A 72,089-nucleotide genomic window follows, 5' to 3' on the forward strand; every position below is an offset into this window, starting at 1 on the left:
TACCTAAGATAGCATAATAGTAATGAGTTTATTGGTGGTATGCAGTATGCTGAACCAATCAGACTTAGATCAATGGCTCAGCTGGGTTGTGGGGTTGTGGTTGACTACAACATCCATAAAGATGGTCACTCTTGCATGTTAAGGCAATACGTAAGCCAATTCTCTGTGTCTTCAACATAACCTACAATAAATGAAAAATAACATGGAGAATGTTAGAATTTTACCCTTCATAACTGTAATTATTCAGTATTTTTTTAGGGCCAACTGATGGGTTTTCTCTCTGATTTTAACTTCTTTTCATCTTCAGAGGATATCCTGAAAAACAAGAAAAAATACAAACCAATAAAAAAAGAACCAGGGCTTTGTGGGGGGCAATAATTGCATGGGATTTAACAGTGTTGTGATAAGGTATAATGCATGGATTCTTAGAAAAGGGTGCTCAGTAGAAGATTCTGAGGAAATGTCGCGACCTGATAGTAGGTAGGTTCTTAATGTCAACCTGTCATAAAGTATGCGAAAGATCATCAATTTAACCACTGTGCTGTGCCGGCCGAGAAAACTTGTTTGCTGATAATTGCGCCAACCGAGAAAAGACTTTTTATATATTTTCGTACACAGTCGAAACACGAGTGCGGTAAGTTGGGTACAAAATGGATTCCTGGGACTTCCAGTGAGAGGCAGAAATCTTGAAAAAAAATCCCAGATTTCCCTAGGGCTGCTAGCAGGATCAATTCTGAATGAGATAACTGCGACTATTAGATATAGTGGAATGAGTGGTAATGATAGTACTGTACTGTAGTGGTATACTTGTGGCGAGTTTGAAGAGTTATTCTAGTGTGCAACTCAGCCAGTCGCCAGGCTTTTTCTATGATGAATTGATTGGTAAGAAAGGTAGTGAACAACAGGTCCAAACAGTCCATCACATTTTGGTTGATAAAGCACTTCCTGCAGGAGCTTGATGGTAGACAAGTTGCTTGAGAGGGATGAAGGAGTAAATGGTTATAGGGTAGGTAGTGATGGTGATATTGGTGATTCTTGAAGATTGTGGTAGGGTTTGTAAGGCAATTGTGGTGGTAGACAAGTAGATGAAGGGATAAAGGGAGGGGGTAGATACTGAACTATCAGTTAAATGAGATTATATTACTTTCCAAGACTTGAACTCAGTATAAGAGACTGTGGCAGTGGTATGGTTGCAGCAGTTGATGGAAGTGAATGGTAGAATTTGTAATGATGTGTTGTGGTTGTAGTGGTAACCACATAACAATAAGGACCTTCTACTACCATATGCGAGCTTCAAACTGATATGCAAAAGTGTTCACTATTTATCACACTGGAAACTTTAAATTTTGAAGAAACAAAATTTCACTCAAAGCCATAAGATATCCCTACCAGGAATTTCTTATTACAGAATCTCAAAAGCTCTGATGTCTACTTACTCCTTCAGAAGTTGATTTTTCTTGACCATTCACAAGTTTTATTTTTTTAGCTTCCTTCTGACATTCCTCTGAATCTTTTCTTTTATTCTGAGATTTTTCTTCTTGTGGCAATCTTTGTAATTTATTACTCGAAGATAATTCGCTATCTTCTGAACTTCTCCGCTTGATGACAATAAAATCAAGAGTTGTGCCTGAAGTATTAGCTGTGGCAGCTAACTTGATTTTCTTGCGGTCCGAATTAATGGTAGAAGGAGGTGGCTTCAATCTTTCTCTGGCAGCAGAGTCACCCAAAACAACATTTGTTGAGGAAATGAGTGAAGATCTGTCCTTTGACTCCATCACAAGCCTGTTGAAAGTAAAAATTAATATGAGAGAGACTGTGATATGTCTGTATTTTATCAGATTAATTCTATAAAATCTCATATTAACTGTAACATAAGAAATTTTAAAATACATATTATTGTGATTTCAGGAAAAAGTGCCCTTTTCCATTTCACTCTAAAAAATATTAATCTAACATATCCAAATCTAATCTAATCTAGCCTATGCCTAATAAAAAAATCAGCATTGAATGTATCGAAATTCAATGTACAGTATTGTATTGACATCCCCTGAAGGAACCAGAACAGCCGACGAAGCCAAACCTGACTCGGCGGGTAGACCATCACAGCATAGCTCAGGCCTCCGCACAAACCCTTGAGCAACTGCCGGGTGACCCGGGAGCCCCCACCCCCATAAACAGGCGAAGGCGGGACTGCAGCCGAAGCAGACTCCGGAGGGAGAGACAAGGAAGCGGTCCAAGAATCCCACACAAGACCCAGCCAAGACCGAACCTGAGAGGGAACGAGATGGGCAACCCGTCCTCGACTCAAGTCCATTACATCCAGCGGTTGATCCCACAGACACATTCATAAATTTTTACATGCTGTTCATTCAAAACGGGAATTTTCTCAAATATAAATTAATATTATACTGTAATACTGAATATTAGCATATTGTGCATATATAGGCATAGGTTAGGTGTTTAGGTTCTGTTGGCAATTATTTGTATTTGTAGTACAAGGGTGAAGCATTTACAGCTTATGGTTCGAACAAAATTCATCATTGAAGCACTTGTTCCGGAAGTGTTCAAACTGAAATCAGTTGTGAGTCGTGTAAAACCGTTTTTCATTCATAAACAGGGGGTTTGACAGGTGCATGGAATCACTTTTGGGTCTTTGTTTCAAGGATGAGCTGAGATGGGGCTTCATCCAGTTCACCAGGAACAGGAACTACGAAGCCCAGCGAGCTGGGAAAGAATCAAATACCTGGCAAGCAGACATGCGGACTGGCTGGGAAAAGGGTTCCAAACTCGAAGCAGAATCAGTCAAGGCAGAAACCCAATGAGAGCAAACCTCACTGGACTCATGGTTGTAAGCATCACTGACCCAGCAGACACCATGGTAGGAGACAGAAGGGTTATCATCCAGTAGCAAGGACAACGAGGACCCTTCGAGCTCTCACCGAGTGAGTGCAGACTCGGACATGCCGATCTGTAACAAACTACACCAGAGATCTGTGGGGAAATTGCCAGGGCAATTCAATAAAGCAATTAGCCGGTCAGGACACCCAGGCACTAAGGCCACTCTCTGAAAGAACAGATGCCAAACACAGCCAAAAATCTTCGGCTATGAAAGGCGACCATGGGGCGTCATATAAACAGGCATACAAACTCCAGTGCATCTCAAGCACAACCATTAGAATGATTCCAATCAAGGAATCAAACAGAGGAGTCAGACTTATGAACAGCCCAACTCATGAATCACGAGATTTCTGGGCTTAACCACAGCCAAAGTCAGTCACATACAATTTGTTTTTTCCCCATGATCAGAAAATGCATTTTAACAGTACAGGTACTGTATTAGAAAGAAATATTTGTTTTAATTTATTTTTCTTACATCAGCTAAAAAGTGTCACAGTGCAGAGGTTGAAGCAGAGGGGCTTGCTATGAGCTGACAGACCTAGAGCACTACAGATAGTAGTAACCACCATCACATCAGCCACAGAACTAATCAGGCAGCCAGCTGTGGACTGGGATCAGGTCACCTGGTGCCGCCTATCAATACTATTGAGTTCAAGCTAGTTTTGAGTGAATCTATTGTTTCATTTTGAATCATTTGTGATGTTCGATGTTTCAAGGCTTCATTTTCTGTCAACCTTACAGTTGTCTGTAAAGCTTCACTGATTTTCTGGACTGCTTTTATCAGTGGGGTGCCAGATTGTCCCTCTCTACCTGTGCCTGTGTGGGGGCCAGGCTTTGGTTCTGGCCCCTGGTAGGCTAAACAGAACTCCTGCAACTGATGTAACCAATTAGAGTAAAACAATTTCAGCAAGACAGCTTCAGAAAGTGACCGAGGGAGCTCCCTTAGGAAAAAAGTCTTTCAAAGGTAATGATGATAACTAAAAAATTTAAGTCAAATCTCCCAATTCTTTTTATTCTAGTGAATGCACACGACTACTCAAAACACACACACAAAGAATTTATTGATCTTACTTTTTCCAGTCTTCTTCACCTGAATCCTTCTCTAGCTTCCGTCTCATCTTCGTCAGTATTTTGCCCCTGCGATTGTCCCGATATTCACGCTGATGCTTGGGGCTCACATATTTGTGAAACAGAGTAATGATATGAGCTCTTTCTGCCTGATGTAGGTTAGCAGACTTTATCCCTCTCTGTAATGAAACACAAGTTAAATAAAGTCCCCATGTAATTATTTAAAGGTTTCATTATTTATATTAAAACTTTAATGTTGAGAGGTAAATTAGCATGTCTGATATAAATGGCATGGTGGGGGGGGGGGATCATAAAGAGCTCGATCTCACTTCTCATTGATAGGTAAGTAATGATAGGTAAGCACCTATCCTGGTACATGCCCGAGCCTGGTATCTGCCCGAGCCTGGTATCTGCCCGAACCTGGTATCTGCCCGAGCCTGGTATCTGCCCGAGCCTGGTATCTGCCCGAGCCTGGTATCTGCCCGAGCCTGGTATCTGCCCGAGCCTGGTATCTGCCCGAGTCTGGTACCTGCCTGAGCCTGGTACATACCCGAGCCTGGTACCTGCCTGAACCTGGTCCCTGCCTGAGCCTGGTACCTGCCTGAGCCTGGTACCTGCCTGAGCCTTGGTCCCTGCCTGAGCCTGGTACCTACCTGAGCCTGATACCTGTCCTGAGCCTGGTACCTGCCCTGAGCCTGATACCTGCCTGAGCCTGATACCTGCCTGAGCCTGGTACCTGCCTGAGCCTGGTACCTCTGAGCTTGGTTCATATTGAAACACTTCTTCTTTAAAGTAAGTGCAGTTTACGCGAGTTCAACTCGGTACTTGCCTAAGCTTGATACCAGCCTGAGCTTGGCCACCAGGTAGCCTGCCAGATCCCCCGCGGCCACTCACCTTCTTCAGGACATCCAGCATCACCTCCACCGGCAGGATCTCCGGCTGCAGGTAACTAATTTGACTCAGTTGAGGCTGCTCCACCTGGACACAACCACGCCGAGCCATGTTTGTTTTGGTCGCTGGAGAGGCTGAGTGCCTCCACACTCACGCACTTTAAAGTAAACTATTCTCAATATTTGTATTGCATAATACGTGTGTGAAGGCTAATATTTGGGGTTGAATATATATAATATCAAAACAGCCTTTGGTTTTTAATCAATGTCCGGAATATAGAAGTGCGTCTTAATATTGATGCTATAACTGCAGCTTCGTTTATGTGCATTAGATAGTGTTATTTGGTATTATTATATATAGATGCTTACGCTGAGAAACGACATTTAAAGCATGAGTACGGAGAAAATATTTAAAATTAGAGGATGAATGTCCTCTGCGCGACGCTGTGGGAGAAGTGCGCGTCAGGGGCGTTTAACATTTATTTCTTTATTTCTTTATATGTATACAAGAAGGTACAGTGGGATTGTGAGGATACATAATATAGTAATTACAATCTTGTAAAGCCACTAGTACGCGGAGCGTTTCGGGCAGTAGGGCTCGGTTTCAGGCTCAACACCTTACTGAGGTCTGACCAGGGGTTGGATGGGTGACCATTGGGTCTGGCGAGTGTCTGGTTGGGTGACTCTCTGGCCTGCCCAATGTTTTTTTTTATATATACAAGAGCTCTTACATTCTTGTACAGCCACTAGCACGCATAGTGTTTCGGGCAAGTCCTAATTAATCCTAATTTTCACACACATCCCCAGGAAGCAGCCCGTAGCAGCTGTTTAACTCCCAAGTACCTATTTACTGCTAGGTGAACAGGAGCATCAATGCGAAAGAAACTCTGCCCATTTGTTTCCGCCATCGCCGGGGATCGAACCCAGGTCATTAGGACAACGACCTGCCAGACCCTGAGCTGTCCACTCAGCCGCGAGGCCCCCCTAGGTCCATATTGGAGGGTATGTATTGTTACGGTAATCTGCTTAGGCAGAAGATCCTGTTCCCTTTACCTCCTATTCACCAACATATCTACATGCTCCAACATAAGGAATCAACATCAACGACAACAACAATACGTGCTCAGAAGCCTCAATGTCTAGACAGAACCCCCCCCCCCCTAGTACCCAAGACACCTGGACACCTGCTGTCTGGGCAGAGATCCAGCACCACATGCCAGTCGACCAGCCACTAACTGCTTGTTTAATTGCCGGCCGATGGTTACCCACAACATTAGCGCCATCTATGCTGGCCTGGCTCATATAAAAGCTCACCGGCGTCCGGTCATCACCACCATTTGGTCACCACTTGGTCCGGGAGACATCTCCCGTCACGCAGGGTGCAGTTGCGCCTCCACAGATCTCCAGTATCATCTTTTGATACTGGTAATGGCTCGAAAGGGCCACCACTTACGGGCTATTCATGCCCGTGCCACCTCTTGGGTGGCTTAATCTTCATCAATCAATCATCAGTCATCACCACCATTTGGTCACCATTTGGTCCGGGAGACAGCTCCCGTCACGCAGGGTGCAGTCGCACCTCCACAGATCTCCAGTATCAGTTCTTGATACTGGTAATGGCTCAAAAGGGCCACCACTTACGGGCTATTCATGCCCGTGCCACCTTTTGGGTGGCGTAAACTTCATCATCATTATCGTCCAGTCATCTTACGGGCTATTCATGCCCGTGCCACCTTTTGGGTGGCTTAATCTTTATCATCGGCGTCCAGTCATCAGAATACACTTCGTTCTCTCAACAGTAACATATACTGTTGCCTCCCCAGGTGACAGTATGTTGTTGTTATAGATTCAGCTACTCGGAACAAGTTCCAATTAAGTAGCACGGGCTATGGTGAGCCCGTAACTTACCTGGCACAGGAGCGGAACAAGTAGCACGGGCTATGGTGAGCCCGTAGTGGACTTACCTGGCACAGGAGCGGTGCTATGAAGTGACAGTAGATGCGTACACCTTTTGTATAAAGTAATTTGCACCTCTTTTGCTTAAAGAAGAAGAAAAGAAGGGGCATTGTTTTGTATGTTATTAAAGTCATTTATGTTATATTAAATGTTTTAAGTGTTTATTCTCCTTGTTTTACCAGCAGCTCTCACAGTGCAGAGGAAACCAGCAGACTTATTTACTTTATTTTACTTTTTTTTTATTAATGTGCGATTGGCACAACACCAGCCAGAAAAGCCACTGCTCTATTTCAGATTATCGTCACATTAAACGAGTTCCTAGGAGAACTTACCACAGTATATATGTATATGTACACAATTTTGCCTATCCCAACCAACCTTTGTCTGTACCTAACCCCAGACCATCTCCCCTATAAATTTGTGTAAGGTCAGCCCCAAGTGTCTGGCCTCCAACTTTGGACAGACATTCTCTCGTACGGTATCCGGCGTTGCCCGGGACTGCCAGTCTCTCTTCCAGTCTCTCTCCCGGAAAGCAATGCATCCAAGTTACTTTTAAACCCTTTCTCCCTTCAGGCACTCTTCCCCTTCCCTCATCCTCCCTCCCCTCATCCTCTTCCTTCCCACCCTTTCCCTTGTCCTCCTTCCTACATCAACCTCTCTCCCCTCTTCCCCGCCTTTCGCCTCGTCCTCTCCCTTCCCCTCCCATAATTCCCTCCTTCCTCTTCACAAAATATAATATTATGGAAAAATGAAACATTTATATGTTTAATTTTTTTTATTATTAACACATTTAGGTTGGGGCTTGTGGCTGAGTAGTCAGCGCTACAGATTCGTAGTCCTGTCGACGGAATCGATCCCCCGGCGATGGCGGAAACAAATGGGCAGAGTTTCTTTCATCCTGATGCCCCTATTACCTAGCAGTAAATAGGTACCTGGGAGTTAGACAGCTGTTACGGGCTGCTTCCTGGGTGTGTAACAAAAAGGAGGCCTGGTCGAGGACCGGGCCGCGGGGACGCTACGACGCGAAATCATCTCAAGATAACCTCAAGATAGGTACATCTGAATTTGTGCAGCTACCCTAGACTATTTGACGTCTATATGACTAAATAGTACAGTGTCAAAAAGTGATGACACTACGTGATGCTAAAATCCCCATCACACAGGATGGTTAGTCATACAGAGGCATGTGATAAGTAGTCTGTAGTGGCAGACTCTGGGTTATCTTGAGGTTATCTTGAGATGATTTCGGGGCTTTTTTTTAGTGTCCCCGCGGCCCGGTCCTCGACCAGGCCTCCACCCCCAGGAAGCAGCCCGTGACAGCTGACTAACACCCAGGTACCTATTTACTGCTAGGTAACAGAGGCATTCAGGGTGAAAGAAACTTTGCCCATTTGTTTCTGCCTCGTGCGGGAATCGAACCCGCGCCACAGAATTACGAGTCCTGCGCGCTATCCACCAGGCTACGAGGCCCCCTCGCGTACATTCATTATGTACGTGCATTGGGTGCATTCATTATGAGGATAAATACAAGAGTGAATAAGGTAACAGTGATACTAGAAGTCCCCATCTCGCAGGATGGTAAGTCATTCAGGGCCATACGTTCAGTAGCCTCGGACATCTGAACGAATATTTCACGCGACCAGAATTGAATCCGTGAGAGCGGGGGGAGGGGGGGAATAATTATTATTTCTTAAATCATTTAACTTGAGCTTAATCCAACCAGCCTATGTCTGTCCCTTACCCCAGACCATTTACCCTACAAATATGGGTAAGGCCAGCCCCAAGTATATGGCCCCCGACTTTGAACAGACACGACCTTGTGTACCACTTATGTCAGACCAATCCTGGAGTATGCAGCGCCAGCCTGGAGACCATACCTAGTTAAACACAAGACAAAGTTAAAGAAGATTCAGAGGTTTGGCACAGGGCACAGACTAGTCCCAGAACTGATAGAGGTATGAACCACGAGGAAAGGCTACGGGAGCTAAACCTCACGTCTCTGGAAGACAGAAGTGTAAGGAGAGACATGATCATCACCTACAAAATTCTCAGGGAAATTGACAGGGTGGATAAAGACAAACTACTTACCATGGGTGTGGAACACGAACAAGGGGAAACAGGTGGACACAGGTGGAAATCTAGTACCCAAATGAGCCACAGAGACACTAGAAAGACATTAGACATTAGAATAGACATTATAAAGACATTAAACATTAGAATGGACATTATAAAGATATTAGAATAGACATTAGAGAGACATTAGACATTATAATTTGTTCAGTCAGAGTAGTCAACAAATGTAATGCATTAGGCAGTGATGTGGTGGAGGCTGACTATACCCATGAGGCTTCACCGCTGAGTGAACAGCGCTCAGTGGTCGTAGTCCGAATGGCCCGGGTTCGATTGCTGGCGTAGGCGGAAACAAGGAGGCAGAGTTTCTTTCACTATGATGTCCTGTTCACCTAACAGTAAATAGGTACCTGTGAGTTAGACAGCTGCTACGGGCTGCTTCTCTGGGATGTCCGTGTGTTAGAGATATATTTTATGTAGTAGACATAGCAGAGGAAAAATAGATTGGCTAGAAAGGCGGGGTCCAGGAGCTAAATAGTTCGATTCTGCAGACACATATAGTAAAAAGTTTCAAATGTAGATTTGATAGAACCCAATAGGCTGCAGAATATGTACACCGGTTGATTGACAGTTGAGAGGAGGGACCAAAGAGCCAAAGCTCAACCCCCTCCCCCCCCAAGCACAACTAGGTGAGTACATTCTCTCTTATAGTATAGATACTACCCTTGGCTTCCACTATCCTTCTAAAACTTTATAAATCTTTTCCGCTTCATTATTTCATATAGTTCTAGTTTTATCTGGATTAATCACATTATATATAGTAGGCCTAGCTTATACGTTACCCTTGAAGAGTTTATACATTAGAATTTCTAAATTTATTTGCGAGACGTCGTCGTTGTCAAACACAATTCTGTTGTGTACGGAGGAAAATTTGTATTGTGGAAGGCGAGGCTGCAATCCCACGGCATGAATGGCGTTCCTAAGATTCCCTTTCTAGGGAAAACTGGCCCAAGTAACATCTGGAGGATTTGTTGTAAACGGTAGACATCTCCCAGGAACGTGCGGACATTACCAAGAATGGTATGGTTTAGAAACGCTTTGTTGCGGGAATATCACAGGATTTTTTATATTTTTTTGTAGGAGGCTCATGGTAAAAATTTCGCCCATTAGATGACAACACTGATTTCCTGGCACGTCCCCGGCCGTCAAGTTCCTCCCGCGGACAGCTTCCACCTGGCGAATATTTTCAATAACTGTAACCGCCAAAGAAGCAGTCTTTCCGCCATGAAGTTGAACATGTACTAAGCAGACAAACTAAAATGATTCCGTTAGAGTTAACTTAAGATTATTATTTATTTGGCGAAAATATTGAGGAAAGGTAGTGGCAACCGAGCGGGGCATGTGGGAAACTAGGGGTGGGGTGGGAAGTGATTCAGCCGCGGCGGGTCAGTAGCGCGCCTCTACCCTCGCTGGCGGGTCGTACACCTCCACAGTTTACCTCCTGTCTTCCTAGTACAGTGAACTGTCTTGTAAACATGTGACGTGAAAAATAAGACGAGTTTTAAAAGTGTTGCATTTTTTTTTTTGACGGATGACTTAATTTAATATTGTGAGCGGTATTTGATTGTTTACTATGGTAATACAAACATGAAGTGCCACGGAAACATCTCCAGTGCCTGGCCCAAAACTTATGAGTGATTTCATGACATTTCATTTGTTGAGTAAACAGTGTCATTAAGGACGATAATTTTTTAAGCCATGAATGGTGAACTTCGATAATTGAGGCTTTTAGTTCAATTGCGAGTTTTCCAGGCGCCTGCCCTGGTTAGGTCAAGGCAAATATGTGGCACACCTACATTAACACTGACGGCAAGAAGCCAGACTCCCTTAGCGAGAGCAAGAAGCCAGACTCCAGTAGCGAGGGCAAGAAGCCAGACTCCGGTAGCGAGAGCAAGAAGCGAGACTCCAGTAGTGAAGGCAAGACGCCAGGCACAATTAGTAAGGGCGTTGATCTGGACTTTTTGACAGACGCCAACGTGTACTACAACTTGCCTCCACCTCTGCCGTGTGCCCACAGCTGCTGGGCCTCCCTCCCACGCGGTCACCCTCCACCCCAACACCATTTCAGGCCCTACTCTTCCTGTCCCGCCTCCCCCAAGCTCCCTCCTGCCGTAGTCCCACGCAGGAACATTTCTCCTCGACCACCCGTGGCCCAAGAGAGGGCAGGGAAGGATGAGGTGTCTCCTACCCTCAAACCGCGAGCTCCAAAACCTACGCATAAAAAGTTGTCCCACACCCGCTCCTTCGATCTAGATCATCTGTACCAGAACCTGGTCCGAGTGACCAGTAAACCCCGCAGCAACTCCTTCAGCATAGATCTGCCCTGGAGACGCAAGAAGAAGGCACAGGAAGCTACTCCTGATATTAAGGAAGATGCTGGAGAGGAGAATGCCGCTCGGATGCTGCCAGCTCCTCACACTCCTGCCGAAGAAACATTTCCTAAGCCTAGTCTGTTGCTAACCAGCAGTCCTCGGTCCATACCAGAAACACATAGCAGCCAGACAACTGAAATTAGCAGTAGCAGCAGCAGTAGTAGTAGCAGTAGTGGTGATAGCAGCAGCGGTGGAGTGCCAGGGGACTGTTCAGCAGAGGTGTGCCCTGGGGTTACCTACCTGAGGGACACGGGGCCACGTAACCCTCCGGTCAACTGTGTTCACGAGGATGCTGTCAACTCCTGGTACCACACGGCTGCTACACTGCCTCTCCGTGCCAGCAAGTGTTCCACCAGTGAAGGATCTCAACACAACTTCAAGCCAAGACAGGCACTAGACGTTAACGCTAATTTGGACGAATGGTTACGCAAAGAACGTTGGTTGGAGAAAAAACGCAGCTCTCGTAACCTTCGACTGGCAGGTATGCGTTAAGTCATTAATTGTTTAGTGGAGCATGCTTTGTTAGGAGTTTTAGATATATTATGTTGGCCAACAGAATAATGTATCATGCTCTTTACATATACAGTATTACATATTTTTAGTCAGGCTGTCCAAGTTTCTTACATAGCTATGTGTCATATGCTGTATAGGATAATCATCTACACGAGTATAAATAGGCGCTACCTCGCATGGGCGGGTATGCTTTGGTTTCCTTTATTATTATTATTATGTTCTTCTGAAATAGTGCTGGAGTTAGATGCACTCTGCTGGGAAGCCAGATGTCACATTATTCAAATCATATTATATGACCCGTTGAAATGTGGCTCATAAGTTTTATAGGGTAATATAGTAATAACCAATATCGACGTTTTTCAAATTTCTTTTACTGCGACCAACAGCAAGAATTGCATTTTGTATTGCGACCCAGTATGGCTATATATAATAAATCAGACAAAGAGGCTATAAATTATGTTCCTTTATTTGCTGTTGACACGTGATAAATGCATGTTTACGGATGGAACCTATTTAATTAAATTATATATTTATGTTTTTATTTAATATATAAAGCAATATCCCAGCAATATTCCTTATGCTCGCTGGGAGGATGTTGAACAACCGTGGACCTCTGATGTTCATACAATTTGACAGTCTCCCGTAAGAGATCACACATATGGGAGGGCAGAGGTCACATAAATCATGGGGGGGGGGGCAGAGGTCACACAGAATCATGATTATGAGTTAGTCTGTAGAAAACTAAGCCCACTAATTTTACTTACCCAGTAACTATTGTCTTTTAAATATTAATATATCTGAAGATGAAGGAAAGACCCAATATAACAGTATGTGTAAGTGTATTAAAAACAAAATTTTCGGGTGTAGCCTACAGCCTTTGTATACAGTGTTGGAGAACAGTGTATACAGTATCTTGAGAAAGGATCACACTTTGTACAAAGACTAGCGCAAGTTGATCCTCTTCGGATGCCAAGACAGTTAACTGCTGGTTGTAGACAATGTCTCCACCTGTACGCGACCACGGCTTGTGACCACCCTCGGCGCTGATCTTGGTTATCACCTTGGCGATGATAACCTGTGGTGTATTGTCTTAATTCTGTTCTCTGAAGTTGCGCAAAGTGAGAAATGGCCAGGTATCAAGCGGCCATGAGTTAATTGTATCTTTATCTAAACGTTATAAATCAAATTGGGTATATTGCCTTACCTGTGAAAAGTAACTGAGTCACCTGTAATATGCCTTTCCAAGTACACTGCGATGGCATCATTGGGTGAGCGACTACATTGTGCACCCATCATTCTATGTTATTTATATTTATTTTTAAAATTATACAATTATACAAGTACATAGGGTTGTGAAGGGACATACACTAGTGATTGAATGGTACATTCTTGCAAAGCCACTAGCAAGCATAGCATTTCGGGCAGGTCCTTAGGCTAACCAATAAATGTTACGATAGGTATATTGTAACAAGAATATGAATTCACATAATAGGTACCTCATTTTAAATTGCTAGAATAAATTATGCTAATTAGGTTGCATTTCTTTAGTAATAAACTGGGTGAGTGGGTAGCACAAGATACTGTGTAAGTTAGCAGCACAAGGTGGTATACTATGAAGATGAAATTATGTACGTCTTGGTTCTGCTTTTGAATAAGTATAGGCTGGACAATTGTTTAATTCATTTGGGAATGAGTTCCATATTGGTCCTTTTATTTGTATGGATTGTTTGTAGAAATAATAGTCTAACTGGGAATATCAAAGTGATGTTTCTGATGTGATGATCATGGGTTCTATTACATCTTTCTAGGAGGAGGTTCAAAATAGAATTAAAATTTAGGAATAAGATTTTGTATGTGTAAATAGCACAAGAGAATGTGTAGAGTAAGATTATGTTTAGTATGTTCAGGGATTAAAGAGAGGGACTGTGTGATGTCTGAAGAAAGAATTTGTTATAGTTCTGATAGCAGATTTTCGCCAAGTGATGATAGGCTTGAGGTAGTTTGCAATTGTTGTACCCCATGCACAGATACCGTATGTTAGAGAGGGATAGATTAGCGAGTAGTATATATATAATGTCATGGCTCCTCTATTGTGTGTATGCTTTTAAGGCCGAAAGTATTTGGTTTCCCCACTGTTAGGTACAGAAAACCTTTGAGATCCCTTCTTAAGCCCCGGACTGATACGAGGAACCTCCAGGTTCGCACCCAATATGCTGCTTGGTTAACAGAGGAATTAGGTGTAAGTAATCTGGCTCAAACATATCCTCCCCAGACATCAAACTTGGGTCCAGCCATGTGTAAGCAGACAGGAGTTAATGCATATTCAGTAAAACTATTTGCTGAACTACAGGATGCTTAAAATAATTTTGTTTCTTAATGACTTTCCTAAGTTAGCCTAGCACTTTGCTGTAAGAGCTTTGGGTGTGTGGGAGGGAGCACCAGAAGATAACTACTCTATGTAGATGATGACGTCACATAAACACGCGGATTCCTACTGAAATGTTCTTGTCAAACAAGAACAGCGTCTGGTGCGTCGTTCACCAGACTATCGCTCATGGCCACCAGTTTATGCTCACCCTCGCAGGTTTTAGCCCTATCGGGACCTTCAGACTCTGGCAGTGATGAAGCCTCGCGAGAACCATGTTTTGGTAGGTGGGCTAAATTTGGGCAATTGCGAAAAAAGGTGGCACGTGTTTAAAGGCGAGGGAGGGTGATTGATAGTGAAATGATACGGCTGAGCTCGAACTGAGAGGGGGAAAGAATGCGCTTAAACAATGGTAGGTATGAAGACGTGTGTAGGGGGGCGAGCAGGGAGCAGCCATAGCACCCCAGCCAACTACAAAAGGCATATTAATACGATTTTGGTTAATGGTTTGCTGGGCCAGGGAAGAAAGGTATCTCAAATGGCGCCTCGCTTGTCTCTAGAGGTGAGAGCAGCCGCCTATATACTGGGAGTGCGGTGATAATGGCGAGACTTGGGGTCTATATCCGGCTACGGGTGAGAGTTATGGAGCCAAGTGCACGACAACCTGCAGCTCAGGTAGCCTACTCCTTCCTCATACAACCTGCAGCTCAGGTAGCCTACTCCTACTTCATACAACCAGCTCAGGTAGCCTACTCCTACCTCATACAACCTGCAGCTCAGGTAGCCTACTCCTACCTCATACAACCTGCAGCTCAGGTAGCCTACTCCTACAACTTGCAGCTCGGGTAGCCTACTCCTACAACCTGCAGCTCAGGTAGCCTACTCCTACCTCATACAACCTGCAGCTCAGGTAGCCTACTCCTACCTCATACAACCTGCAGCTCAGGTAGCCTACTCCTACAACCTGCAGCTCAGGTAGCCTACTCCTACCTCATACAACCTACAGCTCAGGTAGCCTACTCCTACCTCATACAACCTACAGCTCAGGTAGCCTACTCCTACCTCATACAACCTGCAAGATGAAACGTGAATATTTTTATTTAGTACTTATAGTAACGATGAGGACCATCGTACATATATTAACGTAATGGGCAATGAGAAAGTTGAATTTGGACAAACCGGGAGAGGTTTTGTGTTCATGTTGCTAATACAACCTAACCTAACCATCCTTGGCCTAATACACGCTATCCGAGGCCTAATATAGTACATATATTTGAGTTCACTGCACATGGCTTGAACATGCAGTCAACTACACGTGACTTAGCCAGAACCCACCACATGTGACTTGGACATGTAGCTAAAAGCTGGTGTTTCATTGGGCAGCGTTGCTCACAGACCCGGAGTGTTGCCATTCCACAGTACTCTATGGTATTTGTCGGCTGACTTTGGTGTCCCGTAACATATTTCTGGCGTTTAGCACATGTCATCTGGCGTTTAGTATAAGGGTACGGAGTTGTGTCGCCCGTTTTTACTGAATACAAGTACTGTACAACATGTCAAGTCGTGATGGGAGATCTCGTTATATCTTGAGATGATTTCGGGGCTTTTTGTATGAAAATGAGGAATTCTCCACTGAGGTACAAATGCCTGCACTCGAAACGAGCCTCCTCCCCTGCCCAGTCATCCCCCTACATGTTAACATTCATGAATGCGTCTTTGGGGTCGACCACTGGAAAGAATGGACTTTGTTTGAGGACGGGTTGAATAATGATTCTAATAAGTTAATGTTAAATTAAGAGTAATTATGGATTATTTAACATTATATAAATACTAATTATTTGTGTCGGGGACAGGTAGCCAGTGAATATATAAATGCCACTCACACACCAAATGCCCCCCCCACACTAAGGTCGAATTACTGACCCTCCTCCAACAACAAGCTGACTAACATCTGGACACCTATTTACTGCTAGGTGAACAGAGGCATCAGACGATAGAAAATACGCCCAACCATTCCTGTCCCACCCGGGATGCGAACCCGGAATTGCCGATTGTAAGTCGAGAATGAACCCGACTGTATTGCCGTCATTACGTAAGTCGTGTGGATTATTTGATGTTACGAAAACCATTATGAATTATTTGACGTTAAGAAAATTATTATGAATTATTGATATTGAGTATTCAGGTTTAAGGGGTTCATTTCCTGAGCCCGTTATGTATGTGTTTAAACATTTTCCATCACCGCCCATGGCATGGGTATAGGGAGCATAATAAATGAACTAACAAAAAATGGGCATTTATTTGAATGTAAATACGAGAAGGAGTAATGGGATGAATGTGTGGAGGAGGAGGAGTAATGGGATGAATGTGTGGTGTGGTGAGGAGTGGCGGCATGCCGCGTGTGGAGGAGTGGCGGCATGCCGCGTGTGGGCGTGTGGAGGAGGAGGAGTGAAGGCATGCCGCGTGTGGGCGTGTGGAGGAGTGGCGGCATGCCGCGTGTGGGCGTGTGGAGGGAGTTACCAGCCTAGAGTAAACAAGCCCTGGCCAGGTGGAGCAGGGGCTCTGCCACACCTCATGGGCTTAGTACGGCCGCTCTCTCCTCCTTACACCACATCCTCAATAGCCTCTGCTCGCTCAGGTTTTTGCTGACTTTAACTTTAAATTATTTTTTTGTATTACACGTGGCGTTTTTTGTTATGAGATGAGTAGCAGCAGCAGGCGGCGGTGTTTGGTTAAGGCCGCTTGGCCACTGCTACCTTGAAGGGGCGGTGGCCATATTTTTAGACAACTCATGTCGACGTCTTTGCACATTGGAACAAGATACCATTCTTTGTTTTAACTTATTATATATTTCACTTATACCAGAATTTGCATATTTAAATCACACACAGATTGGTGTAGCCGACACAGTCAAGTTGGTCTGGTGTTTCCAGGGGAGGTTTGTTTTATCTGTGAGGGTCACCTTACCTTAAGGTTACCTTGAGATGCTTCCGGGGCTTAGCGTCCCCGCGGCCCGGTCGTCGACCAGGCCTCCTGGTTGCTGGACTGATCAACCAGGCTGTTGGAGGGTCACGTTGCCCTCCTTCACTTCTCTTTAGTCCATTTGACCTTCTCAAGATCCCATTATATATTCTTACTGCCAGATATTTGACATTGTTTAACCCATTTCATCCACTGGAAATCTCTCGTTCTGCCATCACTACAGTCTCCTTGATCATCACACAGCAGTCTTATGGTACTTACCTAACTGTGTCCAACCACTTGGACTGGACGGTAGAGCGACGGTCTCGCTTCCTGCAGGTCGGCGTTCAATCCCAGACCGTTCAAATGGTTGGGCACTATTCCTTCCCTCCGTCCCATCCCAAATCCTTATCCTCACCCCCGTTCCCAGTGCTATATAGTCATGATGACTTGACGCTTTTCCCCTGATAGTTCCCTACCTAACTGTGTCTGCAGGGAAGTGTGTGCTCTTGGGCTCCTGCCTACCACCCTTGTTGTTCCTGTTGCCTTACAACTATCACCATTCTGCACGTTGACTTTGTTTCGAATGCTGACCTTAAGGTTGTGGATGATGGAGGTGGCTTCCACAAGTTACTTCTTTCAGTACATTCCACTTCTTGACCACCCGTACAGGGTATGAGTATTTCCTTACATTCCTTCGACTCATTTGCCTTTCCAGCTTTCATCCAGTGTCTTCTTGTCCTACTTTCTCTCAGTTTGAAGAGGCTATTCTCTGTTAGGTCGCATATTACTACTGATCTCTTCCTCTCCAACTCCTGCCTTGTACACTTCTTGACTTGGGTTGTTTCTTTTAGTCTAACATTGTTTCCTTAATTATCTTCTTTCCCTCTGAACCTTTTGCTTGCTGCTGGAAAGGTTTTATTCGGTAATCCACAACTCTCAATAACATTCTCTACTTGTTAACTCTGAGTTGTTTACTCTACTTGTTTGCTACTCTACTTCTATCTCCCTCTCAACTCGCCTCATTAATTTTGCAACATCTTCAAACATCGACACAAGACTCAATTACTGTAAATAGTTTTTTACATATATGAAAAACAGAATTAGTCCCAGCATCGATCCTTGAAGTTCTCCATTTGTTACTGTTCGCCAGTCCGAATTCTCGCCCTTTACTGTTACTCTGTAATTCTTTACCCATGTTAGAGCTTTCCAGCTTGCTCCTGCCTGCCTCTCAAGTTCGTATATTAATCCCTTATGAAGTACTGTGTCAAAGGCTTTTTGGCAGTCCAGAAATACGCAGCCTACCCATCCTTCTTTGTCTTAAATTCTTGTTACTTAATCACAGAACTCCAGTAGGTTCGTTGGGTACGAGTGCCCTTCCCTAAAGCCATGTTGCTGTTTGTTTACATACCTGGGAGCCGGTCGGCTGAGCGGACAGCACGCTGGACTTGTGATCCTGCAACCCGTTCTCGCAAATTCGTAAAGTCAATATTGACTTATTAACTACGTGCATAGGTGATATACTAAACATAATAGATACCCTTAAAAAGATTCATAGAAAACACCAACCTTAATTGTATTTACGAAGCAATAAGATGCTTATCTTAACATACTAAGTAGGTTAGGTAAGGTCGGTGTTTTCTATGAATCTTTTTAAGGGTATCTATTATGTTAAGTATGTCACCTATGCACATATTTAATAAGTCAATATTGACTTATTAAATTTGCGAGAACGGGTTGGATCCTGTGGTCCTGGGTTCGATCCCAGGCGCCGGCGAGAAACAATGGGCAGAGTTTCTTTCACCCTATGCCCCTGTTACCTAGCAGTAAAATAGGTACCTGGGTGTTAGTCAGCTGTCACGGGCTGCTTCCTGGGGGTGGAGGCCTGGTCGAGGACCGGGCTGCGGGGACACTAAAGCCCCGAAATCCTCAAGACCCCGTCGTATGAACGTCGAGGCGAGGGAAGAGCCAAATGAGCACCAGAAGGGTTCTGCTGGTCCAGACCACCGGCAAGTGCTTATATACAGGGTGGTGACGTCAGACTGGCGCGTAGCTGGGTCTTGGAACCATTAACCGGCAGGTAATGGTCGTTACTTGGTGGTGAATCATGAGCCGGTAAACCTCGGACGGGCGGTGGTGTGGGGGGAAAAGAGACTGAACAGTACGTCTGGGAACGTATTGCTGGTGGTTCTAGATATTGATAGAGCATGCTGGCAAGAGGCAGAGACCAGAGCTTATGCTGGGGAATAACATAAGTCATTTACTGTTCCTTTTCCAAGGAAAAGAACCTCTTTTCCTCTTCAGCCTCCTTACATCCATCTCCATTTGACTTTGTCCATTTTCCTCTACCGTTTTCCTTCTTAAGTTCTTCCTCCCATTGCATACACAGGGGGTCTCGTGGCTGAGTAGATAGCGCTCGGGGGTTGTAGTCCAAAGGGCCCGGGTTCGATTCGCGGCCGAAGCAGAAACAAAGTGTGTGTTAATATATGTAGTAAACATAATAGAGGAAAATAGATTGGGTAGAAAGACGGGGTCCAAGAGCTAATAGATCGATTCTGCAGACACAGATAGTAAACACACACACACACACACACACACACACACACACACACACACACACACACACACACACAATTAGATAATTTTAGATGAGCTCTTCCTCCAAAACATAAAATATTTAAATGCAAAAATGCAAATGAAAATAATCTTTAGTAACCTGGTGGCTGGTTGGCGAGCGTGTTTGTCGCAGTCAAGCCAGGGATTACCACACGCCTCCATTGCTACTTGACGGAAGTGCAAGGCTGTTCTTGCTACTTGGTGGTGGCGGGAACACAGGAGAGACCAACTGGGTACTGTCCCTCGCTCCCTTCCTCCGCCACTTCCTGTCATGTACCACCATCTCCTCTTCCTTCCCTCCCTCCTTCCTCTCCTCTTCCTCCCCCTCCCTCTTCCTTCCCCTCTTGCGTCACAAGACACCCACTTCCCTTCTCTCCCTCCCTCCCACCACCATAATAATGTCTACCTTCATTGTGAATGGTAGAAATGTTTTAAATACATTTATTAATCTTACTCAGATACCGTTTATATATTAAGTGATGGAGCTTCCCTGGAGTCTACGAAGGGTTACATAGTTTGTGTTATATACTCAATTTGCAATAGTGCAAATTTGTAGTACAGCTATAGTCCTGTTGGGATATGTACTTCGAATTCATTGTCCAAAGGGTTTGGAGAAGGATGGGATGGGAGAGAGGCTATCTTGAGGTTATCTTCAGTTGATTTCGGGGCTTAGCGCCCCCGCGGCCCGGTCCTCGACCAGGTCAAGTATGTTTATTGAGATAAGCAAGAAATACATCTCAAAGGGATAGAGTAGCTTAGGCTATTTCTACCCCTCTTCGACCAGGTCTCCTTTTTGTTACACATCCCCAGAAAGCAGCCCGTAGCAGCTGTCTAACTCCCAGGTACCTATTTACTGCTAGGTGAATAGGAGCATCAGGGAGGAAGGAAAGTTGCTTCTTTCAACAACAAATATATATATATATATATATATATATATATATATATATATATATATATATATATATATATAGCTATATAGTATATATATATATATATATATATAATATATATATATATATATATATATATATATATATATATATATATATATATATATATATATATATATATATATATATATATATGGCATCGTGGAGGGGCTGGGGGGGGTGAGGCTCCTCGGGTTACTAACTCCAGGCCAGGCTACCCGCCCCCATCAGTTGCCTCTAACTCTTTTCATCCACCATATTTGATTTGAAACTGATGGGCATTTTAATGTAATATTTTCTCAATATATATTTGTCATTTATATATCTAACCTGGGGATAATTGTATAATTTTTGCGGGGAATTCTAGGAAGTCTGTATCCCAGTGAAGATAATAAACAGTTCGTATATGGTGCCAGTTCATTAACACGTGGTAAGACCCCTTCTCGAAGCCAACCGATTCTGGTGAACAATTGTCGGGGCAAGGAAGGCCTGTTAGGCTTATCGAGGTTCCTTCCCCCCTCCCGACAGGCCAAAACAGTTACTGGTAGACCCATCGGTGATTAACCAGACTGGCCGAGTGACGCGGATATCTTCCATTGCAACCACCTGGATTTAACCTGCACAAGTCGAGTGGATTTATTGGGCAACGTTACTCGTCTATTTGTGAACATACCGTCATAGCACATCCAACACACTTCAGTGGCAAGCTTTCCCCCATTTTGCACCCTGCAAGATAATGAAAGATTTTAAAGGTTGACAAATCTTGTTTGATAAGCTGTACACTTGAGACAGTTAAGCGAGTCCCAGCTGTGTCCTGCGTACAAGTGACAGGATGAATAACCCAGCGGGTTTTCTTCCTATTGGGGAGTGTTGTACATGCTGCTATCTATGGCGGTGTACCCACTCACTAGGATGAGTGGCGCTTGCTCAATAACCTCACCCATCGAGTCAAAATTTAAATTTAAAATCCAACCGTGGGCGGGGGCTGAAGGGCTAGTGACAGCCGCCCACGCAGATGCCTAAACAATGATGATGCTTTTTAAGTCACCAGTGCTATCTCGAGCGGAAAGTTAATATTAATAATTCATTTTCATCGCGGGACAGGCAGCCTGTATATATATATGTTTGTTAGGCTTATATATCGAGGCCACCTATCCCCCCCCCCCTCCACTGTCTAACTGTTGACCCCTCCTCCCAAGATGCAACTCCATAATAAGCTGACTAACTCCTGGGTTCCTATTTACTGCTAGGTGAACAGATGCATTAGGTGATACGAAATGCACGCAATCCATTTCTGTCCCACCCGGGATTCGAACCTCGAATTCCCGATTGTACCAATAGAGTGGGAAATTTGCTGCACATTAACTGTCACATTCAAACTGGAGAAGTGACTGAATTGTACTCCCTTGGCGCAGGCAAGAGAAATACATCATAATTTATATTTGGATAATATTAGAGGGACCATTCCGAATCTCCATGGATATTTGTAACCGTCTTGGATACAAATATACACTGGAGATTTGGAATGGAAACAAGAAGTTGAGCAGCGGAGTTGCAGAATCTGTGGTGAGAGATTCTGCAACTCCTCTGTTCAACTGACACCGCCTTGTCCACTACCTGAGAAAATATGACCATCTGAGAGTCATTAGAAGTATGTGTAGAATAATAAACCCCACGTTGTTCGAGTTAGGAAAAAACTATTTGTCAAATATAAATAATGCAATATTTCAAGGGTTGAAAAATTTTAATCTTCTTGTTGGATAAACTGTTCACTTGAGACAGTTAAGCAAGTCCCAGCTATGTCTTGGTACAAGTGACAGGATGAACAACCCAGCGGGTTTTCTGTGTCCACTCACAGGATGAGTGGCGCTGCCCAATAAACTCGCCTCTCGGGGCAAAATTAAATTAAAATTAGAGGGACTTATTCCAAATTTGCGCACTGAAATAATTGCTTGCGCTCCATTCACACCATCTGACATCCTCCACATCTCCCGTGTCTCGCACCTATGCGTAACATAATAGAAGTAGGATCCCTTGATTGTTTCAAGCGTAGGTTAGACATATATATGAATGAGATTGGGGGGTTATAAATAGGAGCTGCCTCGTATGGGGCAATAGGCCTTCTGCAGTTATCTTCATTCTTATGTTCTTATGTCTACGCTAATGGACTGCTACCGCACTCAATACATAAAAGTTCAAACATGAAAATTATCCCTAATGTGAAAAAAGACACGTTGATAAATCTTGCATGTCGAGCGGTAATTAAGGTGACAGGTCATGTAATGTTGACCAGACCACACACTAGAAGGTGAAGGGACGACGACGTTTCGGTCCGTCCTGGACCATTCTCAATCGACTTGAGAATGGTCCAGGACGGACCGAAACGTCGTCGTCGTCCCTTCACCTTCTAGTGTGTGGTCTGGTCAACATACTTTAGCCACGTTATTGTGACTCATCGCGTGCAGGTCATGTAATATATCCAGTGGAAGGTGAGGCTCCAGGCTAATATAACCGCTGACCGACCATGAGGATGCCTCAGCGTGACAGGTCCTGCTCACCGGGTAGTCCATCACCTACTGCCCGGTAATGTAGCCCTGCCAAAATATTTGTATGACGTCATGCGCCTGTGACGTCATATGGGGGTGACGAACGACATGCGTCTGCTGTTCGTTTGTTATGACTACGAATTTCCGGGCATGTCGGGCATTTCCTTGTAGGTAACTGAAGCCACTGACTCACGCCGGGTTCTTGGCGCTCCTGTTTGTTGACGGCTTGTTAACGTTGCGGGTTTTCTTCCTTTTTTTTATCAGATGATCACCTAACAGTGTTTACCTAACAGGGATTACAGTGGAGTGAGGACTAACTCTAAAGTTCCGCCTACTGGCATTGTTGTACCAGGTGTGTTATATTTTTTGGATGGAGGTGGCTTCAACGGCTTCTTCTTGTTCTATGTGTTGTCATTTTAAAAAGGCTGTCTTTGTGCATTTCATTCAGTATTTTGCATTATGTAGTGATCATGTCTCCTCTGCCCTTCTCTCCTATAGACCTAAGACTGCGAGAAGGAGTTCCCTTAACTTTTCCTCCTAGCTTAGTCACTTTAGTCCTTAGTCTTCATCAGTATCGGGCACAACTTGTTACAAACCTCTGCACTTTATCAAGTTTAGTTTTGTTCTTCACGAGTTGCGTATTTCATGCCAGTGTTCCGTATTCTGGACTCACATAAGCTGTATAGATTACTTTGAAAGAGTCCTTGTATAGATTTGTAAATGCCGTTTTTTTTATTTGGCGGCAGCTTCCCATAAGCTGGCGACGCATCAGCGGGGGGTGGAAAATGGCGGGAGAGAAAAGGGCGGGAAATGCCTGACAGCTGATTGTTTTCACAGTAGAGCATCAGGTGTTTTTATTCTCCCTGTGTATATAGACAGCGTGAATTTATCACCTGGGTGCGTAGACTACATATATGACTACAAAGAGTCTTGTTGCTGAAAGTAAAGTTTTACGTAGAATCTTGAATGTTTATACTCATGTTGACCAGACCACACACTAGAAGGTGAAGGGACGACGACGTTTCGGTCCGTCCTGGACCATTCTCAAGTCGATTGTGACTTGAGAATGGTCCAGGACGGACCGAAACGTCGTCGTCCCTTCACCTTCTAGTGTGTGGTCTGGTCAACATACTTTAGCCACGTTATTGTGACTCATCACCTTTATACTCATCTCTGTGGTTCAAGTGTATCTACGCTTCATCTGGTGTTCCTCGCTTTGAATATTACTTCTTTGTGTAGGCCTACTTTGTCAGTTTCTCTTAGCATAGTATATGTGGTTACCATATCCTCTGTTCATTCTTTCCTTCAGTGGGGCGAGGAGTTAGTTCACTGTGAGTGTTCACTGTCTTCGCAGCTCTGTTCCTTCAGTTCAAGCCTTGTTGGATAACTTTCGACCTCTTCTAGTTTTACTTTGTAATTTCTCATGTATGGGGCTTGGTTATTGGTTATAACCAATGGTTGGTTAATAAATGGTTATTATTGATACTGGGTTGGATGCCGGGGGGGGGGGGTGTGCATTCTCAAGTGTTGATCACATGTAGTTGTATATGGCACTGGGGAAGCTTCTGTGTTCAAGTTCTTGCAGACTTAGGATGGAGGTGGCTTCCACGGCTTCTTCTTGTTCTGTTTTTTCTATTTTATCCGGACGTTAGCCAATTTTGTATATTCTGCCCTCGTTATTCTGTTAATGATGATTTTAGATTTGCGGTTAAATGTATTCCAATATTTTTTCTCCTTTTATGATGCAGGAATCGATCTTGCTTTCATTCTGTGCTACTACCAGTTTTCTCACTCCTGTTCCTATCCTTATAATATTGTAATTGTCTGGATATAAGTCCAGTAACTATTTGTTCAGATTTAGCACATCAGCTGGCTTCCCTAGTTTGATTAGAAGCCTCTTATGTGGGACAGTATCGAGGGCTTTCTAGTAATCAAGGAAGATGTTGTGTGTCAACCCTTTCATTTGTGTTTGATTTGTCACCTTGTATGAATACGTTTGTCAGACAGAATGTCCATTCTCTGAAACTGTGATGGTGTTGGAGGCAAAGTCTAAGTGTTCAGTAAGCATCACTTGGATGATGTTTACTGAACACTTTTTTATGAACATCAGGCTTTTTCGTAATGTAAGAGTGTGCTTATTATTAGTACTGGTTAGTAGTTCAGTGGTTCATGTCTCTCTTGTCTAGTGTATTAGCACCACAGTAGGAATTTCCCAACTGTTCGGAAGCTCTCCCTGCCTGATACCTGCTTGATGGGTTCTGGGAGTTTTTCTACTCCCCAAGCCCGGCCCGAGACCAGGCTTGACTTGTGAGAGTTTGGCTCACTAGGCTGTTGCTTGGAGAGACCCGCAGGCCCACATACCCACCATAGCACGGTTGATCCGGCACTTCTTGCAGAAAATTATCTAGTTTTTTGTTGCAAATTGGTTGGTTGTTCGGCAATTTTTCGTATACTCGCTGGGAGGGTGTTGAACAACCGCGGACCTCTGATGTTTATACAGTGGATTGTGCTTATGGCACCCCGTGCTCCTCACTGGCTCTATTCTGCCTCCCTGCTGGTAAACCCGTTATTATATAACTACGTATTTAAACTACGTATACATTCGTCGTGTTTAAATAAAGGCGAAGAGGGGACACATTGCATGTATGGGTGTGTTGTTGAACCGGGTTTTCGGTTCATCTCAAAATTTAGTTTGATAATGCACTTGCGCATGCACTGGGTGACTTTTCTTCACTTTCAACAATATTATTATTAATACTGTTTTAATATATTTATATGTAAAGAAGGCAACCCAGGGTTCAGTGTGCAGACTCTGGGTGATCTGCAGTAAGCTCTCTTTGTATAACGGTTTGTTCATTTTTACTCCTGAATATCTCGCCAAAAATATTGCAAACCATGTACCGTACGCCACATTCACACATCTCATTAACGGTTCGTTACATTATTAGCATTTTTATCCTGCATGTTGTCACTATCGGGGAGGATGGAGATAGCCCGGCCGTCGTGTCCAGGAGTGAGGGAGGAAACTTCCTGCCTCTGATGTTATCACTGGGACCTGAGCCGCAAGCACGGGATGCGCTCACACTAAGCTGGAGAGTGAGGCAAGAGTTTGTTGGGAGCTTTATATTGTACTGGAGAGCCGCAGAGGTTCGTCGTCCGGGGACTCTGAGCGTGTTGGAGAGGCAAGGAGTATTGATGGTTGAGTGTGAAGATGCATCACCCGCCTCACCTGCCGCTACCCGAGGTGCTCCCAGGGAAGCCGTTCACCCTCCCTAGCCAGCCGACCATCTCCCCACACACCTTCCCCAAGAAGCAAAAGACACCAAAGTCACCGCCTCTGCCTCTGCCTCTGGTGCCCAAGAAGCCCCCCGCACCGCCCTTGTATACCAAGCCCTCGTCTCTGTCGGGTTTAAGTCCACAGGTTAAGAAACCTCCCATTGCCAAGCCGCCGCCGCCCCATCCTCCCTCCTACAGGCTAAATCGGACGTCTTGCGTTAATAAGATACCCGCCTTGCCTCCAGGTGAGCCCTTACCTCTTGCCTCCAGGTGAGCCCTTACCTCTTGCCTCCAGGTGAGCCCTTACCTCTTGCCTCCAGGTGAGCCCTTACCTCTTGCCTCCAGGTGACCCAGCTATATTGGGCATGTTCTAAACAGTGAGAAATTGAGTGAAGCTATCCTTGAGCATCTGGCGTCCAACCTCAAGTAGATAAGCATTCTTATTATAGATATATTATTTCTTTCATTGTTATTCATTGGCAATTGTTTGGAGTTGCCAGGGATTGTCCTGGGGCTTAACATGGGATGGTGACCTGCGTCAGTTATGGCAGCAGCCGCGTGTTGCCCATGGCACTCTGTAGCATCACACTGGAGCGAAAGTTATGGAAGGAGATGCTATGGCACCTCCACCAGTGAGGCGTGGAGGTGCCATAGGCATAATATGAGAACATTGTGTGAACATCAGTGGTCCACAACTGTTCAACTCCCTGCTAGCAAGCATTATAAATATTGCCGGAATAAAGGTGGATGTATTCAAGAGGCAATTAGATAAGTTCTTGCAACAAGTGCCGGACCAACCAGGCTGTAGTGGATATGTGGATCTGCGGGCCACTTCAACCAACAGCCTGTTGGACCAAGTTATCACACGTCTAGCCTGGCCTCAGGCCGGGCTCGGGGAGTAGAAAAACTCGTGAAACCCTCTCCAGGTATGCTCCAGGTATCATGCCGGCTCCTCTGCTCCACCAAGCCCTGCTGCTAAATTTTTAGTCGACTTCCACAGTCATGTTGAAGGTTGAGTACTTGTAATGAGTGAGCGTGGGTGTACAGGCCGTGCTTCCCCCTCCCTCTTCCTGCCTGGGAGAAGATAAGACAGGCACGATAAGGTGATGCGGAGACTCTTCACTCCATCCTCTAGGTATGGGTCCTGTGGTCTGGCTCTTCCTCTTCCCGTTACACTTCCTGTTCCACAGATGAGCCCAAATGTGTATGTGTGAAGCTAAGATTGGTGAAGATTAAGCCACCCAAAAGGTGACACGGGCATGAATAGCCCGTAAGTGGTGGCCCTTTGGAGCCATTACCAGTATCAATAGATGATACTGGAGATCTGTGGAGGTGCGACTGCACCCTACGGAGAGGTAGACCTCTGTGTGAAGCTAACCTTGAGTTTGGATATATACGATATATGCACACGCATGTAGAACCTTAAGTGCTTCCTTTTATATAGACGTTGATACCTGGTTGATACCTGGTTGATACCTGGTTGATGGGGTTCTGAGAGTTCTTCTACTCCCCAAGCCCGGCCCGAGGCCAAGCTTGACTTGTGAGATTCATAACGTTGTTATGAATCTCTGTAGAGAGTCTGGGTAAGTCTCGTCTTTCTCATTTTATGATACACTTTTTGTAATATGCCATTACCGTAATGCTTAATCTACTTCACTTACTATGCACCCCATGCTATCCCTTGGGCGGTAGTGGAGAAGGTTATACAGGCACATATGGTCTCAGGAACTTTGAGATAACAGCTGTCTTGGAGCCATTATCAGTCTCACTAGCTGATACTGGAGATGGGATTAATGCGATTAAATATGCACTTATGGAAAACGGACTTATTAAGGGAACATGAAGACTGGCTGGCTGATGTCATCATTGAAACCTAGGGATGTCTGGACCGCGCGTCGCCCAGGTAACTAAAATTAGGGATGATCGGGAGGATGCCCTTAATCTCCACGGAAAAATCCAGTGCGCCAACTCTAGGCCCACAAGAGAAAACTTAGTGCGCCAAACGCAGCTGTCAGATTTTCAAGGACAAATTTGAGCCAAATTGCGGTTGTTGGGAAAACTAAAAAGGGCCGCGATTTGTGGCCATTTAAACTACTTATGTGACGGTGGTGTTGTGTGACATTTAAACACAATAAAGTGGCTGTCACAACTGCATGACAAATGACAGGTTGGATGACATGACCCCTTCTAACTGGAGATCACATACCAATGACGATACTTTTTAAGACACTAGTGCTCAACTGGCAGACCCCTCACGGTGTTCAAGAGAGAACTGGATAAGCACCTCCAAAGGATACCTGATTAATCCAGGCTGTGACTCATACGTCAGGCTACGAGCAGCCGCGTCCACCAGCCTGGTTGACCAGTTCAGCAACCAGGAGGCCTGGTCGACGACCGGGCCGCGGGGACGCTGAGCCCCGGAAGCACCTCAAGGTAACCTCTAGAGTGGAATATTGTTGCCATTTAACAACCTCATTCAAAGCTGGAGAAATTGTTGACCTAGAGATCGTGCAAAGGTATTTTACTGTCCGAATCCACTCAGTAAAGTTATTAATTGTTATTACTTGTACTTACAATTTTTAAATCTGTATTTTCTAGAGCACAGGCGAGAGGATACACAATAATTTACACTTGAAAGCTATTAGAAAGACTGGTTCCAAATTTGCACACAGATATAATTCTTCATGAGATCAGAAGGCATAGCAGGAAGTGCAAAATATCCCGTTGAAAATGGCTTTTACAGTTACAATTCAAGCCATTTTCCTACAATAGACGTAGTTATTGGACGATAGTTCGATGCAAGTAATCTATCTCCTTAATTACAGTATCGGCTTCCACATTAGCAACCTTTCACGACTCTAGTTGGCATTAAATAATAGTAATATGCAAAGATATAGTTCTCTTAGCTCTTTTTTTTATACATTCTTTCAAGCACTGGCCAGTACTTTGTCCGGCCCTGGGAACTTGTTTGGCTTTAATTTTTGCATTTGTTCAATAACTTCCTCTGTAACCACTACTACACAACATCTCTTCGCCATTTACATTGATTTGTTCAGCTTTAGGCATAATATAAAGTTCTTATTTTAAAATATCACCCATTTCTTTGTCATTATCAGTTACCTGATCTGTCTCAGTTTTCAGTGACCCAATTTTTCTCTCTAATATTTGGTTGATATATCTGAAAAAAAGTCTTTATGATTTGTCTTAGCATGATGTGTTATACTGCTGTACTTACTTCATAGTATATTTTAGCTTAGTTTTTAAACATTTCTAATTAGTTGAAGCTAAATGGAAATCTGGCACTTTAGCAGTTTTTCTATCACGCAACTTTTCGATTCTATATTAAAACTAATTTCCCTGTGGTCTCTATACCCTGGTTCAATACCATATTGTCAATCATTGTCTCTGCCAGAACCCAGCCTAAGGCAAGCACTAGTAACATACGCTTAATTTGTTTTATAAATAAATAAATAATTTTTTTATTCAGGTAAGGTACATACATACAAGGTAAGATACAAAGTTGATGGATTTATAGATAGAGCTAGTACATACAATGCCTAAAGCCACTATTACGCAAAGCGTTTCGGGCAGACTCTTTTTACATGTTATTTTTATGTGGTTTAGGTGAGAACGTGGAGGTGGACATAACCATCCTACACGCCACAGACGGAGACAAGTGGAAGCGGTATCTTTACGACATGTTCACCCTGCTGGCCCCCAAGGAAGACGGGTACCGAGGAGTCCGGTAAGATGGGGCATGAGACATAGTGAATATGGTAAAAAGAAACAGATTTTACGATTTATATCCTGGTAATTTCCTGGGAACACTTAAACTGCTCTCACTGGTACTTGTGGAGATGCTATATAGATGGAGAGATACACAAAGTACCTCCATTATATTGACCTGGAGCATGGGTATGTTGTTAATTTATCTGTCAACATCTATAGTGTTCATGTTGATATCTGTTATATTGTCAGGGGGTTTGGATATCTTTCATAAAGAAGCTGTCTGCATCTTCCACTCTCATGTTGTTATTGGCGTACAAAATGTCCTGAGCTTTAAGTATTTCACTAATTTCCTTGTCATCCTTCGTGTATGAACCTTCACTTGCAATTATAGGTCCAATACTGGTGGACATCTTTATTTTGATTTCTTCACTGTTTGTGAAGGTCAGATCTAGAGTATTTTCGTTCCTAGTTATCTACTGGTTGAGCGAAAATTTGTCACAGATTCTTACTAGTTCTCTGATTGATTATTTCCAGGTTGATTTCCTGGTATAACATCATTGTTTGCTATTCTCCATCTTAGACTTAGACTGACGTTTCCAAGGAAGATAATATCGGGTGACCAGACCACACACTAGAAGGTGAAGGGACGACGACGTTTCGGTCCGTCCTGGACCATTCTCAAGACAATCGACTTGAGAATGGTCCAGGACGGACCGAAACGTCGTCGTTCCTTCACCTTCTAGGTGTGGTCTGGTCAATATACTTCAGCCACGTTATTGTGACTCATCGCCTGCATAATATCTGGTACTAGGCTTGCCTGCAGCTTCCTGCAGCTTTCTCACATATTTATATGTATATACTGACGATCAACGCAGGTGTTATATATACAGACTGAAATAGCAAAATTAATCAAATACAGGCGATTGGAAGGTCAAGTACAGCTTTAGTTCTCATAGCGTGTGAGAGCCTCGACCCCTGGGGAGGGAGTGCCTTGGGATTTCTCAAAGAATAAGGTTCCAAGCTCATTGATATCACCAGAGACTCAAGGGCTGCCAGTTTCTTGTTTCAGCGCCTCTGTTTCTGGAAGCGGAGGAGCTCTAAGAGATCCTATAACCAGTTAAAGCTAGCAGTAAAAGTTAACATTAGTAGTAATCGTAGCGGAAACTAGATTTAAAGTTAAAATTATCAATTAACGTGTAAGTGTTATACAAATTCAGTGAACTATAATTAATAAAATGGTTGACATTTAATACTGATCTAGTTTGCACAAAAATCATTTGCAGACATTAATCACATATGAAGATTTATAATGTATATAAGGGCGATAATAGCATGGTTTCTGTAAAGTCAAATAAATATCCATTTTTGTTTAAATGAATGCATATATTTTATTTATTTTTAAGGGGAATAGAGTGTATTGCATCATATACAATTACAAATGTAATTATGATTTTTCAGGGTTGAGGTAAAGAATGTACAGGACATAAAGGATGACATTGGACGTCTGCAAGCTGTAAAGCTGAAGGCGGCAAAGCTTCAGGTAACGTAATTACCAAAGTGTAGTTACAGGATGAGAGCTATGCTCGTGGTGTCCCGTCTTCCCAGTACTCTTTGTCATATAACGCTTTGAAACACGGTTTTGGCCTCCACCCCCTTCCTCACTACTTGTTCCAACCGTCTACCACTCTTCGCAAAAGTGAATTTCCTTATATTTCTTCGGCAGCTTTGTTTAATTAGTTTAAATCTATGCCCTCTAGTTCTTGAAGTTCCAGGTCTCAGGAATTCTTCCCTAATCATTTTGTAGATTTTGTAGAGATTGATGTAGCCAATTAGGATGTAGCCAATTAGTTGCATGACTTTGCGCCTTTCTAAGTTTGTTGACATGCTTCTTAAGATATGGGCACCATACTACCGCTGCATATTCCAGCTTTGGTCTCACAGAGGTCGTGACAAATTTATTTAGTATTTCACCATCAATGTATTTAAACGCAATTCTGAAGTTAGAAAGCGTAGCATAGGCTCCTCGCACCGTGTTCTTTAGGTGGTCCTCGGGTGATAGTTTTCTATCTAGAACCCCCTTCCTCTTCTCAGTATTTCTACAGTAATTTTGTAAAGCTTTTTCACATAATTTGTAGGTTGTGTGTAGTCTATTTTCTCTTATTCCACATTCCATAATATGGTATTTATTTACATTCTGGGTACTGACTCTTCACCTGTTTGTGGGGCTGAGGCTTCAGCTGCTGGGCACCAACTCTTCACCTGTTTGTGGGGCTGAGGCTTCAGCTGCTGGGCACCAACTCTTCACCTGTTTGTGGGGCTGAGGCTTCAGCTGCTGGGCACCAACTCTTCACCTGTTTGTGGGGCTGAGGCTTCAGCTGCTGGGCACCAACTCTTCACCTGTTTGTGGGGCTGAGGCTTCAGCTGCTGGGCACCGACTTTTCACCTGTTTGTGGGGCTGAGGCTTCAGCTGCTGGGCACCGACTCTTCACCTGTTTGTGGGGCTGAGGCTTCAGCTGCTGGGCACCAACTCTTCACCTGTTTGTGGGGCTGAGGCTTCAGCTGCTGGGCACCAACTCTTCACCTGTTTGTGGGCTGAGGCTTCAGCTGCTGGACACCAACTCTTCACCTGTTTGTGGGGGCTGAGGCTTCAGCTGCTGGGCACCGACTTTTCACCTGTTTGTGGGGCTGAGGCTTCAGCTGCTGGGCACTAACTCTTCACCTGTTTGTGGGGGCTGAGGCTTCAGCTGCTGGGCACCAACTCTTCACCTGTTTGTGGGGGCTGAGGCTTCAGCTGCTGGGCCTCGACTCTTCACCTGTTTGTGGGGGCTGAGGCTTCAGCTGCTGGGCACCAACTCTTCACCTGTTTGTGGGGGCTGAGACTTCAGCTGCCTGGGCACTCGACTTTTCACCTGTTTGTGGGGGCTGAGACTTCAGCTGCTGGGCCTCGACTCTTCACCTGTTTGTGGGACTGAGGCTTCAGCTGCCAGGCACCGACTCTTCACCTGTTGTGTTGTGGAGGCTGAAGTCAACATTTGTTCTGTAACTAGTGGGTTAAAGCTGGAACTGTTTATGATCAATAAGTTCCTTATGATAAACGTGTAGATCTGGATAGACTCTGCTGTATATTATTTAGTTAATATTATACTATAACAATATAATATAATAAAGTTTGTCATGTTACATGTTACCTGTTGAACAAATATATTTGCTGTATATGGTTGTTGTAAACTTTTATAATGGATTATAATGAGATTATGATGATAAATAAATTCTAATGGGTAGATTATGATAATTACATTTGATGATACTCTATAATTATAATACAACATGGTGGTTCCTTTCAGATTGTCATATTGTCGCCATGCTTCTTGGATCACATTGGTAAACATGTGAGATGTGAGCTGGGTCAAGTATTTAAGCCGGAGAAAGTGCTGGCCTTGCTGCTAGGCGTTGATGACAGCCAGTTTACTATGGCTCATCGCTCAGGTGAGCAAGTTGTGTACATTGTCTTGTGAAGTGTTATTATCAGCATTATCACTACTCTGTTTCCTACTTCTGTACCCGCCCTTCACTGGGGGAATCAATAGTAAATACAGTAAACTAGTCCAATCTTCTTATCCTTGACTGAACGTAACAACCGGGCCATTGGTACTATTGTTTTGTATCTATTAATGTTTAATTTTTGTACATGCTCGGTTCACTGGTCAAGAGATTTATTTATTTATTTATATATATACAAGAAGGTACATTGGGATTGTGAGGATACATAAAATGGTAATTACAGTACATTCTTGTAAAGCCACTAGTACGCGCAACATTTTGGGCAGATTTATTGCAACATTTTGAATACAATCTCTGGTCTGAGATCTGTGTGTGTGATACTTCAGTATGAAGTGTGGAAGGCTCAGTATGGAAAATGGATTAGGTGTCTTTTTATTCTTTTTTTTAATGCTTTTTTGTATTTGCTCCTCCATATTTCTTCCTGGGCTCATACATCAGTGCCCCCGTGGAAGTAAGAAATAGGTAGTGATGATGGTGATTTAATATACTAAATTTATAACAATAATGTTAAGAGCTTTCCTTTTGGCATTATTGTTCATGTATTAGGAATAATAGTACAGGTATTTTTGTTTTCTTTAATAATAATCTTTTTGTTTTATGCATATTTTCTAAGTAACATGTTCTTACCTGTTATTTCATTCTGTTTATATCTAAAATAATATTTTAGCAATACAAAAATTTCAGTCAGTATTTCATATTAAAATTTGTTCTTAACTGTAAAATATTTTTTCAGTTTTGTATTCCTACAATGACTTGGCATCGACTCAAGGTTCGGAATATGGATATGTCCTTCATATATGAAGTTTTAGCTGAAGGCATCAGCATTCTTAACAACTCTGAACTTTTTTCACATTATCAAGACGAAAGAAATGCAAAGTTCAAGGTCACACCTCGTAAAGTTAATATGGTACAGTACATTTTTGTTTCTTTCTCAGGAAAAGAATCTGCAGTATTACATAATTTATTAGATACTGTATTAATTTTTGACTGTCCTGGGGAGAGCTGGACACTTGCTGGAGAGAACACCCAAGTACCTTGCTTTGAAAAAACTTTTATCTACAGAACTGTACTTTCAAAGCAATATTTAGCAAAAGTAATTTTCTGAAAATTAGGCTATGACATCTTGATCACAAAGTTTTGGCTTGAAATTATAGTGATTGTTCTTCCATCTAACCATCAATGCTTTCAAAATATCTCTATGTAAGAAAAGTCATCAGAGTGTGGCAACTACATTAGAAATAATCTATCAGCTACTTAAATGTTCCTTTTGATTTTGCGTTTTAAATTACAGTATTTTTGTTTATCGGTAATATATTATTTTATTTTTACAGGTTCAGCAACCACTGCATATAATGATGGACGAACCAGTTAAAAACAAAAAAGAAGTTGAAGTGTTGATAGAAGATCCACCTATACATAAATGCACAACAGTCAAAAAATGGCATCTTCGAAATCCATATACTATCGACTTTCGAATGCCAGGTAGCTATAATTGTTTTGTAATCATATTTTTTGTTCGCAATTGTTTGTGTGAGAGTAGTACCTATTTGTATTTACAGGAATATAACTTTCTTTATGACCTTGATAGAAGAACAGGTAAAAAAGGAAGAGGAAAATAATGAATATAGGAGAATGGGAAACAAACAAGGTAGAAAAATTTAAAAAATAGATAGTAGAGGGGAAACAAAGAAGATAGAGGAAGAGGGAAGCAAGAAAGGTAGAGAAAAAGGGGAGCAAAGGAGATAAGGGAAGATGGAAACAAGGAAGGCATGGGTTGAGGGAAACGACAAAGAAGGCATGGGGTGAGGGAAACAAGCAAGGTAGGGGTAGAAGGAAACAAAATGGGTAGTGATAGAAGGAAACAAAAAGGGTAGTGATAGAAGGAAACAAAGAAGGTAGGGGAAAAGGGAAACAAAGAATATAGAAGAGAAAAATAGAGAAGGAAAGGGAAGAAAAAAAAAAGATGGCAGAATAAGATAGAAATAATAATACAGTAATAGTAGTATAAAAAACTAGAAAGACTCTGATAACAATGATTACATAGTAAATATTTATATTTGATATAAAAGGAGAAACAGAGTAAAGATGGAGGCTTGACTGAAGCGGGAGTCAGTGGGTGACAGGAGTGCCGCTGTGGAAGAGTGCAATTTTGTATTAGAGTATACCAGTAACTGCTTTGAGAAGACTGCTGCTGGCATCCTTTAAGATAGCTGGGTGTTAAGAAAGTGTATTGGGCATTGGTAGATGCTTTAGTGTCTTCAAAATTGTTAAGAGTGTTTGTAAAGAATTTGTCAGTACCACTGTTGAAACAAATGAACATCAAACCCAAAATCAGCAAAAAATTGGATGAAATTTTCATCTTCATATATTGCATAGACAATTGATAAGTGTCTATGGTGGACTAAAACAGTTAAATGTTCATCTCTTAGACTGTAAATTGTCTTGCAGTACTATTATTAATATTTCTTGGTATTTCAGAAAAATTCTTGAAAGGATCGTCCCTTCTACTCGTCACTGTGTTGGTTAATAAAAAAAGGATTGGCTCAAGACAGCTGAAGTGTGAAAGCAGTATGGATACTTTGAAAAATATTCTCAGTACTGTGTCGAACCCAACTGATTTCATGTGCCAGGTACAAATAAGCGTGGCCATTACTTTTCACACTAAACATTAACCAATATATGTTCACCATTTATAGAAACATTGCATCGTTGGTTGGATATCCTAAGTAGTATGTTTCTGTACTTTCCTAAAAATAGTCATATATTCATCTTTTGTATAGGATATATATATATATATATATATAATATTCCTGTATTTTAATAATACAGGATATTTCATGTAGAAATATATAAACTTTTCCACTTTCCAAAGAATCAAGTACACTACATAGTTATATTAATTACAAAGTGCTCAGCCCCCTCATCACTCAAGGAGTGGGTGTAGGTATCAGCTCAGAAGAAATAGGAGACAACTAGAAAACAATAACTAACCGATTCAGTTAATCTTATTTCATAACACTGCTCGTGCGCTCGTCATACTTAGTCCCTTCTTCCTCGTACACTTACTGTGTTACTCCATCTTCACTGTGGCTTTCCTCTCCTTTTTCTATTTGAAATGTTCTTGAATATACAGTACTGTTGTAGCCACTCCATTATCCATTCATTCAGTATAACCAAACTACAGTATCTTCATTCTTGTGAGAACTGTATTGACTTTTGTTCTCCACAATTTCCATGACATCTGAAGTGTTGACCTTCCTGAATCACAAATGCATCTTGGGTTGGTCATTTCTGCAGCTTTATTGATTTTATTATACAGTGCTTCTTCTACACTAGTATCTCATGACCATATATAATGGTATGTATTATCATTCTATCTTATTCTTCCTAATTGTTGTGTCTTTACTTTGTAATAAGAGGAAGTTATGTTTCTATGTAAAGGTTTAGTAAAACAGAGTTGCAGTAGGTGATCTCTTGTGCCAATACCTTTATTACATAATGAATCTGCAGTGTTAGGGATGGTAATTTTGTATTAGTGTCAGACTGAGAGATAATGCTTGTTGTCAATACTAGCTTGAGAGTAGTGTAGTTGCTTGTACTGAATCATATAATACTTGGACTGTGGGATGAAGAGTATTAGTAGCTTCCCAAGCTACTCACTGGTATATCTATCAAACCTTCGATATCACACCAGACTCTATTGATTCACGAGCACCTACTGATCACCAGTACCAGACTCTGGTCCACTCAATAAAAGGAAGGTCAAGTCTGAGTATCTAGGATCACTAAAATAACTAAGAGAAAAATCTTCAGAAAAATAGAGTGCACCAAAATGAGTAACTGCATAACATTTGCATTGCTGACCTTATCTATATAATCAATCATTAACCAAGCCAAATTACTTGTTCATATCACTCAGTCCAAAATCTGGCTTGCTCTATAAGGCAAAGGTAGCTTTGGAACATATTCTGGTCCAGGCTCCTGATAGGTCAGCATCAGTCTCCGAGGCCTGGCATTATCTTTCGACTGAGCAGTACCAGAGCACTATTGAAGGCCTACCAGAAAAGAATATTTCATTACTTTTAACACTTGGTTTTCGATTGGTGGATATTTCGTTATTTAGTTTTTCTAAATTTTATATTGGTAATTTTACTCTTAGTTATGTGACACAATTAGATGAAGGTCTTATATTTATATAACTACTACAGGCTCTGAACATCAGTCCAACAAGTGATGAGCTAGATCAGAAATTGGCAGATACAGTAAAGCTTCATCTACCCCTCCAAAGAGTTGATGAACCAAATATGCAACATAAAGGTACGTTATACAAATGTTTGTTAAATGGTTTAGATGATATTTGGAAATGTAGATTAGATAATAAACAGGTAAGCACTTTCCTGGAGGGGCTTCCTGTGGTGGCTTCTTGAGCTGCCCACTTGGAATCCTCTAAAGCTAGATACAACACACCAGGCTTTAATGAATCACAATCGCCTACCAGACCACTCTGGCTTCCACAATATAGTAGACGTAGGGAAGTTTGGGGACACGAGATCACAATATTGATAGAAAGACAACCAGAAGTTTTTCTGGTTGTCATCTTTTCTGGCTGCAGACATTTTCTGCAGCTCCACCTCTTCCAGCAGGTCAGCTCATTCTGGTACACGGCTGGTTCGATCTTCTCCACTTTTCGCATCTGGTCTTTCTTTTTGATGCAGCTCTCATGCTCTCCTCCAGTGCAGAGGTTTCCGCTCTTTCGGTCCCTGTGGTCAGTTTGTTCAGTTGCAGCTGTCTCCTTCTGAGCCAGGTTCTGGCTCATGGTCCCCGGTAGGATGAACTCCATAGACTAATGCCCTGGTCTAATATATCACATTAGCCCAATAGCTCCAGGGAGTCTCCGGGGCTCACCCAGAAAATGGCGTTTCATTACAGTCAACGCATGTTTTTTTTGGTCTGAAGCCATATTAGCAAAAGCTAAGTACAGTATATTGTGTTTAGCTAAATAAAAGCTGCTTGTAGATTAACTTCTCAAATATTTTAGACAAGGTTGGCAGAATTGATATAGGTCTGAAATTGTTGACATCAGTGAGACCACCACATTTATAGATTGGGGGTTACTTTCATTTTTTTCAGAATATTAGGAAAGGTTTGGAGTTCAAGTGAGTTGTTGTAGAGCAATGCATTGGCTGGAGCTAGAAATCTAGAGGCTTTTTAGTAAATTAGAGTTGGTATCACAGCAAGGGTACTTGATTTGCCCTTTGATATGAAACAATGTGGTATGTGTGTATGTATAAATTTGTTATATCTTGATGTCATTCTGTACAGATGGCTGTGAGTTTCCTACGTGGATTCACTTCAGTGCATATTATGGGTTAGAACGCTTGACTTGGGCCTTGTTGGAGATTCCGGGAGGCGAAGCAGCTCTGAACACTCCAAATTGCCACGGACATACTCCTTCTGTGCTGGCATACCAGATGAGCTTCTCTTTTCTGGCTCAGACTCTGGAGGATGCAGCAGTGAGTAATATTATAGTAATAATAATATTTTATTCATGAAGTATACATACACGAGAACATATTACAGTGTTATATTTGAGGGGACATGGATTGCATATTAAATAAAGCCACTAATATGCAAAGCACTTTGGGCAAAACTAAAAATAATTAATTTAAATTCTTCATAGGAATAAGAGGGGAAACACTTAAAGCTGAGTAAGAAGTAAGCTAACAATTGTGAGATGCTCAAGTAATTTAGCAAAGATATGCAATAATTAAGTGACCTTAACCACTGTGATGCACCACGTTTATTGTGAAGCTCTGGCTCTGCACCAAAAATCAAATGTTCACAAAATTTTGTTTTTGTCCTTGTAAAATGTTAAATTCCCTTCCCTGAACATGTACATGTAAAAAAAAAAAATAACATATTCAAACTTACTTTGGCTGTGGGGACGAGGACAAAGTGGTGCGTGACGTCATCACAGGTTGTTCGCCCATGCGTGAAGCTCCCAGAGGCAGTTGCCCGGGCTATTCAAGCCTCACGAGTTGACACAAATATATTAACATTGATTTTTTCTTTGCATTTTCAATGCTATATAATTAGTTTTTTATTGGGTATATGGACTTTTGTGTCCTTTACAATATGTATACAGTAGAACATTCATAATGTTCCATGGAACTGTGATACATATGTCAGTAATGTGTCTACAACAAATGTTCATTGGTGCAATATTACCTGTTCAGTATTCAATATATTTACAATATGTACACTTTCACACACTGTTAATACAGTCACAAACTGTATTACACACTCAGTACTTTGGAAGTGAGTGATAATCAAAGAAGCAGTCCATGGTACACAGCGCGACTTTGCATTTGATGCACCAGGTACAAACAGATTTTTGCTTTCTGTTTCTTTGTTCTGTGTGCTTGCAAATAACACACTCATATACACCCTTGGCTTTAACACCTGTAGCTGGTATGTAGCCAAGCTTGTGACATATAAGGTAGTCTTGAAAAGATTATAGGAAAAGATCATTTTGTAAGATATTCTGGAAGAGATTTAGGTATTCTGGAAGAGATTCAGGTATTCTGGATAAGATTCAGCTATTCTTGAAAAGATCGCTTTGTAAGGTAGGATTGAAAAAATCCAGGTATTCTTGGAAAGCTCTAGGGCTCGTATTCCAATTTACCCGTTTGTCTTTGAAAGTTCTTCGGGGTTCTTTGTTGCAGCAGCCTGAACCTAGCATGCAACACGGATGCTGCCTGTACCCTAACTGTAATGTCATCAGAATAGTACTAGAGAACAAGCAGAGAACACAACCAAGCAAAAGTACAATGTCCCCAGAGGAAACGGGAACCAGTCGCTGCATAGGTAAGTAGGCTGCACAGCACATTGACGCCCCAACCAGCATGATACCACTCCCCATCCAAGGCCAAACAAGGGCTACGAAACCCCAGCTGGCCCCAAGGGCAGGGTACATGCTGAGCAGCAAAAACCCCTATGGAAATGGCTCCCAAATGCACCAGGGAAGATAACCCTAACATGTAAGGATGCACTCACAGGGTGCCTAGGGAAGGATTCCCCTAAGCGCATGCAGCCCTGGTACTCTTGAGGACGCCTGGCCACCATACACAACAACACCGCAGAGGTTGCCACGAAGGCAAAACACCGCCTTGGAATTCGAGGCCAGAGAAGACGTCCGCCCCGGACCACATTAGAGAATGAACTGGAGTGCTAGGTAGCTGGTGTGGGGAGGGGGAGGGCTGTGCGGACAAGCAACGTGACAATGGAGTGTGATGTTTACTTGTTTGCTTGGAATTGGAGGGAGTTCTGCCTCTCTGTTCAGTTTTAGTTGTAATTTTCTTAAAATGTGGGGTTTGTTTTGTTAGGCCTACCTCTCTGGGTTCCTAACCCTGGTCGATGGCAGATAAGGAAAACCCTCAACCACAGGGGAGGGTTTTCCAGGGCCATTGCTCCCTGCTCCCTGCTCCTCTCTGAGGGGAGGCCAGGTTCTGGCTTATGGTCCCCGGTAGGCCGAACTCCATTGACTAATGCCTCTGGTCTAATGTATCACATAATAGTCCAATAGCTCCAGGGAGCCGTAGGGGCTCCACACAGAAAAATTTGAGTTCAATATATTCACGTCTGGTGGAATTATATTACTTTTATATACTCATGGAAGTTTAATGAAAACAGATTAGTTTTTTGTAAATGTTGGTTTCCCAAAAAATTCTAAAATATTTTGGTAATTTAACAATTAAATTTGCCAATTTAAAATACTGGATATTAATTTTTTGCAGCTGGTAGCATCTCTGGCAGCAAAGGTTGGTTATACAACTTTAAAGAAAAGATCAGTCAGCTTGACAGAGTCTCGTCTGTGTGAAGGGATGTACAACAGTCCACCACCACCTCGACCATGTGACTTGCATCACATTTTTGAATACGACCCACTGCCTCCACCTCGGGAAGTTTCTACGAACAAACTCGCAGATTCAGGTTTAAAGATGGAGAGTTCAGAGGGCTTGTCTCTTCCTCCTCCTCCTCCTCCTCCACCTCTGTCACCAACACTGAGTGATATACAAGTGCGAGAGGACCATGTATGTTCTCCAACCTTGCCGCCGCCTCCCTCTCCAGAGACATTACTTCACCCACCTTCACCATCTACTGAACAACAAATTGAAAGTGAAAAAATTGTATATCAAAATGATGAATATATAGCAATGAATGGGCCAGGTAAGTACCATCAGCTCAAAGTCCATAGCAATAATTTTTTTTATGTACATGTCAGGTATCAAAGAGTGATTGATATTGATTTTGGTTCTTTATGGAATGAAAGTGAAAAATACTGTTTTGTATTAACTGAAAGCCTTCTGTGTACATATATTTTCTTTCCATGTAATATCTCATGTATTTATGGATGAGGTGCATTTGATTGACATTAATATTTATTTTATCAGTTTCTCTTTAACTACTACTGCACCCAGAAATTTACTAAATATGCCATTAATCATTTCTAGTTGGTAACTTTCATCACTATTTGTTTATTGTAAAAAAATTTAGTATCATTATGTTTATATACAGTATTTAAATACAGTGTGACCTCAAGTGACGAGCGGCTCCAGTTACGAGCATTTTGAGTAATGAGCAAGCCACTCTCAGAAAATGTGCCTCGACTGACAAGCCTTCGCTCTATTAACGAGCGTTCCCGCTGGTTCTCGGACACCTCCGACGACAGTTTTGTTGTTATTTCACAAGACGAGTTTTCCACATGACGAGCTCGGTGCCGAAACGGATTAAACTCGTTAATTGAGCCGCCACTGTACATTAGAACAGGTAACTAATTTATTTATTTCCTACTTCAGAGTATAGTGCAGACGTGTACAACCTTGTATCAGCCTGGATGGAGAAGACAAACATCAAGACTTTTGTTGAGAAGAACCAGGACAAGATTGTTGAAGTCAAAAATAAATTAGACTCAAATAAAGTGAAGGATTCTGGCAACGAATTTACAGGTTAGTGTTATTTTAAGGTTATCTTGAGATGATTTCGGGGCTTTTTAGTGTCCCCGCGGCCCGGTCCTCGACCAGGCCTCCACCCCCAGGAAGCAGCCCGTGACAGCTGACTAACACCCAGGTACCTATTTTATTGCTAGGTAACAGGGGCATTGGGTGAAAGAAACTCTGCCCATTGTTTCTCGCCGGCGCCCGGGATCGAACCCGGGACCACAGGATCACAAGTCCAGCGTGCTGTCCGCTCGGCCGACCGACAGTGCCTTTTCAGTTTATTTGTGCCCTTCCTTATTATGTTGTCATCCTGGCAAAGCACAAAGCATCAGCATAAACTTTCGTAGGAATAGGCTTTTCATAAACTCTGAACATAATTTTGTGTAAATCTTCCATAGTATTGATGTGCATGTCTTATCCACTATCAGTCATTCTGTATCCATATATTACTATCATATATTATTATCCATACTGTATTTCAAATGCTTCAGTTTATTCATTTAATTTTCAGAAACTGAGACAGGAGAGGTGTCACCATCACAAAGTGGAACACCAGAACCAAATACTTCTTCAACTCCTGGTGTTGCCCGACGTAAATCTGTGGTGGAACAATTCTTTAATTTGCTAAGACGTAAGTTTAGAAACTTAATTATTAATTTGTTTAGTGGTAAGTAGAACCACGACATGAACACGATACCATGTCGTGGTCTGGTCACTAGAAGTGTATGCGTGGGAACATCAACCACATAGGATCTAACCCTCATCACTGCTCCTGCGGATTTCTTAATGAGTGTATTTGTAAATGAAAATAGTTCAGTGTGAAGGATACAGTACATTATAAGCAAATTAATTGTGTGTTTTTATTTCCTTTATAGGTACATCACTTGACAATGTGTATTCATTACCAGACACCTCGGACAATCATCCACAGCCTAAGGTGAGAGAGGTAAGTACAGTATTAAACTAGATTTGTATTAAATCTTAATTGAATGAAATGTGCTAAGTTGATGGCTAGAGAATCCAAGGAAGATTAATGGTTTAAAATCTAAATAATGCATTAAGATGCATTTAAGAGAAGTGAACATAGTTCTGAATCAGAACTCAGAGCCTACAGCTTTCAGCATGCAAGCAGGTATAACCGGTCAATACATTCAAGACAGTTTTTGAAAAGTTTCTTCAAAGTATTTATTTTAATTTTTTATTTATTTATATATACAAGAGTTCTTACATTCTTGTACAGCCACTAGTATGCGTAGCATTTCAGGCAAGTCCTTAATCCTATGTTCCCTGGAATACGAGCTCGCGAAAAATTGTTTTTACAACCAAGTACCCATTTTCCTGTTGAGCTAAACAGAGGCTACAATTAAGGATTTGCGCCCAGTAAATCCTCCCCGGCCAGGATACGAACCCAGGACAAAGCACTCGCGAAACGCCAGGCGAGCGTCTTAATCACTATGTAACAAGCTAAAAGCCACCACAGGGAGAATGTTAAATCAGCCAAGGTATTCTGCTTACATTTAGTGTAGGCTGCCAACACCAACAGCTAAGTACACCAGGCTAAACTGCAAGTACAGAAGAGACCCGGCAACTATCAGGAAGTTGCCATAAGATGCATTTTATAAGGCATATAGTCCAGACAGTTTCTTACAGATGAATAATTTTAAAGTAAATATTTATGGAAATTTATGTAGAGGAACACCAAGTTGAGTGAGGCTTTAATTGAAAATTTTATTTTGCTTGTAAGGGCTTTATAAAATCTAATAGATCCACTTCTAGTTACTGTAATTTACTACTAGAATACTAGTAGGTATTAGTATTGTGGCTAGAAATAGCAATGTGCATAGTATATTGGGAGGCATTGTGCTCTGTCAGATGGCATCATCAGCTGACTAGTGTGTGGCAGTAGTCAGCTGATGATGCCACACACTAGTAGTCAGTAGTCACCAGAATTGCATAAAACTTTTGATTGTATTCTATATAATATGTGTATGACATATTAATAATGATGTAATAACATAAAAAAATAGTATGTTTTATTGCTTGAAGAATATAATATTGAACTCATATTAGTGACACGAATATATCTATGTGTATCTATATTCTACACATTCTGTGGTACAAATAATATTTACAGCCCAGTGCATAACTGCACTTGAAAAAAACCATGGTAAAAATATTAAAATGTGAAGAAAATATATGTATGCATTCAATGCATGCAGTTTGAACTAGTGCAAAATATGCTAGGCTAGGCTGAACTCTGATATCCACTGGTGCTTTTTGCATCCCGGTTTATTAGATTAGAGATGGCCATCCCTTGGACTATGTCTTGCAGAAGCCCATTTACTTGTGAAGTTTCTTTTCTTAGTATTTGCTGGATGTGCCTGTTTTTCGGTGCCTCACTTCTTGTGTGGACCCCTAATTACCTTTTCACCTTGCGCTGCATGCATCTCGAGGTGCCCTCACTGGTGTTGCCCCTGTCCTGACAGGATTCTTCCCTGGTGGTTCGGATGGCTGTTCCTAAGAGGCCATCCTCTTGTGGAGGGAGCCTAACCCTGACTAGTGCATGGGTCTTTGACTCCTCTGTGAAGATCTGATGTTTGGGACAGTCAGGATTTTTCTTTTGGGAGAGGTAACATGGGGTTTTTGCATGCTTGTTTTACAGTGCTCTGCTTACACCCTTCTCAACCGCCTATGCCACTAGGCTGTGTCTAGTCTTTGATACTATGTTCAGCAAGTGGCCCCGGTGACTGATGTTACGGCATGGGCCTTGCTAACTTTGTAAGCCTCTAGTGATCTTTGGTAGGGTTCAGCATGGACTGGCCCTTTTAAACTGCACTCAATGCTCTTTCAGGATGAAGAACCACTTAACTGAACACAACAGGTTATCCATTCAATCTCAGTCTCGTGGGGTTCAGAAAGCATGTGGCTGAACACGCAAGGTGCTGTATCTGTAATTTATAGAATAAACAAATTACTTTATGCTTATGTTTGAAGAGAACTATATATATAATCTCTACTGTGCTCCCACTTGAATTATTGTATTCAAGCATGGAGACCTCATCTTAAAAAAGACATTCTGTATTTAGTTTAGAGAAGGTTCAATGCCGGGCAACAAAAATCATTCCTGATTCAAGTCGATTTTCATATCAGGAATGGTTGAGGGCCACAGAGCTAACAACACTGCAAACCAGACATGACAGGGCTGATCTCATTAGTACTTTTAAAATATTGAACAATATGGAATATACTAATCCAGACAACAACTTCAAAAGGTCAAATGTAACATAAACAAAGAGCAAAGGTTACAAGCTCAACAAGCCACAATGCAGGATAGAAAAACAGGAGATGCTTTTTCACCCATAGAGGTATAACCCCATGGTACCACCTACTCGCCAAAGCTGTAAATGCCAAAACTCTGCTGAATTTAAAAATCCAGTTTGACAAAATCATCAGGACAAATGGCAGGGACCCCTCAACAAGCCACCGGCTTCCTGTCCTCATCAAGGCCACTAGAGAGATAGTGGCTCTCACGTAAATTCAGGTAAATAAATTCCTGGATATTTATGTATACAAAATTAATCTGTGTTAATAATAGTAATAATACAGTTGTACTGTAAATATAATGGTTAAAATAAAGAAGTACTGTACATTTTTCCAGGATTCACAAACTGATGAGATGGCTTGTATAAATGAAACTAAAAGATTACCTCAACCTCCTCCACGACCTGATCCAAATAGCACGTATTTGGAGCTAGAAGACATCAACACACCCATGCCTTTTGAGGTAAGTTGTCTGTTTGGTAGTCTCAGTTACCTAAATTTATATGGGGAGTGCAAAAATAGGTTTTGTATAACGAAACTTGCACTGAAAAGCATATAGAGGTATCCTACAATGATTGAGGAAGTACATGATGCAAGATAAAGGAGTCATGGAGTGGGCTGTGAACAATAACTGGAGTTAGTTTTAGATAGAGATTTTCAGCGATTCAGTTATTTGAATGTTGTCAGATGAAGGATGAGAGTTAAAGAAAACGTATGTTAAATACATATGTTAATGAAAATAGAATTGGGTATAGAGAATGTTAATATAGGATATCCATTAGACTAATGTACTCTGAAGAAAATATAATGATGTACATGTATGTGCCGAAATAAGGTATGTCACCTTGTATGAACATTTAAAACAAAGATTATGGTGTAATGCATGTGGATTATGTTCTTGAAAGGTGAACATTGTACTTTTGGAATTTAGGAGTCACATTCAACAATGTAGCCTGAAGCAGATGACCTCATTATGTACCAAGCAGTTGAAGCGGTTGAAAAACCTGATTTCAGGAGAGGACACTATGGGAACTTAGAAAGTTCTTTAATCAATTTGATTGGAAAGACTTGCTGTTAGGCAAGGAAGTAAATTAGATATAGTATATGTCAATTTTTGTGAAATATATGATAAAGGCAGAACAAAATTTATATCAAAGCAGAGAAGCAGAACTAGGAAACAGGATTGGTTCAACAGAAATTGCATGAGGGCCAGAGACCAAAAGACTCAAAAATGGAATCAAAATAGGAAGAGGCCAAACCTTCAAATATTCCAGCAATACAAAGAAGCAGAAAACAAATACACAGCATTGGGAAGAGAGGCAGAAAGAAATTCTAAGAAAGGGTTAGTAGACAAATATAAAGCAAGATCAAGCCCATTGTATAAGTTCATTAAAAGCAAATTGCAGGTAAAGGGTAACATTCAGAGGTTGAAAATGGGAAACAGATTCATGGAAAATGAAAAGAAATGTGTGAAGGAAGGAAGGAATTATCAGGAGAAAGTGCCAAAATATTACAACTATATAGTACAGTACTTGGAAGGAATCAGGATAAGGATTCGGGATGGGACGGAGGGAAGGAATGGTGCCTAACCACTTGGACGGTCGGGGATTGAATGCTGACCTGCAAGAAGTTAGACCGTCACTACCAGAGCACCAGACAATAAGAATTCCAGAGAACAACATAGTTTACATAGAGGTATCTAGAGACAAACTGGAAAAAATGCTCAAGGAGCTAAGTAAGAATAAAGTAGTTGGCCCAGATGGAGTTTCACCTTGGGTTCTGAGAGAATGTGCACCTGAGCTCAGCATTCAACTTCAATTGATTTTTCAGACATCCCTATATATAGGAGTCCTCCTAGCAGATACAGTATGTGTTAGTAAGCCTTCTAAAATTCGACCCTAATTACAGAGTTTGTTTATTCTAATACAGTATAGATATATACTGCAAACTCTTTAAATATCTCATGGTGGTGACATTTATTGTAAAAAATTGGTGGTCATATTTCTTCCTGCTTTCATGTGGCTTTGCTAACGTATATAATACCACACTTTACTGCCTTTCTATCTTTAATCCAACATGGTCAAAATTAGCATGTGTTTGGCACTAATTGCCCTGAAACCCCACAGGAGGTGCAATTGTGATGAAAAAAATATATTATTCCTCCACAGGGGTAACTTTATGTAATTAATACAAAATTCTATATACTGTATAATCTTTTAAGAAATCCAAGATGCTTCCTCAAATCTCCCAAATGTGACTGAATCATGTCTAATATATACAGTAATTATATTTTGCTTCAACAGTTAAAAATACAAGAGAAGATGGTTGGTTTGTCAAGTCCAAGCGAGTTAACAAGATCTCGCCTTCCCACAGCTGCAAAGAAACATTCAAATATTTCAACGACCTTGTCCAAACATACTAAAAAATCGGATGAAGATGAGTTGGCATATACAACTTTGAGTTAGGTAGAAAAAGAATGGCAGTCAATAAAGACATGCTGCTGCTGATCAATGTAATTATTTCTTGTGATGAAGCAGTAGTGGAGGTGTGTGGAGCCTCATTATGTCAGTGATATACCTCAACTTGGAATGCATACAACTACATCTTATCTTAGCATTACTTCCTTACCTGGTTGCAGGTAACATTACCTCTTCATTAAAAATTTTGCCTGTCATTATTGTCCATATACCTGTAGAATTTAAAAGTATGGTAGTATATAATTTATAACCGCTACAGTGAATAAGTTTTGTATGGGTATAAATCATAGCCACATCACAAACACCTCTCTGTGGTTCCTCTTTCCACAAGGTGTTTCTTCCAACCACATTGGTCTTTCTCATTTAAAATCACTGCTCACCACCACTTTTCTTTTCCTTATTGTTACCTTCATTAATGTGATATAAAAATATTGTTACATTATTCTTTGTCTTATATGCAAGAAGGATTCTGAATTATCTTGAAAATTGTTTTCTGATGGCAAATGCTGGAATCTCATAATTATGTAATTGAGATGATGGGTAAATTGTAAAAATGTTAAATAATTTACTCCAAAAAACTATATTATATTACTTAACAGTTTTGAGTGATATATGTCTGTTATATCCAAAGTATTGAATTACAGTAGTTTTGTATGTGTGTGTGTGTGGCAAGTGAGAGGTCCTTGATTTACTGCTATTTCTCAGCTGTTTAAATTGTTCTACTTTGATATCTCTTCTTAGTCATTATTGTAAAATTATTGCATTACGAATTATGTAAATTATAACACAGGAAAGAAGGTTATAGCACAGTAGGAGGTTATACTGCATTTAGCATATTCTGTGGCTTTTGTTTTCTATTTCTAAACATTCTTTGTTGGTTGCCACATGCAGAGAATGCTTCCTACTGATGCATAACAACCTTACACTTGTAAGTTACAGCAGGTTTCTACATCACAAAATATCCCAGAACTAAATGACTTTTAAATATATATATTTTGAAGAACAATTGTTAATTTAGTTTTCCCACAAATGTAGCAGTGTACATGTGTACGTCTCCTTGTTAAGAATATGTATATGAAAAGCAATTTTTGTTCTTTTAAGGCATTGCATAGTTACATCAATATAGTAAAAATAGAATGGAAGCAGTAGAGCCAGAATAATGGGAAAATTATAGTCTTGATGCCCAAACCACACATCAGACAGTGAAGAAACGATGACATTTCAGTCCGTCCTGGACCATTATCAAGCCCTGTCTTGATAATCTTGATAGTCTTGAAAGTTGTTTGAATATATTTGCAAGTCTTTGTTGGTAAATGCAGTAGTGACCACACAAGGCAAAGACTATTTCTGTTGAAATCCTGGGCAGGACAAATGGTTGGGAGCATTCCTATAACCTAATACTCCTGTTCACCTAGCAGTAAATAGATACCCAGGAGTTAGTCAGGTTGTTGTGGAGTTGTATCCTGGGAGGGTCAGTAACTCAGTCAGGGTAATTCAAACCCTGGGAGGGGTCCTTGACGTAAGCCAACATGTACTGTCTGTATAAACTGGCTGCCTGTCCCCGAATGCAATGAATGAATGATAAATATGTTAGCCCTTTAATAGAAATTTCTGAAGATACTGATGTTTTAAGGGTTTAAACAGATGATCTGGTATATATATATTTTTAGCATTACTGAGGCCTTACTGTATCTTCATTATCATTTCCTGTAATTGCTCATGGTGTTTTTAAGTCAAGAGAGGATCAGAATAGGATTTTAATTCACTAGCCAGTTTTCTCTAGATACACTACAGTATATTTAATAAAATCTCTTTAGTAAAACTTTTTAATAGCTTGAGTATACGTACATGATATACTATATTATTTATTTCATTAATACAACATAAATTTAGTTTTCAGGAGCTAAGGAGCAAACAAGTGCAATATTTATATAAATAACCCTCAGCATTCCTCAGACACGACAAAAAGAAATGTATTATAGCCAATACTGAGTGTCAGTACACCGGCATATAAAGTGGAGGAATTGATCTATTTTTGTTGTCTAGGTCAGCATTTGTCGCACTGGTTACACGTCACTGACCTTCATTTTTGTTTGTAAGTAATGGGTAATTATTTACATTCCTTTTATGTGTATCACTGAAGATATTTATAAACTCATCCTCAGTGTAGCATTATCTGTTGCTGATTTCCTAGCTTATGAACCGGCCAGTTTCATGCATATGCTGACAGGAGATAATGCTAAGAGAGGAGAGCGTGATAGAGCGGTTCACACTTTAGGACTGTGAATTTACAGTTTTATATTCTGGCTCATCAAACTTACTCCAATCAAATATTACTTTGAATATCCTTGTTCTTAAGATTGTACAGTACACATCTCACTGTAGGAGAAATATTTAGATTGTTAAACAAGACATTTCTGTGTGTAATTTTATGAATATTTTCTTTTATTATTATAAACATAATTACAGTGTAGTTAGAGCATAGTATTTATACTGTATCTGTTTTAGTGCAAATGCTGCAAGTAACATTTAATGAACTCTTTTTGTATCAGAAAAGACTAGATGGTTTCTATAATCCCAGAGACTTTTGATTATCAAGGCTGTGCACCTGTTAATAGCTAACAATTTTCGATGTGCAAGGAAAAAAAAATCCTAATATTGTTAAAATGCATTCCCTGATCACAGAAACAATAATAAAAATTTTTTATGTAACTTACTTTGATCATAGGGAAGCCTGGAAATCTCGTAATGATGTTACGATTTACACAGTCCCCATGGTGTAGTGGTTAAGACGCTCGCCTGGCGTTTCGCGAGTGCTTTGTCCTGAGTTCGTATCCTGGCCGAGGAGGATTTACTGGGCACAAATCCTTAAATGTAGCCTCTGTTTAACTCAACAGTAAAATGGGTACCTTGTTGTTAAACGATTTTTCGTGGGGTCGTATTCCGGGGAACATAGAATTAAAGACTTGCCCGACTGACTGTACAAGAATGTAAGAACTCTTGTATATACTGTATAGATAAATAAAATAAATAAAATGAGCATTCATCGAGTAAGTGCTCTGGTGAGGCTGCACTGAGCCAGCTGTGATGCAGGATATGCTGCGAATATATTTTTTACATATTCCAATGTTTCATTTTATTTCTCTGGGTTTTTGCAGTGCTATTACAGTATTCAATAGTGTATCCTTTGAGAAATTTATGTAATGTGTGGAACATCGGAATGCTCAGATATATTCATGTCACCAAGATGCTTATGACAGTATATTAGTTGCTTAGAATAATTAATAATTCTATTTTTGGTGTTATTATACTATATATATAAATAACTATGTAGATGAAAAGTCACAATAACGTGGCTGAAAAATGTTGAACAAACCACACACTAGAAATTGAAGAGACGACGACGTTTCGGTCCATTCTGGAACATTATCAAGTCGATTGTGATGAGACGAGGGAGGCAACGGTATTAAGTAGACAAGAGAGAGGTGAGGAGATGGAAATCTTAGAGGAAGATAAGAGCAAGGCCAAAGATATGGAAGGTAAGGTTTAATAAAGGGTGTAATAATAGAAATAAGACAGGGATCGTAAAAGAAAACAAGAGAAAGATAAAAGGGTAGGCTTATGTTAGGTCACGTTTGCTAGAAAGCTTAGAACATATGAAAAAGGGAAGAGTCAGCAGCAACAAAGCCAGGACTCGGTTCATGTAGGGTAGATTGTGTATCAGAGCAGATTAGACAAGATGCGTCTGTAGAGTAGAGGCAGGAAAGATTATTTTAGAGGAAGACCAGTCAATAGGATGATTAGAATCGCTCACATGACAGAAGAGAGCATTGTTTGTGTCTGCAGACTTACGAGGAGGATAGTATGAGGCTACAAGATGACCTAGATAAACTGAAAGGAATGGTCCGACAAATGGTTACTAAAGTTCAACCCAGGTAATGAGCCTCTCAACCGTCAATCAGTTGATTGATGGTTGAGAGGCGCGACCAAAGAGCCAAAGCTCAACCCCCGCAAGCACAACTAGGTGAGTACACACTCACACTTCACACTCAGCTCTCTCACTCTGTGTGTACTCACCTATTTGTGCTTGCGGGGGTTGAGCTTTGGCTCTTTGGTCCCGCATGTGTGTGTGTGTGTGTGACCTCTTCTACAGAAAGACAGCTGCTCTGGAGAAGGTAAAGGGGGAGAGAAGGGAAAAGTGAGGGAGTAAGAGAGAGGGAAGAGGAGTATAATAAAGAAGGGGGAAGAGAGAGAAAAGAAGGAACGAGGGGGAGAGAAACGAGAAGAGGGCCTATCATGATCACGTCGTTACAACATGATAAGAGACAAAAAATATTTAGAGATAAACAGAGAAGAAAAAGTGAAAATGTTCACATGCGTGGAAGCTTGAGAAACAAATGACCTATAGTCATGTTAAACAGTGCTTTTTACCGTAAGAATATTAGGAAAATGGAATGAACTGAACGAGAAGGTTGTATAGAAGCCAACTCCATTCATTAATTTCAAAATTAAAAGTAAATATGAAATATGATAGTTATAGGCGTCATTATATTCGGCAACTAGCGACTGGAAAAGTGTCTCCAAGTGATAAGCTCGATTCTACAGACACAAATAGACAAGTAAACACACACACACATACATACACACAGCAGCGTACTCTACACTGGCGAAAATTAGAACTTCATTCAGAAACCTAAATGAGGAAGCTTTTAGGGCGCTTTACACTGCCTACGTGAGACCCGTCTTGAGTATGCCGCGCCATCATGGAGCCCCCACCTGAAGAAACACATAAAGAAACTGGAGAAGGTTCAGAGGTTTGCGACGAGGCTTGTCCCAGAGTTACGAGGGATGGGATATGAAGAGCGGCTGAAGGAACTGAACCTAACGACACTAGAGAAAAGAAGGGAGAGAGGAGATATGATAGGGACATATAAAATACTCAGGGGAATTGATAAAGTGGAAATAGATGAAATGTTCACACGTAATAATAACAGAACGAGGGGACATGGGTGGAAACTGGAAACTCAGATGAGTCACAGAGATGTTAGGAAGTTTTCTTTTAGCGTGAGAGTAGTAGAAAAATGGAATGCACTTGGGGAACAGGTTGTGGAAGCAAATACTATTCATACTTTTAAAACTAGGTATGATAGGGAAATGGGACAGGAGTCATTGCTGTAAACAACCGATAGCTAGAAAGGCGGGATCCAAGAGTCAATGCTCGATCCTGCAAGCACATATAGGTGAGTACATATAGGTGAGTACTTAAATGAAACAGCAACTTGGGTAAAATGCACTTGGATCACTATGATAAGTAAAGCAAGCGAGGTGTTGAAGGATATTACTGGGGATAATGAGTTTAGCTTACCCCAGGAAGTGCCACTAAGCAGTTTGTCTCCGTTTACGTGTCCTAGGCAATTTATGGTAATTGTTTAATGGGTTGGTCCCGAGCGTTCCTCCCAGCTCCTCCGACAACAACACCCTCAGTTTTGCATGAAGACGATATGGGATACCTGAGAAGTTACGCCTCGCTCACCTCAGGCAAGGTCACCTGCTCTCTCTTACAAGCAAAAAAAAGATTATATATATATATATATATATATATATATATATATATATATATATATATATATATATATATATATATATATATATATATATAATATATATATGTAATCGCCTAAATGTAGTTACAGGATGAGAGCTACGCTCGTGGTGTCCCGTCTTCCCAGTACTAAACTACTGATGGTTTGGGGCCTCCAATCACCCTCTCGCTTCTTCCAACTGTTTACTACTGTTTGCGAAAGTGAATTTATATCTCATCAACAGCTTTGTTTCCTTGAGTCTGTGACCTCTTATTGTTGAAATTGCAGGTTTCAAGATTTTATTTCAATTTTGTCGATTCCGGCTACTATTACCTATAATACGGCTACTATTAACTATAATAATAATGATAATTTATTTACAAGAACGTACAATGGGTTTTTGAGATTACATAAGCTTGTTTTTTTATATTCATGTAAAGCCACTAACACGCATAGCGTTTCGGGCAGGTCCTTAACCTACCTTGAGGTTACCTTGAGGTAGGTTAAGGCTCTCAAGGTAACCTCAAGGTACTAGGTACAAGGTAACCTAACATGAGGTTAGTGATCTGTTTTGTAAGTGTTAATACTACTTTGTACGTCGTAATCATATCACCTCTTTTTCTTCTGTTATCTTTACTTTAGTTACTGCACAATTGTTTGTCTCGGCTGGGAATCGAATCTGGGTCCCCTAGATTGTGAATCGCTGATGCTGACCACTCAGCCAAAAGCATTAAGGCCTCTCCTCTGTCTGGAGCATTAAACTCAGTCACCCCGGGAATCAGATAAGCTTAGACAAAGTATGAAAGAAAACTTGCTCAAAACATTAAGAACGATCCAAGTTTTCTCATGCCTATATAAGAAGTAAAATAAAGACAAAAGACTCGGTTGGAGACTTGAAATACGAAGCCAACCAAGTTATAATTGACGATAAAAAAGGCAGCCAACACACTGAATGAGTATTCTACATCAATGTTCACACTATAAAGATTAGACAGCACTCCAACACAAATGTTTGATGCAAGAGAACAGAATGACTTAAGGGATATTCCCACAACGTGCGAAATTATCAGGAAAAGCATTGACAATTTAATAGTATCTAAAGCCCCTAGTGTGGATGGAATTCAGTCCACCTATGAACTGTGTCTACCACTAAAACTCTTATTCAGAAACTCTCTGGATCAAGGGGAAAGTCCCCCTTGATTGGAAATATGCAAATGTCGTTCTATCATAAAATAAAGCACAAAGAGCTCAGTTGAAAACTAGTGACCAATCAGCCTCTTCTCACATCTGTAAGCTCATGGTAAGACTCCCGAGGGAGTGAATAATTCCCCATCTCACAGTACACAATCTAGTAAACTCAACATAACATGATTTTGTTAAAATAAATCCTGTCTTACTAATCTGCTTATATTTTTGGAACACTAATCAGCTATCTAAACAAAGGACTTCCAGTACATGTAGAACACATGGACTTTACTGCAGCTTTTGTTACGGTACCACACGAAAGTCTGGCAAGGAAATTACAAGCATATGGAATAAATGTTAGAATACTAGAATGGGTAAAACAAAGAAAGCAAAGGGTAGTTGTAAATGGAAATGAATCTGTCTGGAGAAAATGTAGTGAATGGAGTACCTCAAGATTTCATCTTTAGACCAACCCTTTATCATATACATCAATGGCATAGATGAGAATATTACAAACCACATCAACACATTTACGCATGGCACTAAGACCTTTGGTACAGCAGGAAGCAACAAAGAACACGAACTCAATGAACGGTCAGACGACTCTCAAATGCTTTTTAATATTAAAAAATGCAAGCCCTTGCTATATAAGGACCATTAAGGGTGCAATGAGTACATAAGTACCAAACCAACAACACTATCAACCAGCAGATTGATAAACAAAAGGGCCGAGAATACGATATTTTGATCCAATGAGCATTTTAAATGCATTATTGAGATATTAAGCGGAGGATATTAAGGTTATTGAGATATTAAGAGGATATTGGAGGGCCTGCGGGCCGCTCCAAGCAACAGCCTGGTGGACCAAACTCTCACAAGTCAAGCCTGGCCTCGGGCCGGGCATGGGGAGTAGAACAACTCCCAGAACCCCATCAACCAGGTATCAACCAACTCAGCGCAATTTGACAATTGTTCTCATATTACTTATAGAAATTTTCGTGGAAAATTATTGAGTTTCAATGTTGCTCGAGCAATACTAGTTCGGGTATATGTGCATTTGAACACAACCTGCAACTTTCATCTCAAAATTGGCAATATTTGGTGAAGGTGTTGCATAATTGCAAGTAAAGCAATCTGAGTAGGTGTATACAACAGCAAAAAGTGTGGTGTCAGCTGCTGGCTTATTAATGTAAGCTTGATGATACGGAGATAGCCTAAGCTACTCTATCCCTTTGAGATGTATTTCTTTCTTGTCTCAATAAACATACTTGAACTAGAACTTGAACTTGAATGATACGGAGGAATATATTGTAGAGTTATTATTAAAATAGAATTTTGTTGTTTCTGGTCAGCAGAGTGAGAACCAGTTGATCGCACAACTAAAATGGCGGATCAAATGGTGGATTACAATAATAGATTTTGGATTATCTTTAGATTATATTTCCAGAGTATTTTTGAGTGAAGAGTTTTTCTTTATTAACCTTTTATTCCATTGCTTATGCAACGGAATAATTTGGCTGATAGCTTTCATAATACAGTTTGTAAAATTTCCATCTTGAGTCAGCTTACAATCTCCCGCCATTTATCTTCTCTACCGATTGAGATGCATGAAGCTTATCATCTTCTGTTATCATATATGGACAAGGTCAACATAAGTCCCCTCTCAGCTTTTAATGGAAAATAAACACAGGGATTTTTCTCCAGCTCAGGATATTTCATTTGTGTGGTGGGGGCGGGAACCCCCCCACAGTACCCCACCACACACGGGTCAGGTCGACTGTGTGGTGGGGGCGGGAACCCCCCCACAGTACCCCACCACACACGGGTCAGGTCGACTGTGTGGTGGGGGGGGGGGGGGACGGATGGAACAGAAGAGAGAAAGAAAGAGCGAATTGTAACGAATATGAAATAGAGAAAGAAGGAAGAGCATAGAATGAGGAAAAGTGAGATGGAGGAAAGGAGATGGAGTCAATACTTATTTCAATGTATTCTTGTTAATGATCTTTACTCTGGGAACAAGTGTTTCATCATATTTCTTCGACTTATTTCCATTTCCAGTTTCCACTTATGTCCTCTCGTCCTAATTTCTCTCAATTTAAAGAGGCTGTCCTTGTCCACCTTGCCTATTCCTCTCGGTATCTTGTGTGTTGTGATCATATCTCCTTGTTTCTTGTGTCCTATACGGTTGTGATATTTCATTCCATGATAAAATCCTCAAAGCTTATGTCTTAAGTGTTTTTTGAAAATTTTAGATATGGGTGATAAAGTAGTTCTGCGTCCTCCTTAACCAGCACTGGTGAGATTAATTCTGTTCCCAATGATTTTTGTCGCATCTAGTTCCACCAGGTTGTTGTTTTTTTACGTCCTAGCTCCACTTTACACGACAGAAATACCCGACCTAACTCGCTCACATTCTTCAGTCCCCTCACTCTCTTCGCAAATTACCGGCCATTCAATTTCCTGCGGGAGGAGGTGTAAAATAGTCTAATGAAAACAGTCCGCTTCCCGGCAGTTCTGTTTTCATTAGGGAGTGATTTAAAATTTGTTAAGGGTCGTAGGTTGGGAATCCCGACCTGGTTTTGAAATGTAAATTAAATTCCTACGTCTGGCAGCGATGTGTACAATGTCAACAGAAACTGCCATCTTGGGCAACCTACAGTGTGAGTGGCCAAGTTAAATTTAAATTTAAATTTAAATTTTGCCCCGAGGGGCGAGTTTATTGGGCAGCGCCACTCATCTTGTGAGTGAACACACCGCCATACCAGCATGTACAACACTCCCCAATAGGAAGAAAACCCGCTGGGTTGTTCATCCTGTCACTTGTACCCAGACACAGCTGGGACTTGCTTAACTGTCTCAAGTGAACAGCTCCTCAAACAAGAAGATTAACATCTATCAACCCTTAAAAGCTTACGTTATCTTGCGGGTGCAAAATGGGGAAATCTTTTAAGAACAGTATCAATATTTGACAAATAGTGTTTTCCTAACTCAAACAATGTGGGGTTTATTATTCTACACATATTCCTAATGTCTCTCAGGTGTTCACAATCACGTAGATAGTGGTCAAGGCGGTGTCCATCACTCTCACCACAGATTCTGCAACTTCGCTGATCAACTGTTGTTTCCATTCCAAATCTCTATGGATATTTGTATCCAAGACGGATTCTCGCTATTACTGATTCTCTCCCTCGTCCTCCTCTTCGGCCATAATGACTGGGATTGCCAGCTGCAACCATGTTGTACCATCGTACAGATTTCTTGCAGGCTGATGGAGGTTTAGTTACCACCAAACTGCTCCAGGTTTAGTTACCAGCAAATTTTCACTTTGCGTGCATGTAGTTCGTGCTCTACTTTCTTTATAAATGAAAGGAAAATTCTCTCTCTCTCTCTCTCTCTCTCTCTCTCTCTCTCTCTCTCTCTCTCTCTCTCTCTCTCTCTCTCTCTCTCTCTCTCTCTCTCTCTCTCTCTCTCTCTCTCTCTTTCTCTCTCTTTCTCTCTCTCTCTTTCTACAATCATTGTTGGTAGCCAGCATGTGACCATGACAAACTGCTTTCTCTTGGATTCTGCTCCCCCCCCTGACCTGACCAGGTTGGGCACCTACCACATAAGAGTCAGAGTGCAAAGTTGGGTGAGCAGGCTAACCGCAAGCGTCTCCAACCTCCGACAGACAGATATTACCATTTATACACATAGATATACTACATCACAAATTTACGAAGAAAGATTTACAATATGCATGAAAACTGAATTTGTTCTTGAAGTCTGAGGATTGAGAGCTCTTGGAATCTTCAGTTAGGGCACGTCTGCACTGGCTATGGAAGTTTAGGTTGAAAATCATATTCTATACATGCAAATAAAAATAGCTGAGATAGCTGAAAAAGTAATGAAATATTATTCTTGTGTACACAGAGGCGAGGAATAATAGGTCAAAGCTAGTTCTGGGCTCAGTGTTGACATTTTCCGCGAGAAATCCCAGAAGATGTGAGCTCAAAAGATTTCCCCGCCTGGCCAGATGACAACAAGAGGATGAAAATATTTATCTTTGGGCCCGCGGAGCAAAATAACATTATATTGTTAGAAAAACTCTTGTGATTTGGTATATATATATATATATATATATATATATATATATATATATATATATATATATATATATATATATATATATATATATATATATATATATAATATATTATATAGGTATATATATAGGTCTTCGGAGAGACCTCATCCAGCTCTTCGGAGGTGGGGTGCGTGCCCAAGATGCAGCAAGCATTTCCTCTCTGGATCGCGACATTAAGGCGCTGGAACAGGAAACTGTCTACTTTTGAGTCTCTAGATTGCCTAATGACTTCCTCACCCACCTCTTTTAGATACTTAAGTGCAATTTACCCCAGGTGCCCAGGGTTTTAGAGCTTATTGGCACGAATCTGTAACAACGTTCTAGATCCCTATGCTTATTAGTTTTCTGGGTCTCCCTGAAGGTGGCCGCCCTGCCTTTCTCAGCTGTATTGTGAGGTAGATAGGTATCAGCCAGTGTAGACGCACACGTGTAGTCCCACACGACCTGTCTACCATCCCTCCATGGCTGCAGGGTGACACCATCTGGGCGTTTGTGACTATTTTCAGGTCTGCACAACTGAGGTTCCCTTTGTGCTGGACACCCAGCTGTGGCCAAACTTCTCTTGATGATGTCATTGACTGCTTCATGTCTGGCAATATTTCCCTGTGACTTACGACAGATGAGACCATTGCAGCCGTATTGGTCTGCCCACGCATAGCCGCAGATATCAGTGTTCGATGGGGATAGCCACCGAACACTAGTGTTCGATGGAGATAGGGGCAGCAAGGCGCAGGGCAACACCAATACTTAGGTCCCAATGGACTAGGCGGATGCCCAAGGCAGAATTAGGGACAGCCAACAAGAAGTCCCCGGCATGAGGAGCTTGCACAGCTAGGAGGCGCGCTTTATATTTCCCAGAAGCTGTTCCAGCAATAATGCGGCAATGCTCTCCACTATGGGGCTATCCCATTTGGCCTGTTTGCAGTCGTTCGGAAAAGTTGGTCGAAGTTGAGAGTTGGCAAGATTGTCCCACTGGCCGGCTCTGTCTGCGAATTTGGGATCATAAATCCCAATGGAGTCTCTTAGGTATTCTGGTAGTATTTCATTCACAAATTAACCGGTAGCACTATCAAGGATAAAAATGCCAGCAATGAGGGTATTCACTAATAGTCTCTCACGAGTACCAAACATGTAGTTGAATAAGACTACACCTTCCCTGGACCACCACAAGGTATGTGCCAACGCCACGCATCTCCTCCACGATAATTTAATTCAATAGAATAAAATTTGCATATTAAAATAGGGGTCTGATATATATAAAACAAATTAACATTAGCGAATTAAATTTAACGTGCTGATTTGTTTGTGACTAAGTTGGTAAGAAATGTTTGGGTGTATCTGTTACAGGTGGCGAGCAGCCATCTGTTGAGGGCTGGTTGACTCGGCACCTCTCCCAGTACACTGACCCGCTCAAGGTGTTCGCTCTACCTTATTTAAACCCTCCTAACTTAGACATAACAGTTTCATAAATAATGCTAATGGCTGCCTGCAGATGTTGCAAGGTGAACTTTCCCAAAGAAAATGTTAACTTTTTATCCCGATTATTTCTCCAAGAGCTTTCACCTTGATTACGCTCCGCCACGTTTTTGTTTGGCGTTAGAAAATATACATAATTTTCAGCTCAGTAAAGAAAGTAGGGAAGGTTAATGGAAGTGTTTGAGCACAAAAATAAGACCGATCATGAGCTCTCTCTGTTAAAGTTACTGCTATGCCGTTTTCTCTCTTGGGAGCTCTGTAATTGCGCGTTCTCGGAGCCATAAAGACGATTTGTTGTGTAACCCAAGCCGCGCTTTTTTTATCCCATTAATTATATTTCCTGCTGGATTTTAACTTCTTTATCGTGACGATCAGTATAATAATTATAATTTATTATCTATTAGCTTCTTATTGTTGGATTTTTATAAATTCTATGTAAATCAATATAGGCTTTTAATATATGATTTGCCATAAGTAACTATTTAATTATTATCTAAGCTATTGAAGCGTGATAAATGAGCATTAGAACGCTGGGAATGATCGTTGGAAATGTTCCCAGCGAACGAGAGATTGAAGCGAGAAGAAAACTGAAGGCAGTGAAAACTATATTGTTCCAAACACTCAGGTCTGATAGGAAAGAAATTACTGACTCCCAACGACCTGAAAGCACCAGTATAAAAAACTATGATTTGTTCAGATCTGAAACCTATATCTATAGTCAGCATAAAACGTGGACCAGACTGTGCGACACAGTGGTTGCCAGGATCAGGTTGGGTTACCTGTGGCAAGTGGCTACAGGTGACGGATCTCCCAGCCCTGAGCACTCCAGGTGCAAACTCTGTGAGCAGGAACTGCGGCATGATCTCCCACACTACATCACCGAATGTCCAGTTATTAGACCATTCAGACCAGTTGGCATGAGGTACCTGGAGCTTTACAATTACTTTATTCACTCTGGTGTTCTTGAAGATATCCTCATATTGCACTCAAAATTTGCCAGTGCAGGCTACTGAACATATGGCCCTGTATGACTAACCATCCTGCTAGATGGGGACTTTTATTACCACTGCTGCCTTATTCACTCTTGTATTGTTGATATCCTCATAATGCACCCAGAGTCTGCCAGTGCAGACTGCTTATCACGTGCCTCTGTATAACTAACCATCCTGTGTAATGGGACTTTTAGCATCGCGTAGCTAGTTCTTGATACACACTGTACTCCCCTTCATATAATCTAGGGCAGCTGCACAAATGCAGATGTACTCAATGTGCTAATAATAAAAATAAGCGACCAGTACTGAGCTACACCAACACCTCCACACTGATACACACTTGGCCACTACTGAGCGCCGGTGTTGCCATGCCCTCTGGCTCATTGTCTCTCTATTCTTGCACATATTACACAAGTTAGTGGTGATACGTGTGTGGAGTTGTGATGGTGATGTGTTGTGGAGGGACTGCTGAATGTGAGTCTCTCTGGCTCTCTTACTCACACACTCATACACTCATACACTCACTCACTCTCTCTCTCTCTCTCTCTCTCTCTCTCTCTCTCTCTCTCTCTCTCTCTCTCTCTCTCTCTCTCTCTCTCTCTCTCTCTCTCTCTCTCTCTCTCTCTCTCTCTTTCTCTACCTGATTCTTCTCTCATTCAGTATAGTGGTTTGATTTTTTAAATTGTTCTCGTAACTCATGCCTCTTAGGTATGGAACTCATGTCTGAGTGAGGGATGGTGAACACTTGTTATACCTGACTGTGAGGGATGGTGAACACCTGTTATACCTGACTGTGAGGGATGGTGAACACCTGTTATACCTGACTGTGAGGGATGGTGAACACCAAATATTAAAACCCCATAAAACTCTCATTGACCAAACCATAATAAAATCAAATTAATTCTACTTTTTTATTTACTATTTTTTGAGCTCAGTTAAATCTAATTAATCATTTTAAGTGGGAGTCACAACCAAGCCAGACACCGTGTAATGTGTCATCATTTCGGTATATATATAAACTGATTTACTAAGTCTATGTAAACATGAACAATAGTTTACGGTTCATTCATTCCAACACTTGTCTCTGTTGTTCCCGTGTCCTCTTCTTGAGGTCTGTGGAAGGACAGGTTATTATGAAGAGAAAACACTTAGTCAGTATGACTATAGCACCTGGAATAGACATGAGGACAAGGAGCTGGCATATGAGGACGAGGAGTCGGATTATGAGGATGTAGTGATGGAACGGTGCCCAAACACTTGGACGATAAGGGATCGAACGCCGTTCGACCCATCACGAAGCGACGGCGTCACTCTACCCATCAATCCAACTGCAGCCCGTCCAACTGTCATGGTAACTGATATCCCCAGGTGTCTATCACCGCTTAAATATTGCCTGGAGTGATCGCAGTCTTTATATAGGCTTGAGGGCGAGCAAACTGACCACAGTGAGGGTCCTGTACAGTGTGCCGACGCGCTCTGGGACCCCTCCAACTTCTCTAACGGTAGCTGGCGAAATTAATCGCTTGCACTAATTGCAATTTTGGACACTGGTAACAATTTCAGCGCGCGCTGTTCTACACTGTAACATTTTCCCGGTGACTGATTGATAGTGCTTCGCCCATTAATAACGAATTCCATTTAGTGTATCGTATACAAACATTAAACGTTCAGGCTAGGATATGGACATGAGCTTTGTTGATGTAGTGGGTATATTGGTGTGTGTGTGTATGTGTGTGTGTGTGTTTGTGTGCGTGTGTAATTGCCTAAGTGTAGTTACAGGATGAAAGCTACAGCAAAAGGAACTACGTAACTTGTGATCAATTCCTCAGGTGTGAATGTAGCAAGAGTCAGGAGAGTTGTGGACTAAGACTGATGTGATGCTTCAGTCCCTCAGCTCTATCCTCGTACTAAACACACACATCTTTGTTTCGTGTTTTAAATATGGAATTCTATGTTAGCGCATTAATTTACAAATTGAAGAAGCCTAAAATTTTCAGTAGAATGGTACCATATACTTCAGTATAATTGTTATATTGGTAAGAGAAATCGAGAATATTTCTAATTAAACGTCCGCAAATTCGTGTAATATATTTGAAGAAGCTTGAGCCTAGTGTTAATGTGACCGCTAATGTAAACAAAGCTTGCACTATATACATACAAGGCCGACGCCATAGCTTCGTCTGTCCCAACAAACAAGACAGGCTGATTTCACATGCTAGAGGGATCGTCAACCCAGTAACTTGATTTAGAGTCAGCAAAAGGTGTTTCAATCGCGTTCTCGGCGGGATGTTTGGAGCTATTCTGTCGTCTATCAGGGAAGTTAGGCTCTGGACGTGACTGGACTTAGAATCCCGCCAGTGGTTTCCTCAGCACGTGTGGAAACTGGCCTCAACACCCAAGGAATTTGCACGAGTTTCCCCCTTTGAAATTGTTTCTATGTATAGAGTTGTCACAACAGGCAGAGATCGGTGTATTAAATTGCCCGAACCTAACCTAACAGAGATACCCATGCATAGAAAACGTGAATTTTTGAGAGCCACTATGATTTACAGTACATTATATTTTGTCCGTTGAGGTCAAAATGTTGGAGAAGACAGAGTGTGGTGGACGCCTGCACAGTTCTGATGTTCTGTGGGTTTGAATATTTAATATTTAAATGGATTAAAGACGTTTTGCATATTTATTTTGGCCACTAAAGTAATTTAAAACATTATGAGTTCTTGACAAATTGTTATAGCTTGCATACACGATCGGCAACCAATAGTAACTGCTTGTCATCGAGATGACAAGCAGATGTCATTGAGACCCGAAACAGAAAACGGGAGAGTATGTCAATTTCGCGAGCCTCTACCATTTTCTAGTACGACGATATTTAGCCTTACGTAAAGTATACGTCAAAATACGACCTGCTATTAGGAGGGCAAGTTGCTCCTACAACCTTCGAGCGCCCTCTCAGAAAACAACCCGTCCTCTCAACTAATAGGTCGCCTGTTTATGTTCCTGTAACCAATGTTACAAATGCCACATATGAAAATGACCGACTCATATATCTACGTTTTGAACGCACCGGACTGGATAGGATAGATGGGTTGCTTGTGGCGTACCTCACCACCAGCCTCGTCCACCCGGACAAATTGTCATCTGAGAGAACAGCGAGGACAGATTGTTCCCAGTTGACCCGCAAGAATCATATACTGCTGAAAAACATTCCAATGATATATATAAATAATATTGGAATCATTACTGTGTATTTAACGACTTCGACGGATATTGCTCAATAATAATTATTGGTTAAGTCAGTCATAATAATCGTAGTCCAGCAATAATTAAACTTTCGACCACATTTGTCCTCCCAGGTAATTATGAGAAATTTGCTCTGAATGTCCTAGACTGGTTTATTAACAATCAATATTAAATGATAGGCTCCATGGATGATTACCGTAGATATTAAAGACAAGCTATTGTCACTAAGCCTGGTCCAGTGTGTACACACAAGTGCCAGGAGCTGTAGTACAACAGTTAAATCAGTGTTCAAGTGTGATCAGATTCAGTGTTCACTCAGAATCCACTGTAATATTTGATATGGAACATCACAATTTTTACATTTGCTGGATAGTGAGGCTACCTGAGTAGGGGAAACAAGCTGGTATATTCTAGTATAAGTTTATTAATACAGAGTAAATAGAAAAATAATAGATAAAACAAATATGGAAACAATAGTTGGGAATGATATCAGGCGAGAGCGGGCGCTAGGCTACAGCTCTACAAATAATTACAAGCCTGGGTGCTAATTGCATGTTACTTACTCCAGAATTATGATTATATTTATGCAGCAATACAATAATATAGCATACGAGTACCATCTCACACTACCAAACACGTTCCAACGCTGCTAATTAGCATATGTCAACGCGGCCAAACCAGTAAATATGAGATTCCAGCTACCTCTAGACTTAATCCACAAATAGCCAAACTTGGCTGTGTCATTAACATACATAAATAACTTGTCTACCTACTCATTCACCCTCTAACACATGCAAATGGCCTCTGCACTGTCTATGCAAACATTTTAAATTTGTCCACCAAAATCAGCATTTTGTCCAAACGTCATGTACTAGTCTTTCCAAATAAATACAATATTATGCACTGCCTCCACAACTAATCTAAGTATTTAAATGAATCATCATCGCACACAGAGAACTAATTGCCAATTAAGATGGACACAGAAAAAATTAACACATTCTGCCAGCAAGTAAATGTAACAGGCTTACCACACATCCAAGAGCAACCACCTCGTCAGTCCTCGCCCATAATACCTTGCCTTTTGTACGCAATTGACGAATCCGTTACAAATGCGACGTATTATTCAAACTTAAAGTTTCATATTATTGACGTCATCGTCGTCGACAGGTTTGTGGGTTGCATGGCTTAATACGTCTCTAGTTAGATAATACTACGCTGCAGTAGTATTTGTTTACAAATACAGTGAGTAAATGTACTTGTTTACATTTGTTTACATTTCGGCATATGTTTACGGCTGACTAGGCTCCCTGTCCTAGAGTAATTCCACTAAGGACATCCGTCGTCTGTTAGGCTTCACTTGACGTAGAGTGATGCTGTCTGTCTTCTTGACCGGTATTGGGCCGCTGAGTAATCACAGGGACTAACATCCCGGCCAGTCATATCAGTTCCCGCGCTCTCAGCTGCCCCTCTGAGCGTCCTTCCGGCGAGTCACCCTCCATAACACGCTCTCGAATCATACAAAGTTAATCTTCCCAAATGTATCATCATTCATTATTCAAAGATATAAATACTGACTATTAAGCTTGGAGGCTTGTCCCCACACCTGCTTGCAGCTTTATTAACACTCTTGACTCACTGTGCTACGGGTCCACACTGGTTGAGAACAGCGTCACTACGGTACAGCGGTTGTCACAGCAGTGAGTTGGTCGGAAGCTGTTACTACCTACCCTGTCTACTTTGTGTATGCTTGTGTAGCTTGTCTACCTTGTGTAGCTCACAAGTGAGCTGCACTAGCGTAGCCCCCTCTGGTGGCTGGTTAGCTACTCTGTAGCCCCCTCTAGGTAGCACTAGAGGGGGCTGCAGAGTAGCTAACCAGGCACCAGTCCCCAGCTCGGGGGGTCTCTTGTGCCAGAACACCGCGCTGGAACAAGTCATAAATATCTTTTCTATTAAGATGGCCAGCTGTTTCCAGCAGTCTCCCCCTCTGTCCAGGCAGACAGCTGTCGCGAATGGTCGTCTGTCAAGGAGGTTGCAATTCTCTGTGGTGATAGGCGCTCGCTGCCTCTCCTCGGAGGTTATATATAAGAGCCTCCATCAGCGGCACCGCAGCCATAAGAAGCGGCTCGGTACATGAGCGTCTTCAAGTATCTAGCGTGATGTTGGCGCCGGGACCCGCCCTCCAGGGCAGGAAGGGAAAAAGGGGGAATAATGTAACATATTCGGACGGCTGGCTCGCCTCTATTGAAAACCAATACGGCGTAAGAAATGGACCAATATCCGTGGAGGTTGTTTTTGTTTCATGATGGGAGCGGCGGTGAAACACGGCTGGCGAGAGACTCAGGCTCAGAGTGGCGGGGCCATCCTCACATCTCTCTCTCTCTCTTTCCAAGCCTAGGCTCCCAGCCCGCCCGCACCGCCACCCCCTGACACCAGCCACCCGCCGTAAAATGGGTTTTATACACCCGCTTCCCCACCGCGGATCCCAAACCAATGGACATAAAGCAGGAATGAAATATCCAGGTCTGGCGTAAGGGCCGCCGTGACATACATACAGCGGCCGCCACCACACACACGGCAGCCAGCGGCGTCCCTCACGCTTCTAACACACCGTTGTGCACGTTTTCTATAGTCTTGCCCGCACTTGTTGCGTGTTATGGCTCTAAGTCTCTCTCAACTCTCAACATTCATCAACTTATTCAACTGGAATGACAACTGGGAATTACACAGACGGCATTCCTGCCATAGCGCCCATGGAATGTCTATTGAGTTAGAGCAAGACCTCTGCGTAAATACTAGTTTGAGTAGGATAAATACTGGTTTGTGTACAAGTTTGCTAAATTATGGCACGGATTATTAAGTTTGCTTGTTTAACTTTATTTTCCCTGACACCCAGAGGACGTCAGGGGAAAAGTAAATAGTAGAAAAGTGTATATAGTGAATAGTACCAGCTTCTACTATCGAATTGTCCATTGCGTCATTATATGTACGATGGTTCATATAGCTACAAAAAGTACTATTTAAGCAGGAGGATGGGGTTGGTGTACACACACACACACACACACCCACACCCACACACACACACACACACACACACACACACACACACACACACACACACACACACACACACACACACACACACACACACACACACACACACACACACACACCCACACCCACACCCACACACACACCCACCCACACACACACACACACACACACACACACACACACACACACACACACACACACACACACACACACACACACACACACACACACACAAGAGACCCTGGCCAACTCTCAGACTCATAAGGACAGTAAAGAGCACCAATGTGTCGTGAACATCAGCGTGAGACGTGAACACAGGAAAGGTTTCACCGGAAGTTAATGCAATAACGACCAAATTGGAGCTCCGCCATTTTATTATAATACCAATTGCACGAAATAAACTTTAGATACTTTATTAGGACATTTAAGAGACAAATAGTACCCTAATATTTAGTATAAAATCTCTCCGCTCGTAGATAGCTGTGCTCGTAAAGGAATGGCAAGAGTGTGATAGTTGTGAGGGGGGGGGGGGGAGATAGGCCTGGGGTGAGGACACCAGGAGGGGGGGCGGGGTGAGGACACCAGGAGTGGGGGCGGGGCGAGGACACCCCCTCACCCCCTTCATCACCGGGGAAATTAACCCACTCCAATTTATTTTATAAACTAAGTCAGTGTAGCGCAGCGAAGGTAGTCGTGGGTTTATGGTCACTTGGGTAGATGGCTCGTGGCGGCCTCTGGGTGTGGTGTCCTTTTAGTGTGGCGTCCTCTTAGTGTGACATCCTCTTAGTGTGGCGTCCTCTTAGTGTGACATCCTCTTAGTGTGACATCCTCTTAGTGTGACATCCTCTTAGTGTGACATCCTCTTAGTGTAGTATACTCCCCAGTCTAATAGTATTCAGCACCTCAAATGTCCACAGACGAATGCTTCTCTCTTGAATTCGAGTCCATTGTAAGATGCAAATTAGCTTAATTGAAAAGACTTGTAGCGGAATGTTATTTTTTAACTAGATAAAGCTTTATTTTTATCGTTTTATACCGTTGGGAATCGCAGGGAAAGTGATGATCGTCGCGATAATGAAATAAAACTTCTGAAACTTATTATATAAGGCAATTTGTCGGAGCTTATTGTGCTTATTTTAAACCCTGTGTTAGTAGTTGTTATTTAATTAATATTGTACCTGTGGAACGCCGATTTGGCCTGGGTTCGTATCCTGGCCGGGGGAGGATTGACTGGGCGCCAGTCCTTAACTGTAGCCTCTGTTCACCCAGCAGTGAATGGGTACCTGGTTGTTAAATGATTTGGCGGGTCGTATTCCAGGGAAAATTAGGATTAAGGACTTGCCCGAAACGCTACGCGTGCTAGTGGTTGTACAAGAATGTAAGAACTCTTGTATATAAATAAATAACTAAATAAATAAATAAATAATACTCTAGTGTAGTGTGCCAGTGGAGTTGAATGTCCATTTTCTTCTTAATAAATGCCTGATTTTTTTGCTCTAGGAGTAACTCTATAATTTACCTCTGTTTACTTGTGTAAATTATGCTCTTTCTCAACATGTGGTGGGATAATATTACCAACCCCTCGTGGCTCTGTAATAAAAGGATAATATGCCATCAGTTGGTCAATAATTTGCCAGTCCACTGTACCTAGTTTCTCATGCTCCATTCCCTGCCCTTGTTATATTTCTTCCTTCAGCATGTTCTTTGATCCACTTAACCCACGAAAACGAAAATGAGGCGACATTCCACACGGAAATAAGTATATTTTCCTAACATTAATAGCCACAAGTGTTGTAGGGATGGAAGATTATATAGCCTAAAAGTCCTTTAATATTAATTTGGTATAAAAGAAATAAATTCGATTAAGTTCATTTTAATGAAGAATTCTCCAGCGTCTGCTGCAGGGTGTGTGTAACTACCCTAAGTGTAGTTACAAGATGAGAGCTACGCTCGTGGTGTCCCAGTATTCCATATATATGTCGTGTGTGTATTCGACACCTTGCATAGACTGTGAGTTCAAGTACGTCGGCCAGACTGGTAACAGTTCAGAATCTTGTCAAGCTCAAAATTTTCATTCAGTTAGAAATGCACAATAGTCCAGTGCATTGTACTTACTTAGCAGTCTCTGCGACCATTCCATTGACTGGAATGATTTAGGGTGTATTGCTCGTTGAAGTGATTTTGCTGAACGGAATGTGATTGAATATGCCTTAATTAGTCACTGTTCCAATACCCTTAATGTTAGTCCTGGCCTATATAATCTTGATTTGTTTTCAGTTGGAATATTGCGGGAATGTTCCGAGCATTATACCTGGCTTATCACCCTGGATACACCTCCGTGCGATCTTAGTTAGAGTTATGAAAATTTCCAGCGGAGTGTTCTGTTGACTGTTGCCTTCTAGGTTATGTAATCTACCAGACCTGCACACTTGTGACAATTGATGTTAGGAAAGTTAGCTATTCTCAGGTAGAATGTCGAACTCATTTCCGTTTTCGTAGATTAAGGGGATATAATACTGTAGTATACCATATGCAGGGATTTGAATGTCCGTTTTCTTCTAAATGACTACCCATTTTTGGCTCTAGGAGTAACTTTATAATTTATCTCTGTTTACGTATAACTAATAATAATTCATTGTGTCAGGGGACAGGAAGCCAGAGTGTATTCATACACGTTAGGCTTATATCTAGGTACCCCCAAGTTCGAATTATTATATAAACTAATTTTGTATGAATGTACTTTTACCTGAATAAACATTAACTGCTTAATATCAGTTTAATAACTTTTTAACTACTGATACCTGCCATGTATAAACTTAAAAAGAATTAATCTTCCATTTATTTAGTTAACATCTGTTTTGCTGTTCTGTTGCATTTTCCGCTGTTCTATCTATCATGTTATTATCATTCTCCTTTTTTTATCTTTTAAATTCAGTTTATACGTTTGATCTCAATTAGTATTAAGATTTAGTGTTTTTCCCACACCTTGCCCGGAACGCTGTGCGTATTAGCGGCTTCAGGCATTGTATGTACCAACTCTATCTATAAATCCAACATTATGTTTGTAGCTCATTTTCAATAAATGTATCTCTACCTGAATAAATATCTTATCTTATCTTATCTTATTATTATTATTATTATTATTTTTATTTATTATATATTTTTATATTATTATTATATATTATTATTATTATTACTACTACTACTTATTGTTAGGTAAACATGTGCATTAGGGGGAAAGGAAATGTGCCAACCATTTCTGTCCTGGATTCGATGTCCGGGATCCAACAATGACCCGGCCAGGATTCGAACCCATGACGTCTAGGCTCGCCACCAAACGTACACAGTACTGTGACCACCGCACCAATGATTGTCTATTGACAATCAATGTACTGCGGTGATAGTGACCTTCCCTAGGATCTATCTAGAGGTTATCTAGAGATGATTTCGGGGCTTTAGTGTCCCCGCGGCCCGGTCATCGACCAAGCTTCCACCCCCAGGAAGCAGCCCGTGACAGCTGACTAACACCCAGGTACCTATTTTACTGCTAGGTAATAGGAGCATAGGGTGAAAGAAACTCTGCCCATTGTTTCTCGCCGGCGCCTGGGATCGAACCCAGGACCACAGGATCACAAGTCCCGCGTGCTGCCCGCTCGGCCGACGGGCTCCCTCCCACAACAATTGGCTACATCCCGAAATAACTATTTAACTGTTAGGTGAACAGATTCATCAGGTGAAGGAAACGTTCCCGAACGTCTGTGTCCCGGCCGGGGACTGAACACAAGTCCCTTGGTTGTGAGCCGGAGACGTAGACCACTGTGCTACAGGTG

At 41.7% G+C, this 72,089-nt stretch overlaps 2 protein-coding genes and 1 long non-coding RNA gene across 8 annotated transcripts in view; 1 reads left to right on the forward strand and 2 right to left on the reverse strand.

The window, feature by feature from the left end:
• The window catches only part of LOC123746106 (uncharacterized), a 17,375-nt gene extending 12,326 nt beyond the window's left edge, over positions 1–5,049 (reverse strand). The window contains exons 1-4 of one of the 6 annotated variants that reach the window (XR_011224968.1): positions 4,861–5,049; positions 3,970–4,145; positions 1,437–1,782; positions 4–181 (exon numbers count right to left, since the gene is read on the reverse strand). Coding sequence is in view for 5 of the 6 variants with exons in the window: in XM_069314108.1 (XP_069170209.1) it covers positions 65–181; positions 1,437–1,782; positions 3,970–4,145; positions 4,861–4,968 (747 nt within the window). In the remaining variant the exon portion in view is untranslated. Of the gene's footprint in view, positions 315–1,433; positions 1,783–3,969; positions 4,146–4,860 lie in introns of all 6 variants that reach the window. The other 5 variants (XM_069314111.1, XM_069314112.1, XM_069314108.1 and 2 more) reach the window with 5 other exon arrangements.
• A 5,292-nt stretch (positions 5,050–10,341) lies between these two features.
• stumps (DBB domain-containing protein stumps) lies at positions 10,342–51,165 on the forward strand. Its single transcript, XM_045727386.2, is given in 16 exon segments — positions 10,342–11,795; positions 30,145–30,265; positions 31,708–31,789; positions 33,594–33,735; positions 34,544–34,563; positions 34,565–34,717; positions 35,142–35,292; positions 36,289–36,440; positions 38,019–38,127; positions 39,133–39,323; positions 41,607–42,039; positions 42,669–42,818; positions 43,321–43,440; positions 43,685–43,746; positions 46,468–46,593; positions 48,434–51,165. Coding segments are annotated over 16 exon segments (3,246 nt in total). The 5' UTR covers positions 10,342–10,723; the 3' UTR covers positions 48,596–51,165.
• Positions 43,656–52,550, reverse strand: LOC123746109 (uncharacterized). Its single transcript, XR_006771460.2, has 2 exons — positions 51,984–52,550; positions 43,656–45,757 (listed from the first exon to the last, which is right to left on the reverse strand). It is a non-coding gene; the product is annotated as an uncharacterized lncRNA (long non-coding RNA).
• Positions 52,551–72,089: the final 19,539 nt, after the last annotated feature.

This window comes from Procambarus clarkii, chromosome 78 (assembly GCF_040958095.1).
Source record: "Procambarus clarkii isolate CNS0578487 chromosome 78, FALCON_Pclarkii_2.0, whole genome shotgun sequence".
Classification (NCBI taxonomy): domain Eukaryota; kingdom Metazoa; phylum Arthropoda; class Malacostraca; order Decapoda; family Cambaridae; genus Procambarus; species Procambarus clarkii.